The sequence below is a fragment of the Strix uralensis genome, chromosome 23, assembly GCF_047716275.1.
Source record: "Strix uralensis isolate ZFMK-TIS-50842 chromosome 23, bStrUra1, whole genome shotgun sequence".
In the NCBI taxonomy this organism is placed as follows: domain Eukaryota; kingdom Metazoa; phylum Chordata; class Aves; order Strigiformes; family Strigidae; genus Strix; species Strix uralensis.
In genome coordinates this window covers 10,731,008-10,800,939 of record NC_133994.1, presented here as the reverse complement: position 1 = coordinate 10,800,939, position 69,932 = coordinate 10,731,008, and positions in this window count along the sequence as shown.

Below are 69,932 nucleotides of genomic sequence, written 5' to 3'. Positions count from 1 at the left end.
AGAAAGCACAGAGCCCCAGATTCTATGTTGTCCTGGAGAGCTTGCAGAGCACTGGGGAAAAGCAGGCAGAGAATTCCCTGCTAGCACCTTCTCTGTGCCTGGGAAACAGAAGTGTTCCCATTGCTTCGCAGAATCGCTTTTGTGCAGAAAACAGTAACACTTGTTCAGAACGAAAGAAAGCACAGAGCCCCAGATTTGCTGTTGTCATGGAGAGCTTGCAGAGCACTGGGGAAAGGCAGGCAGAGAATTCCCTGCTAGCACCTTCTCTGTGCCTGTTCACATTGCTTCGCAGAATCGCTTTTGTGCAGAAAACAGTAACACTTGTTCAGAACGAAAGAAAGCACAGAGCCCCAGATTTTATGTTGTCCTGGAGAGCTTGCAGAGCACTGGGGAAAAGCAGGCAGAGAATTCCCTGCTAGCACCTTCTCTGTGCCCGGGAAACAGAAGTGTTCACATTGCTTCGCAGAATCGCTTTTGTGCAGAAAACAGTAACACTTGTTCAGAACGAAAGAAAGCACAGAGCCCCAGATTTTATGTTGTCCTGGAGAGCTTGCAGAGCACTGGGGAAAGGCAGGCAGAGAATTCCCTGCTAGCACCTTCTCTGTGCCTGTTCACATTGCTTCGCTGAATCGCTTTTGTGCAGAAAACAGTAACACTTGTTCAGACGAAAGAAAGCACAGAGCCCCAGATTTTATGTTGTCCTGGAGAGCTTGCAGAGCACTGGGGAAGGGCAGGCAGAGAATTCCCTGCTAGCACCTTCTCTGTGCCTGGGAAACAGAAGTGTTCACATTGCTTCGCAGAATCGCCTTTGTGCAGAAAACAGTAACACTTGTTCAGACGAAAGAAAGCACAGAGCCCCAGATTTTATGTTGTCCTGGAGAGCTTGCAGAGCACTGGGGAAAAGCAGGCAGAGAATTCCCTGCTAGCACCTTCTCTGTGCCCGGGAAACAGAAGTGTTCACATTGCTTCGCAGAATCGCTTTTGTGCAGAAAACAGTAACACTTGTTCAGAACGAAAGAAAGCACAGAGCCCCAGATTTTATGTTGTCCTGGAGAGCTTGCAGAGCACTGGGGAAAGGCAGGCAGAGAATTCCCTGCTAGCACCTTCTCTGTGCCTGTTCACATTGCTTCGCAGAATCGCTTTTGTGCAGAAAACAGTAACACTTGTTCAGCAGAAAGAAAGCACAGAGCCCCAGATTTTATGTTGTCCTGGAGAGCTTGCAGAGCACTGGGGAAAAGCAGGCAGAGAATTCCCTGCTAGCACCTTCTCTGTGCCTGGGAAACAGAAGTGTTCCCATTGCTTCGCAGAATCGCTTTTGTGCAGAAAACAGTAACACTTGTTCAGAACGAAAGAAAGCACAGAGCCCCAGATTTGCTGTTGTCCTGGAGAGCTTGCAGAGCACTGGGGAAAGGCAGGCAGAGAATTCCCTGCTAGCACCTTCTCTGTGCCTGGGAAGCAGAAATGTTCACATTGCTTCGCAGAATCACTTTTGTGCAGAAAACAGTAACACTTGTTCAGAACGAAAGAAAGCACAGAGCCCCAGATTCTATGTTGTCCTGGAGAGCTTGCAGAGCACTGGGGAAAAGCAGGCAGAGAATTCCCTGCTAGCACCTTCTCTGTGCCTGGGAAACAGAAGTGTTCCCATTGCTTCGCAGAATCGCTTTTGTGCAGAAAACAGTAACACTTGTTCAGAACGAAAGAAAGCACAGAGCCCCAGATTTTATGTTGTCCTGGAGAGCTTGCAGAGCACTGGGGAAAGGCAGGCAGAGAATTCCCTGCTAGCACCTTCTCTGTGCCTGTTCACATTGCTTCGCAGAATCGCTTTTGTGCAGAAAACAGTAACACTTGTTCAGAACGAAAGAAAGCACAGAGCCCCAGATTTTATGTTGTCCTGGAGAGCTTGCAGAGCACTGGGGAAAAGCAGGCAGAGAATTCCCTGCTAGCACCTTCTCTGTGCCCGGGAAACAGAAGTGTTCACATTGCTTCGCAGAATCGCTTTTGTGCAGAAAACAGTAACACTTGTTCAGAACGAAAGAAAGCACAGAGCCCCAGATTTTATGTTGTCCTGGAGAGCTTGCAGAGCACTGGGGAAAGGCAGGCAGAGAATTCCCTGCTAGCACCTTCTCTGTGCCTGTTCACATTGCTTCGCAGAATCGCTTTTGTGCAGAAAACAGTAACACTTGTTCAGACGAAAGAAAGCACAGAGCCCCAGATTTTATGTTGTCCTGGAGAGCTTGCAGAGCACTGGGGAAGGGCAGGCAGAGAATTCCCTGCTAGCACCTTCTCTGTGCCTGGGAAACAGAAGTGTTCACATTGCTTCGCAGAATCGCCTTTGTGCAGAAAACAGTAACACTTGTTCACAACGAAAGAAAGCACAGAGCCCCAGATTTTATGTTGTCCTGGAGAGCTTGCAGAGCACTGGGGAAAAGCAGGCAGAGAATTCCCTGCTAGCACCTTCTCTGTTCCTGGGAAACAGAAGTGTTCACATTGCTTCGCAGAATCGCTTTTGTGCAGAAAACAGTAACACTTGTTCAGAACGAAAGAAAGCACAGAGCCCCAGATTTTATGTTGTCCTGGAGAGCTTGCAGAGCACTGGGGAAAGGCAGGCAGAGAATTCCCTGCTAGCACCTTTTCTGTGCCTGTTCACATTGCTTGGCAGAATCGCTTTTGTGCAGAAAACAGTAACACTTGTTCAGAACAAAAGAAAGCACAGAGCCCCAGATTTTATGTTGTCCTGGAGAGCTTGCAGAGCACTGGGGAAAGGCAGGCAGAGAATTCCCTGCTAGCACCTTCTCTGTGCCTGGGAAACAGAAGTGTTCCCATTGCTTCGCAGAATCGCTTTTGTGCAGAAAACAGTAACACTTGTTCAGAACGAAAGAAAGCACAGAGCCCCAGATTTTATGTTGTCCTGGAGAGCTTGCAGAGCACTGGGGAAAAGCAGGCAGAGAATTCCCTGCTAGCACCTTCTCTGTGCCTGGGAAGCAGAAGTGTTCACATTGCTTCGCAGAATCGCTTTTGTGCAGAAAACAGTAACACTTGTTCAGAACGAAAGAAAGCACAGAGCCCCAGATTTTATGTTGTCCTGGAGAGCTTGCAGAGCACTGGGGAAAAGCAGGCAGAGAATTCCCTGCTAGCACCTTCTCTGTGCCCGGGAAACAGAAGTGTTCACATTGCTTCGCAGAATCGCTTTTGTGAAGAAAACAGTAACACTTGTTCAGAACGAAATAAAGCACAGAGCCCCAGATTTTATGTTGTCCTGGAGAGCTTGCAGAGCACTGGGGAAAGGCAGGCAGAGAATTCCCTGCTAGCACCTTCTCTGTGCCTGTTCACATTGCTTCGCTGAATCGCTTTTGTGCAGAAAACAGTAACACTTGTTCAGACGAAAGAAAGCACAGAGCCCCAGATTTTATGTTGTCCTGGAGAGCTTGCAGAGCACTGGGGAAATGCAGGCAGAGAATTCCCTGCTAGCACCTTCTCTGTGCCTGGGAAGCAGAAGTGTTCCCATTGCTTCGCAGAATCGCTTTTGTGCAGAAAACCCTAACACTTGTTCAGAACAAAAGAAAGCACAGAGCCCCAGATTCTATGTTGTCCTGGAGAGCTTGCAGAGCACTGGGGAAAGGCAGGCAGAGAATTCCCTGCTAGCACCTTTTCTGTGCCTGTTCACATTGCTTGGCAGAATCGCTTTTGTGCAGAAAACAGTAACACTTGTTCAGAACAAAAGAAAGCACAGAGCCCCAGATTTTATGTTGTCCTGGAGAGCTTGAAGAGCACTGGGGAAAAGCAGGCAGAGAATTCCCTGCTAGCACCTTCTCTGTGCCTGGGAAACAGAAGTGTTCACATTGCTTCGCAGAATCGCTTTTGTGCAGAAAACAGTAACACTTGTTCAGAACGAAAGAAAGCACAGAGCCCCAGATTCTATGTTGTCCTGGAGAGCTTGCAGAGCACTGGGGAAAAGCAGGCAGAGAATTCCCTGCTAGCACCTTCTCTGTGCCTGGGAAACAGAAGTGTTCACATTGCTTCGCAGAATCGCTTTTGTGCAGAAAACAGTAACACTTGTTCAGAACGAAAGAAAGCACAGAGCCCCAGATTTGCTGTTGTCCTGGAGAGCTTGCAGAGCACTGGGGAAAGGCAGGCAGAGAATTCCCTGCTAGCACCTTCTCTGTGCCTGGGAAGCAGAAATGTTCACATTGCTTCGCAGAATCACTTTTGTGCAGAAAACAGTAACACTTGTTCAGAACGAAAGAAAGCACAGAGCCCCAGATTCTATGTTGTCCTGGAGAGCTTGCAGAGCACTGGGGAAAGGCAGGCAGAGAATTCCCTGCTAGCACCTTCTCTGTGCCTGTTCACATTCCTTCGCAGAATCGCTTTTGTGCAGAAAACAGTAACACTTGTTCAGAACGAAAGAAAGCACAGAGCCCCAGATTTTATGTTGTCCTGGAGAGCTTGCAGAGCACTGGGGAAAAGCAGGCAGAGAATTCCCTGCTAGCACCTTCTCTGTGCCTGTTCACAATCCTTCGCAGAATCGCTTTTGTGCAGAAAACAGTAACACTTGTTCAGACGAAAGAAAGCACAGAGCCCCAGATTTTATGTTGTCCTGGAGAGCTTGCAGAGCACTGGGGAAAAGCAGGCAGAGAATTCCCTGCTAGCACCTTCTCTGTGCCTGGGAAACAGAAGTGTTCCCATTGCTTCGCAGAATCGCTTTTGTGCAGAAAACAGTAACACTTGTTCAGAACGAAAGAAAGCACAGAGCCCCAGATTTTATGTTGTCCTGGAGAGCTTGCAGAGCACTGGGGAAAGGCAGGCAGAGAATTCCCTGCTAGCACCTTCTCTGTGCCTGTTCACATTGCTTCGCAGAATCGCTTTTGTGCAGAAAACAGTAACACTTGTGCAGCAGAAAGAAAGCACAGAGCCCCAGATTTTATGTTGTCCTGGAGAGCTTGCAGAGCACTGGGGAAAAGCAGGCAGAGAATTCCCTGCTAGCACCTTCTCTGTTCCTGGGAAACAGAAGTGTTCCCATTGCTTCGCAGAATCGCTTTTGTGCAGAAAACAGTAACACTTGTTCAGAACGAAAGAAAGCACAGAGCCCCAGATTTTATGTTGTCCTGGAGAGCTTGCAGAGCACTGGGGAAAGGCAGGCAGAGAATTCCCTGCTAGCACCTTCTCTGTGCCTGGGAAGCAGAAATGTTCACATTGCTTCGCAGAATCACTTTTGTGCAGAAAACAGTAACACTTGTTCAGAACGAAAGAAAGCACAGAGCCCCAGATTTTATGTTGTCCTGGAGAGCTTGCAGAGCACTGGGGAAAGGCAGGCAGAGAATTCCCTGCTAGCACCTTCTCTGTGCCTGGGAAACAGAAGTGTTCCCATTGCTTCGCAGAATCGCTTTTGTGCAGAAAACAGTAACACTTGTTCAGAACGAAAGAAAGCACAGAGCCCCAGATTTTATGTTGTCCTGGAGAGCTTGCAGAGCACTGGGGAAAAGCAGGCAGAGAATTCCCTGCTAGCACCTTCTCTGTGCCTGGGAAGCAGAAGTGTTCACATTGCTTCGCAGAATCGCTTTTGTGCAGAAAACAGTAACACTTGTTCAGAACGAAAGAAAGCACAGAGCCCCAGATTTTATGTTGTCCTGGAGAGCTTGCAGAGCACTGGGGAAAAGCAGGCAGAGAATTCCCTGCTAGCACCTTCTCTGTGCCCGGGAAACAGAAGTGTTCACATTGCTTCGCAGAATCGCTTTTGTGAAGAAAACAGTAACACTTGTTCAGAACGAAATAAAGCACAGAGCCCCAGATTTTATGTTGTCCTGGAGAGCTTGCAGAGCACTGGGGAAAGGCAGGCAGAGAATTCCCTGCTAGCACCTTCTCTGTGCCTGTTCACATTGCTTCGCTGAATCGCTTTTGTGCAGAAAACAGTAACACTTGTTCAGACGAAAGAAAGCACAGAGCCCCAGATTTTATGTTGTCCTGGAGAGCTTGCAGAGCACTGGGGAAATGCAGGCAGAGAATTCCCTGCTAGCACCTTCTCTGTGCCTGGGAAGCAGAAGTGTTCCCATTGCTTCGCAGAATCGCTTTTGTGCAGAAAACCCTAACACTTGTTCAGAACAAAAGAAAGCACAGAGCCCCAGATTCTATGTTGTCCTGGAGAGCTTGCAGAGCACTGGGGAAAGGCAGGCAGAGAATTCCCTGCTAGCACCTTTTCTGTGCCTGTTCACATTGCTTGGCAGAATCGCTTTTGTGCAGAAAACAGTAACACTTGTTCAGAACAAAAGAAAGCACAGAGCCCCAGATTTTATGTTGTCCTGGAGAGCTTGAAGAGCACTGGGGAAAAGCAGGCAGAGAATTCCCTGCTAGCACCTTCTCTGTGCCTGGGAAACAGAAGTGTTCACATTGCTTCGCAGAATCGCTTTTGTGCAGAAAACAGTAACACTTGTTCAGAACGAAAGAAAGCACAGAGCCTCAGATTTTATGTTGTCCTGGAGAGCTTGCAGAGCACTGGGGAAAAGCAGGCAGAGAATTCCCTGCTAGCACCTTCTCTGTTCCTGGGAAACAGAAGTGTTCACATTGCTTCGCAGAATCGCTTTTGTGCAGAAAACAGTAACACTTGTTCAGAACGAAAGAAAGCACAGAGCCCCAGATTTTATGTTGTCCTGGAGAGCTTGCAGAGCACTGGGGAAAGGCAGGCAGAGAATTCCCTGCTAGCACCTTCTCTGTGCCTGTTCACATTCCTTCGCAGAATCGCTTTTGTGCAGAAAACAGTAACACTTGTTCAGAACGAAAGAAAGCACAGAGCCCCAGATTTTATGTTGTCCTGGAGAGCTTGCAGAGCACTGGGGAAAAGCAGGCAGAGAATTCCCTGCTAGCACCTTCTCTGTGCCTGTTCACAATCCTTCGCAGAATCGCTTTTGTGCAGAAAACAGTAACACTTGTTCAGACGAAAGAAAGCACAGAGCCCCAGATTTTATGTTGTCCTGGAGAGCTTGCAGAGCACTGGGGAAAAGCAGGCAGAGAATTCCCTGCTAGCACCTTCTCTGTGCCTGGGAAACAGAAGTGTTCCCATTGCTTCGCAGAATCGCTTTTGTGCAGAAAACAGTAACACTTGTTCAGAACGAAAGAAAGCACAGAGCCCCAGATTTGCTGTTGTCCTGGAGAGCTTGCAGAGCACTGGGGAAAGGCAGGCAGAGAATTCCCTGCTAGCACCTTCTCTGTGCCTGTTCACATTGCTTCGCAGAATCGCTTTTGTGCAGAAAACAGTAACACTTGTTCAGCAGAAAGAAAGCACAGAGCCCCAGATTTTATGTTGTCCTGGAGAGCTTGCAGAGCACTGGGGAAAAGCAGGCAGAGAATTCCCTGCTAGCACCTTCTCTGTTCCTGGGAAACAGAAGTGTTCCCATTGCTTCGCAGAATCGCTTTTGTGCAGAAAACAGTAACACTTGTTCAGAACGAAAGAAAGCACAGAGCCCCAGATTTTATGTTGTCCTGGAGAGCTTGCAGAGCACTGGGGAAAGGCAGGCAGAGAATTCCCTGCTAGCACCTTCTCTGTGCCTGGGAAGCAGAAATGTTCACATTGCTTCGCAGAATCACTTTTGTGCAGAAAACAGTAACACTTGTTCAGAACGAAAGAAAGCACAGAGCCCCAGATTCTATGTTGTCCTGGAGAGCTTGCAGAGCACTGGGGAAAAGCAGGCAGAGAATTCCCTGCTAGCACCTTCTCTGTTCCTGGGAAACAGAAGTGTTCCCATTGCTTCGCAGAATCGCTTTTGTGCAGAAAACAGTAACACTTGTTCAGAACGAAAGAAAGCACAGAGCCCCAGATTTGCTGTTGTCCTGGAGAGCTTGCAGAGCACTGGGGAAAGGCAGGCAGAGAATTCCCTGCTAGCACCTTCTCTGTGCCTGGGAAGCAGAAATGTTCACATTGCTTCGCAGAATCGCTTTTGTGCAGAAAACAGTAACACTTGTTCAGAACGAAAGAAAGCACAGAGCCCCAGATTCTATGTTGTCCTGGAGAGCTTGCAGAGCACTGGGGAAAAGCAGGCAGAGAATTCCCTGCTAGCACCTTCTCTGTGCCTGGGAAACAGAAGTGTTCACATTGCTTCGCAGAATCGCTTTTGTGCAGAAAACAGTAACACTTGTTCAGAACGAAAGAAAGCACAGAGCCCCAGATTTGCTGTTGTCCTGGAGAGCTTGCAGAGCACTGGGGAAAGGCAGGCAGAGAATTCCCTGCTAGCACCTTCTCTGTGCCTGTTCACATTGCTTCGCAGAATCGCTTTTGTGCAGAAAACAGTAACACTTGTTCAGAACGAAAGAAAGCACAGAGCCCCAGATTCTATGTTGTCCTGGAGAGCTTGCAGAGCACTGGGGAAAAGCAGGCAGAGAATTCCCTGCTAGCACCTTCTCTGTGCCTGGGAAACAGAAGTGTTCCCATTGCTTCGCAGAATCGCTTTTGTGCAGAAAACAGTAACACTTGTTCAGAACGAAAGAAAGCACAGAGCCCCAGATTTGCTGTTGTCCTGGAGAGCTTGCAGAGCACTGGGGAAAGGCAGGCAGAGAATTCCCTGCTAGCACCTTCTCTGTGCCTGGGAAGCACAAGTGTTCACATTGCTTCGCAGAATCGTTTTTGTGCAGAAAACAGTAACACTTGTTCAGAACGAAAGAAAGCACAGAGCCCCAGATTTTATGTTGTCCTGGAGAGCTTGCAGAGCACTGGGGAAAGGCAGGCAGAGAATTCCCTGCTAGCACCTTCTCTGTGCCTGGGAAGCACAAGTGTTCACATTGCTTCGCAGAATCGTTTTTGTGCAGAAAACAGTAACACTTGTTCAGAACGAAAGAAAGCACAGAGCCCCAGATTTTATGTTGTCCTGGAGAGCTTGCAGAGCACTGGGGAAAGGCAGGCAGAGAATTCCCTGCTAGCACCTTCTCTGTGCCTGTTCACATTGCTTCACAGAATCGCTTTTGTGCAGAAAACAGTAACACTTGTTCAGAACGAAAGAAAGCACGGAGCCCCAGATTTTATGTTGTCCTGGAGAGCTTGCAGAGCACTGGGGAAAGGCAGGCAGAGAATTCCCTGCTAGCACCTTCTCTGTGCCTGGGAAGCACAAGTGTTCACATTGCTTCGCAGAATCGCTTTTGTGCAGAAAACAGTAACACTTGTTCAGCAGAAAGAAAGCACAGAGCCCCAGATTTTATGTTGTCCTGGAGAGCTTGCAGAGCACTGGGGAAAAGCAGGCAGAGAATTCCCTGCTAGCACCTTCTCTGTGCCTGGGAAACAGAAGTGTTCCCATTGCTTCGCAGAATCGCTTTTGTGCAGAAAACAGTAACACTTGTTCAGAACGAAAGAAAGCACAGAGCCCCAGATTTGCTGTTGTCCTGGAGAGCTTGCAGAGCACTGGGGAAAGGCAGGCAGAGAATTCCCTGCTAGCACCTTCTCTGTGCCTGGGAAGCAGAAATGTTCACATTGCTTCGCAGAATCACTTTTGTGCAGAAAACAGTAACACTTGTTCAGAACGAAAGAAAGCACAGAGCCCCAGATTCTATGTTGTCCTGGAGAGCTTGCAGAGCACTGGGGAAAAGCAGGCAGAGAATTCCCTGCTAGCACCTTCTCTGTGCCTGGGAAACAGAAGTGTTCCCATTGCTTCGCAGAATCGCTTTTGTGCAGAAAACAGTAACACTTGTTCAGAACGAAAGAAAGCACAGAGCCCCAGATTTGCTGTTGTCCTGGAGAGCTTGCAGAGCACTGGGGAAAGGCAGGCAGAGAATTCCCTGCTAGCACCTTCTCTGTGCCTGTTCACATTGCTTCGCAGAATCGCTTTTGTGCAGAAAACAGTAACACTTGTTCAGAACGAAAGAAAGCACAGAGCCCCAGATTTTATGTTGTCCTGGAGAGCTTGCAGAGCACTGGGGAAAAGCAGGCAGAGAATTCCCTGCTAGCACCTTCTCTGTGCCCGGGAAACAGAAGTGTTCACATTGCTTCGCAGAATCGCTTTTGTGCAGAAAACAGTAACACTTGTTCAGAACGAAAGAAAGCACAGAGCCCCAGATTTTATGTTGTCCTGGAGAGCTTGCAGAGCACTGGGGAAAGGCAGGCAGAGAATTCCCTGCTAGCACCTTCTCTGTGCCTGTTCACATTGCTTCGCTGAATCGCTTTTGTGCAGAAAACAGTAACACTTGTTCAGACGAAAGAAAGCACAGAGCCCCAGATTTTATGTTGTCCTGGAGAGCTTGCAGAGCACTGGGGAAGGGCAGGCAGAGAATTCCCTGCTAGCACCTTCTCTGTGCCTGGGAAACAGAAGTGTTCACATTGCTTCGCAGAATCGCCTTTGTGCAGAAAACAGTAACACTTGTTCAGAACGAAAGAAAGCACAGAGCCCCAGATTTTATGTTGTCCTGGAGAGCTTGCTGAGCACTGGGGAAAAGCAGGCAGAGAATTCCCTGCTAGCACCTTCTCTGTGCCTGGGAAACAGAAGTGTTCACATTGCTTCGCAGAATCGCTTTTGTGCAGAAAACAGTAACACTTGTTCAGAACGAAAGAAAGCACAGAGCCCCAGATTTTATGTTGTCCTGGAGAGCTTGCAGAGCACTGGGGAAAGGCAGGCAGAGAATTCCCTGCTAGCACCTTTTCTGTGCCTGTTCACATTGCTTGGCAGAATCGCTTTTGTGCAGAAAACAGTAACACTTGTTCAGAACAAAAGAAAGCACAGAGCCCCAGATTTTATGTTGTCCTGGAGAGCTTGCAGAGCACTGGGGAAAGGCAGGCAGAGAATTCCCTGCTAGCACCTTCTCTGTGCCTGGGAAACAGAAGTGTTCCCATTGCTTCGCAGAATCGCTTTTGTGCAGAAAACAGTAACACTTGTTCAGAACGAAAGAAAGCACAGAGCCCCAGATTTTATGTTGTCCTGGAGAGCTTGCAGAGCACTGGGGAAAAGCAGGCAGAGAATTCCCTGCTAGCACCTTCTCTGTGCCTGGGAAGCAGAAGTGTTCACATTGCTTCGCAGAATCGCTTTTGTGCAGAAAACAGTAACACTTGTTCAGAACGAAAGAAAGCACAGAGCCCCAGATTTTATGTTGTCCTGGAGAGCTTGCAGAGCACTGGGGAAAAGCAGGCAGAGAATTCCCTGCTAGCACCTTCTCTGTGCCCGGGAAACAGAAGTGTTCACATTGCTTCGCAGAATCGCTTTTGTGAAGAAAACAGTAACATTTGTTCAGAACGAAATAAAGCACAGAGCCCCAGATTTTATGTTGTCCTGGAGAGCTTGCAGAGCACTGGGGAAAGGCAGGCAGAGAATTCCCTGCTAGCACCTTCTCTGTGCCTGTTCACATTGCTTCGCAGAATCACTTTTGTGCAGAAAACAGTAACACTTGTTCAGAACGAAAGAAAGCACAGAGCCCCAGATTCTATGTTGTCCTGGAGAGCTTGCAGAGCACTGGGGAAAAGCAGGCAGAGAATTCCCTGCTAGCACCTTCTCTGTGCCTGGGAAACAGAAGTGTTCACATTGCTTCGCAGAATCGCTTTTGTGCAGAAAACAGTAACAGTTGTTCAGAACGAAAGAAAGCACAGAGCCCCAGATTTGCTGTTGTCCTGGAGAGCTTGCAGAGCACTGGGGAAAGGCAGGCAGAGAATTCCCTGCTAGCACCTTCTCTGTGCCTGGGAAGCAGAAATGTTCACATTGCTTCGCAGAATCACTTTTGTGCAGAAAACAGTAACACTTGTTCAGAACGAAAGAAAGCACAGAGCCCCAGATTCTATGTTGTCCTGGAGAGCTTGCAGAGCACTGGGGAAAAGCAGGCAGAGAATTCCCTGCTAGCACCTTCTCTGTGCCTGGGAAACAGAAGTGTTCCCATTGCTTCGCAGAATCGCTTTTGTGCAGAAAACAGTAACACTTGTTCAGAACGAAAGAAAGCACAGAGCCCCAGATTTGCTGTTGTCCTGGAGAGCTTGCAGAGCACTGGGGAAAGGCAGGCAGAGAATTCCCTGCTAGCACCTTCTCTGTGCCTGTTCACATTGCTTCGCAGAATCGCTTTTGTGCAGAAAACAGTAACACTTGTTCAGAACGAAAGAAAGCACAGAGCCCCAGATTTTATGTTGTCCTGGAGAGCTTGCAGAGCACTGGGGAAAAGCAGGCAGAGAATTCCCTGCTAGCACCTTCTCTGTGCCCGGGAAACAGAAGTGTTCACATTGCTTCGCAGAATCGCTTTTGTGCAGAAAACAGTAACACTTGTTCAGAACGAAAGAAAGCACAGAGCCCCAGATTTTATGTTGTCCTGGAGAGCTTGCAGAGCACTGGGGAAAGGCAGGCAGAGAATTCCCTGCTAGCACCTTCTCTGTGCCTGGGAAACAGAAGTGTTCCCATTGCTTCGCAGAATCGCTTTTGTGCAGAAAACAGTAACACTTGTTCAGAACGAAAGAAAGCACAGAGCCCCAGATTTTATGTTGTCCTGGAGAGCTTGCAGAGCACTGGGGAAAAGCAGGCAGAGAATTCCCTGCTAGCACCTTCTCTGTGCCTGGGAAGCAGAAGTGTTCACATTGCTTCGCAGAATCGCTTTTGTGCAGAAAACAGTAACACTTGTTCAGAACGAAAGAAAGCACAGAGCCCCAGATTTTATGTTGTCCTGGAGAGCTTGCAGAGCACTGGGGAAAAGCAGGCAGAGAATTCCCTGCTAGCACCTTCTCTGTGCCCGGGAAACAGAAGTGTTCACATTGCTTCGCAGAATCGCTTTTGTGAAGAAAACAGTAACATTTGTTCAGAACGAAATAAAGCACAGAGCCCCAGATTTTATGTTGTCCTGGAGAGCTTGCAGAGCACTGGGGAAAGGCAGGCAGAGAATTCCCTGCTAGCACCTTCTCTGTGCCTGTTCACATTGCTTCGCAGAATCACTTTTGTGCAGAAAACAGTAACACTTGTTCAGAACGAAAGAAAGCACAGAGCCCCAGATTCTATGTTGTCCTGGAGAGCTTGCAGAGCACTGGGGAAAAGCAGGCAGAGAATTCCCTGCTAGCACCTTCTCTGTGCCTGGGAAACAGAAGTGTTCACATTGCTTCGCAGAATCGCTTTTGTGCAGAAAACAGTAACAGTTGTTCAGAACGAAAGAAAGCACAGAGCCCCAGATTTGCTGTTGTCCTGGAGAGCTTGCAGAGCACTGGGGAAAGGCAGGCAGAGAATTCCCTGCTAGCACCTTCTCTGTGCCTGGGAAGCAGAAATGTTCACATTGCTTCGCAGAATCACTTTTGTGCAGAAAACAGTAACACTTGTTCAGAACGAAAGAAAGCACAGAGCCCCAGATTCTATGTTGTCCTGGAGAGCTTGCAGAGCACTGGGGAAAAGCAGGCAGAGAATTCCCTGCTAGCACCTTCTCTGTGCCCGGGAAACAGAAGTGTTCACATTGCTTCGCAGAATCGCTTTTGTGAAGAAAACAGTAACATTTGTTCAGAACGAAATAAAGCACAGAGCCCCAGATTTTATGTTGTCCTGGAGAGCTTGCAGAGCACTGGGGAAAGGCAGGCAGAGAATTCCCTGCTAGCACCTTCTCTGTGCCTGTTCACATTGCTTCGCAGAATCACTTTTGTGCAGAAAACAGTAACACTTGTTCAGAACGAAAGAAAGCACAGAGCCCCAGATTCTATGTTGTCCTGGAGAGCTTGCAGAGCACTGGGGAAAAGCAGGCAGAGAATTCCCTGCTAGCACCTTCTCTGTGCCTGGGAAACAGAAGTGTTCACATTGCTTCGCAGAATCGCTTTTGTGCAGAAAACAGTAACAGTTGTTCAGAACGAAAGAAAGCACAGAGCCCCAGATTTGCTGTTGTCCTGGAGAGCTTGCAGAGCACTGGGGAAAGGCAGGCAGAGAATTCCCTGCTAGCACCTTCTCTGTGCCTGGGAAGCAGAAATGTTCACATTGCTTCGCAGAATCACTTTTGTGCAGAAAACAGTAACACTTGTTCAGAACGAAAGAAAGCACAGAGCCCCAGATTCTATGTTGTCCTGGAGAGCTTGCAGAGCACTGGGGAAAAGCAGGCAGAGAATTCCCTGCTAGCACCTTCTCTGTGCCTGGGAAACAGAAGTGTTCCCATTGCTTCGCAGAATCGCTTTTGTGCAGAAAACAGTAACACTTGTTCAGAACGAAAGAAAGCACAGAGCCCCAGATTTGCTGTTGTCCTGGAGAGCTTGCAGAGCACTGGGGAAAGGCAGGCAGAGAATTCCCTGCTAGCACCTTCTCTGTGCCTGTTCACATTGCTTCGCAGAATCGCTTTTGTGCAGAAAACAGTAACACTTGTTCAGAACGAAAGAAAGCACAGAGCCCCAGATTTTATGTTGTCCTGGAGAGCTTGCAGAGCACTGGGGAAAAGCAGGCAGAGAATTCCCTGCTAGCACCTTCTCTGTGCCCGGGAAACAGAAGTGTTCACATTGCTTCGCAGAATCGCTTTTGTGCAGAAAACAGTAACACTTGTTCAGAACGAAAGAAAGCACAGAGCCCCAGATTTTATGTTGTCCTGGAGAGCTTGCAGAGCACTGGGGAAAGGCAGGCAGAGAATTCCCTGCTAGCACCTTCTCTGTGCCTGTTCACATTGCTTCGCTGAATCGCTTTTGTGCAGAAAACAGTAACACTTGTTCAGACGAAAGAAAGCACAGAGCCCCAGATTTTATGTTGTCCTGGAGAGCTTGCAGAGCACTGGGGAAGGGCAGGCAGAGAATTCCCTGCTAGCACCTTCTCTGTGCCTGGGAAACAGAAGTGTTCACATTGCTTCGCAGAATCGCCTTTGTGCAGAAAACAGTAACACTTGTTCAGACGAAAGAAAGCACAGAGCCCCAGATTTTATGTTGTCCTGGAGAGCTTGCAGAGCACTGGGGAAAAGCAGGCAGAGAATTCCCTGCTAGCACCTTCTCTGTTCCTGGGAAACAGAAGTGTTCACATTGCTTCGCAGAATCGCTTTTGTGCAGAAAACAGTAACACTTGTTCAGAACGAAAGAAAGCACAGAGCCCCAGATTTTATGTTGTCCTGGAGAGCTTGCAGAGCACTGGGGAAAGGCAGGCAGAGAATTCCCTGCTAGCACCTTCTCTGTGCCTGTTCACATTGCTTCGCAGAATCGCTTTTGTGCAGAAAACAGTAACACTTGTTCAGCAGAAAGAAAGCACAGAGCCCCAGATTTTATGTTGTCCTGGAGAGCTTGCAGAGCACTGGGGAAAAGCAGGCAGAGAATTCCCTGCTAGCACCTTCTCTGTGCCTGGGAAACAGAAGTGTTCCCATTGCTTCGCAGAATCGCTTTTGTGCAGAAAACAGTAACACTTGTTCAGAACGAAAGAAAGCACAGAGCCCCAGATTTGCTGTTGTCCTGGAGAGCTTGCAGAGCACTGGGGAAAGGCAGGCAGAGAATTCCCTGCTAGCACCTTCTCTGTGCCTGGGAAGCAGAAATGTTCACATTGCTTCGCAGAATCACTTTTGTGCAGAAAACAGTAACACTTGTTCAGAACGAAAGAAAGCACAGAGCCCCAGATTCTATGTTGTCCTGGAGAGCTTGCAGAGCACTGGGGAAAAGCAGGCAGAGAATTCCCTGCTAGCACCTTCTCTGTGCCTGGGAAACAGAAGTGTTCCCATTGCTTCGCAGAATCGCTTTTGTGCAGAAAACAGTAACACTTGTTCAGAACGAAAGAAAGCACAGAGCCCCAGATTTGCTGTTGTCCTGGAGAGCTTGCAGAGCACTGGGGAAAGGCAGGCAGAGAATTCCCTGCTAGCACCTTCTCTGTGCCTGTTCACATTGCTTCGCAGAATCGCTTTTGTGCAGAAAACAGTAACACTTGTTCAGAACGAAAGAAAGCACAGAGCCCCAGATTTTATGTTGTCCTGGAGAGCTTGCAGAGCACTGGGGAAAAGCAGGCAGAGAATTCCCTGCTAGCACCTTCTCTGTGCCCGGGAAACAGAAGTCTTCACATTGCTTCGCAGAATCGCTTTTGTGCAGAAAACAGTAACACTTGTTCAGAACGAAAGAAAGCACAGAGCCCCAGATTTTATGTTGTCCTGGAGAGCTTGCAGAGCACTGGGGAAAGGCAGGCAGAGAATTCCCTGCTAGCACCTTCTCTGTGCCTGTTCACATTGCTTCGCTGAATTGCTTTTGTGCAGAAAACAGTAACACTTGTTCAGACGAAAGAAAGCACAGAGCCCCAGATTTTATGTTGTCCTGGAGAGCTTGCAGAGCACTGGGGAAGGGCAGGCAGAGAATTCCCTGCTAGCACCTTCTCTGTGCCTGGGAAACAGAAGTGTTCACATTGCTTCGCAGAATCGCCTTTGTGCAGAAAACAGTAACACTTGTTCACAACGAAAGAAAGCACAGAGCCCCAGATTTTATGTTGTCCTGGAGAGCTTGCAGAGCACTGGGGAAAAGCAGGCAGAGAATTCCCTGCTAGCACCTTCTCTGTTCCTGGGAAACAGAAGTGTTCCCATTGCTTCGCAGAATCGCTTTTGTGCAGAAAACAGTAACACTTGTTCAGAACGAAAGAAAGCACAGAGCCCCAGATTTTATGTTGTCCTGGAGAGCTTGCAGAGCACTGGGGAAAGGCAGGCAGAGAATTCCCTGCTAGCACCTTCTCTGTGCCTGTTCACATTGCTTGGCAGAATCGCTTTTGTGCAGAAAACAGTAACACTTGTTCAGAACAAAAGAAAGCACAGAGCCCCAGATTTTATGTTGTCCTGGAGAGCTTGCAGAGCACTGGGGAAAGGCAGGCAGAGAATTCCCTGCTAGCACCTTCTCTGTGCCTGGGAAACAGAAGTGTTCCCATTGCTTCGCAGAATCGCTTTTGTGCAGAAAACAGTAACACTTGTTCAGAACGAAAGAAAGCACAGAGCCCCAGATTTTATGTTGTCCTGGAGAGCTTGCAGAGCACTGGGGAAAAGCAGGCAGAGAATTCCCTGCTAGCACCTTCTCTGTGCCTGGGAAGCAGAAGTGTTCACATTGCTTCGCAGAATCGCTTTTGTGCAGAAAACAGTAACACTTGTTCAGAACGAAAGAAAGCACAGAGCCCCAGATTTTATGTTGTCCTGGAGAGCTTGCAGAGCACTGGGGAAAAGCAGGCAGAGAATTCCCTGCTAGCACCTTCTCTGTGCCCGGGAAACAGAAGTGTTCACATTGCTTCGCAGAATCGCTTTTGTGAAGAAAACAGTAACACTTGTTCAGAACGAAATAAAGCACAGAGCCCCAGATTTTATGTTGTCCTGGAGAGCTTGCAGAGCACTGGGGAAAGGCAGGCAGAGAATTCCCTGCTAGCACCTTCTCTGTGCCTGTTCACATTGCTTCGCTGAATCGCTTTTGTGCAGAAAACAGTAACACTTGTTCAGACGAAAGAAAGCACAGAGCCCCAGATTTTATGTTGTCCTGGAGAGCTTGCAGAGCACTGGGGAAATGCAGGCAGAGAATTCCCTGCTAGCACCTTCTCTGTGCCTGGGAAGCAGAAGTGTTCCCATTGCTTCGCAGAATCGCTTTTGTGCAGAAAACCCTAACACTTGTTCAGAACAAAAGAAAGCACAGAGCCCCAGATTCTATGTTGTCCTGGAGAGCTTGCAGAGCACTGGGGAAAGGCAGGCAGAGAATTCCCTGCTAGCACCTTTTCTGTGCCTGTTCACATTGCTTGGCAGAATCGCTTTTGTGCAGAAAACAGTAACACTTGTTCAGAACAAAAGAAAGCACAGAGCCCCAGATTTTATGTTGTCCTGGAGAGCTTGAAGAGCACTGGGGAAAAGCAGGCAGAGAATTCCCTGCTAGCACCTTCTCTGTGCCTGGGAAACAGAAGTGTTCACATTGCTTTGCAGAATCGCTTTTGTGCAGAAAACAGTAACAGTTGTTCAGAACGAAAGAAAGCACAGAGCCCCAGATTTTATGTTGTCCTGGAGAGCTTGCAGAGCACTGGGGAAAAGCAGGCAGAGAATTCCCTGCTAGCACCTTCTCTGTGCCTGGGAAGCAGAAGTGTTCACATTGCTTCGCAGAATCGCTTTTGTGCAGAAAACAGTAACAATTGTTCAGAACGAAAGAAAGCACAGAGCCCCAGATTTTATGTTGTCCTGGAGAGCTTGCAGAGAACTGGGAAAAGAAGGCAGAGAATTCCCTGCTAGCACCTTCTCTGTGCCTGGGAAACAGAAGTGTTCACATTGCTTCGCAGAATCGCTTTTGTGCAGAAAACAGTAACACTTGTTCAGAACGAAAGAAAGCACAGAGCCCCAGATTTTATGTTGTCCTGGAGAGCTTGCAGAGCACTGGGGAAAGGCAGGCAGAGAATTCCCTGCTAGCACCTTCTCTGTGCCTGTTCACATTCCTTCGCAGAATCGCTTTTGTGCAGAAAACAGTAACACTTGTTCAGAACGAAAGAAAGCACAGAGCCCCAGATTTTATGTTGTCCTGGAGAGCTTGCAGAGCACTGGGGAAAAGCAGGCAGAGAATTCCCTGCTAGCACCTTCTCTGTGCCTGTTCACAATCCTTCGCAGAATCGCTTTTGTGCAGAAAACAGTAACACTTGTTCAGACGAAAGAAAGCACAGAGCCCCAGATTTTATGTTGTCCTGGAGAGCTTGCAGAGCACTGGGGAAAAGCAGGCAGAGAATTCCCTGCTAGCACCTTCTCTGTGCCTGGGAAACAGAAGTGTTCCCATTGCTTCGCAGAATCGCTTTTGTGCAGAAAACAGTAACACTTGTTCAGAACGAAAGAAAGCACAGAGCCCCAGATTTGCTGTTGTCCTGGAGAGCTTGCAGAGCACTGGGGAAAGGCAGGCAGAGAATTCCCTGCTAGCACCTTCTCTGTGCCTGTTCACATTGCTTCGCAGAATCGCTTTTGTGCAGAAAACAGTAACACTTGTTCAGCAGAAAGAAAGCACAGAGCCCCAGATTTTATGTTGTCCTGGAGAGCTTGCAGAGCACTGGGGAAAAGCAGGCAGAGAATTCCCTGCTAGCACCTTCTCTGTTCCTGGGAAACAGAAGTGTTCCCATTGCTTCGCAGAATCGCTTTTGTGCAGAAAACAGTAACACTTGTTCAGAACGAAAGAAAGCACAGAGCCCCAGATTTTATGTTGTCCTGGAGAGCTTGCAGAGCACTGGGGAAAGGCAGGCAGAGAATTCCCTGCTAGCACCTTCTCTGTGCCTGGGAAGCAGAAATGTTCACATTGCTTCGCAGAATCACTTTTGTGCAGAAAACAGTAACACTTGTTCATAACGAAAGAAAGCACAGAGCCCCAGATTCTATGTTGTCCTGGAGAGCTTGCAGAGCACTGGGGAAAAGCAGGCAGTGAATTCCCTGCTAGCACCTTCTCTGTTCCTGGGAAACAGAAGTGTTCCCATTGCTTCGCAGAATCGCTTTTGTGCAGAAAACAGTAACACTTGTTCAGAACGAAAGAAAGCACAGAGCCCCAGATTTTATGTTGTCCTGGAGAGCTTGCAGAGCACTGGGGAAAGGCAGGCAGAGAATTCCCTGCTAGCACCTTCTCTGTGCCTGGGAAGCAGAAATGTTCACATTGCTTCGCAGAATCGCTTTTGTGCAGAAAACAGTAACACTTGTTCAGAACGAAAGAAAGCACAGAGCCCCAGATTCTATGTTGTCCTGGAGAGCTTGCAGAGCACTGGGGAAAAGCAGGCAGAGAATTCCCTGCTAGCACCTTCTCTGTGCCTGGGAAACAGAAGTGTTCCCATTGCTTCGCAGAATCGCTTTTGTGCAGAAAACAGTAACACTTGTTCAGAACGAAAGAAAGCACAGAGCCCCAGATTTGCTGTTGTCCTGGAGAGCTTGCAGAGCACTGGGGAAAGGCAGGCAGAGAATTCCCTGCTAGCACCTTCTCTGTGCCTGTTCACATTGCTTCGCAGAATCGCTTTTGTGCAGAAAACAGTAACACTTGTTCAGAACGAAAGAAAGCACAGAGCCCCAGATTCTATGTTGTCCTGGAGAGCTTGCAGAGCACTGGGGAAAAGCAGGCAGAGAATTCCCTGCTAGCACCTTCTCTGTGCCTGGGAAACAGAAGTGTTCCCATTGCTTCGCAGAATCGCTTTTGTGCAGAAAACAGTAACACTTGTTCAGAACGAAAGAAAGCACAGAGCCCCAGATTTGCTGTTGTCCTGGAGAGCTTGCAGAGCACTGGGGAAAGGCAGGCAGAGAATTCCCTGCTAGCACCTTCTCTGTGCCTGGGAAGCACAAGTGTTCACATTGCTTCGCAGAATCGTTTTTGTGCAGAAAACAGTAACACTTGTTCAGAACGAAAGAAAGCACAGAGCCCCAGATTTTATGTTGTCCTGGAGAGCTTGCAGAGCACTGGGGAAAGGCAGGCAGAGAATTCCCTGCTAGCACCTTCTCTGTGCCTGTTCACATTGCTTCACAGAATCGCTTTTGTGCAGAAAACAGTAACACTTGTTCAGAACGAAAGAAAGCACAGAGCCCCAGATTTTATGTTGTCCTGGAGAGCTTGCAGAGCACTGGGGAAAGGCAGGCAGAGAATTCCCTGCTAGCACCTTCTCTGTGCCTGGGAAGCACAAGTGTTCACATTGCTTCGCAGAATCGCTTTTGTGCAGAAAACAGTAACACTTGTTCAGCAGAAAGAAAGCACAGAGCCCCAGATTTTATGTTGTCCTGGAGAGCTTGCAGAGCACTGGGGAAAAGCAGGCAGAGAATTCCCTGCTAGCACCTTCTCTGTGCCTGGGAAACAGAAGTGTTCCCATTGCTTCGCAGAATCGCTTTTGTGCAGAAAACAGTAACACTTGTTCAGAACGAAAGAAAGCACAGAACCCCAGATTTGCTGTTGTCCTGGAGAGCTTGCAGAGCACTGGGGAAAGGCAGGCAGAGAATTCCCTGCTAGCACCTTCTCTGTGCCTGGGAAGCAGAAATGTTCACATTGCTTCGCAGAATCACTTTTGTGCAGAAAACAGTAACACTTGTTCAGAACGAAAGAAAGCACAGAGCCCCAGATTCTATGTTGTCCTGGAGAGCTTGCAGAGCACTGGGGAAAAGCAGGCAGAGAATTCCCTGCTAGCACCTTCTCTGTGCCTGGGAAACAGAAGTGTTCCCATTGCTTCGCAGAATCGCTTTTGTGCAGAAAACAGTAACACTTGTTCAGAACGAAAGAAAGCACAGAGCCCCAGATTTGCTGTTGTCCTGGAGAGCTTGCAGAGCACTGGGGAAAGGCAGGCAGAGAATTCCCTGCTAGCACCTTCTCTGTGCCTGTTCACATTGCTTCGCAGAATCGCTTTTGTGCAGAAAACAGTAACACTTGTTCAGAACGAAAGAAAGCACAGAGCCCCAGATTTTATGTTGTCCTGGAGAGCTTGCAGAGCACTGGGGAAAAGCAGGCAGAGAATTCCCTGCTAGCACCTTCTCTGTGCCCGGGAAACAGAAGTGTTCACATTGCTTCGCAGAATCGCTTTTGTGCAGAAAACAGTAACACTTGTTCAGAACGAAAGAAAGCACAGAGCCCCAGATTTTATGTTGTCCTGGAGAGCTTGCAGAGCACTGGGGAAAGGCAGGCAGAGAATTCCCTGCTAGCACCTTCTCTGTGCCTGTTCATATTGCTTCGCTGAATCGCTTTTGTGCAGAAAACAGTAACACTTGTTCAGACGAAAGAAAGCACAGAGCCCCAGATTTTATGTTGTCCTGGAGAGCTTGCAGAGCACTGGGGAAGGGCAGGCAGAGAATTCCCTGCTAGCACCTTCTCTGTGCCTGGGAAACAGAAGTGTTCACATTGCTTCGCAGAATCGCCTTTGTGCAGAAAACAGTAACACTTGTTCACAACGAAAGAAAGCACAGAGCCCCAGATTTTATGTTGTCCTGGAGAGCTTGCAGAGCACTGGGGAAAAGCAGGCAGAGAATTCCCTGCTAGCACCTTCTCTGTTCCTGGGAAACAGAAGTGTTCACATTGCTTCGCAGAATCGCTTTTGTGCAGAAAACAGTAACACTTGTTCAGAACGAAAGAAAGCACAGAGCCCCAGATTTTATGTTGTCCTGGAGAGCTTGCAGAGCACTGGGGAAAGGCAGGCAGAGAATTCCCTGCTAGCACCTTTTCTGTGCCTGTTCACATTGCTTGGCAGAATCGCTTTTGTGCAGAAAACAGTAACACTTGTTCAGAACAAAAGAAAGCACAGAGCCCCAGATTTTATGTTGTCCTGGAGAGCTTGCAGAGCACTGGGGAAAGGCAGGCAGAGAATTCCCTGCTAGCACCTTCTCTGTGCCTGGGAAACAGAAGTGTTCCCATTGCTTCGCAGAATCGCTTTTGTGCAGAAAACAGTAACACTTGTTCAGAACGAAAGAAAGCACAGAGCCCCAGATTTTATGTTGTCCTGGAGAGCTTGCAGAGCACTGGGGAAAGGCAGGCAGAGAATTCCCTGCTAGCACCTTCTCTGTGCCTGGGAAGCAGAAGTGTTCCCATTGCTTCGCAGAATCGCTTTTGTGCAGAAAACAGTAACACTTGTTCAGAACGAAAGAAAGCACAGAGCCCCAGATTTTATGTTGTCCTGGAGAGCTTGCAGAGCACTGGGGAAAAGCAGGCAGAGAATTCCCTGCTAGCACCTTCTCTGTGCCCGGGAAACAGAAGTGTTCACATTGCTTCGCAGAATCGCTTTTGTGAAGAAAACAGTAACACTTGTTCAGAACGAAATAAAGCACAGAGCCCCAGATTTTATGTTGTCCTGGAGAGCTTGCAGAGCACTGGGGAAAGGCAGGCAGAGAATTCCCTGCTAGCACCTTCTCTGTGCCTGTTCACATTGCTTCGCTGAATCGCTTTTGTGCAGAAAACAGTAACACTTGTTCAGACGAAAGAAAGCACAGAGCCCCAGATTTTATGTTGTCCTGGAGAGCTTGCAGAGCACTGGGGAAATGCAGGCAGAGAATTCCCTGCTAGCACCTTCTCTGTGCCTGGGAAGCAGAAGTGTTCCCATTGCTTCGCAGAATCGCTTTTGTGCAGAAAACCCTAACACTTGTTCAGAACAAAAGAAAGCACAGAGCCCCAGATTCTATGTTGTCCTGGAGAGCTTGCAGAGCACTGGGGAAAGGCAGGCAGAGAATTCCCTGCTAGCACCTTTTCTGTGCCTGTTCACATTGCTTGGCAGAATCGCTTTTGTGCAGAAAACAGTAACACTTGTTCAGAACAAAAGAAAGCACAGAGCCCCAGATTTTATGTTGTCCTGGAGAGCTTGAAGAGCACTGGGGAAAAGCAGGCAGAGAATTCCCTGCTAGCACCTTCTCTGTGCCTGGGAAACAGAAGTGTTCACATTGCTTCGCAGAATCGCTTTTGTGCAGAAAACAGTAACACTTGTTCAGAACGAAAGAAAGCACAGAGCCCCAGATTTTATGTTGTCCTGGAGAGCTTGCAGAGCACTGGGGAAAAGCAGGCAGAGAATTCCCTGCTAGCACCTTCTCTGTTCCTGGGAAACAGAAGTGTTCACATTGCTTCGCAGAATCGCTTTTGTGCAGAAAACAGTAACAATTGTTCAGAACGAAAGAAAGCACAGAGCCCCAGATTTTATGTTGTCCTGGAGAGCTTGCAGAGAACTGGGAAAAGAAGGCAGAGAATTCCCTGCTAGCACCTTCTCTGTGCCTGGGAAACAGAAGTGTTCACATTGCTTGGCAGAATCGCTTTTGTGCAGAAAACAGTAACACTTGTTCAGAACGAAAGAAAGCACAGAGCCCCAGATTTTATGTTGTCCTGGAGAGCTTGCAGAGCACTGGGGAAAGGCAGGCAGAGAATTCCCTGCTAGCACCTTCTCTGTGCCTGTTCACATTCCTTCGCAGAATCGCTTTTGTGCAGAAAACAGTAACACTTGTTCAGAACGAAAGAAAGCACAGAGCCCCAGATTTTATGTTGTCCTGGAGAGCTTGCAGAGCACTGGGGAAAAGCAGGCAGAGAATTCCCTGCTAGCACCTTCTCTGTGCCTGTTCACTTTGCTTCGCAGAATCGCTTTTGTGCAGAAAACAGTAACACTTGTTCAGACGAAAGAAAGCACAGAGCCCCAGATTTTATGTTGTCCTGGAGAGCTTGCAGAGCACTGGGGAAAAGCAGGCAGAGAATTCCCTGCTAGCACCTTCTCTGTGCCTGGGAAACAGAAGTGTTCCCATTGCTTCGCAGAATCGCTTTTGTGCAGAAAACAGTAACACTTGTTCAGAACGAAAGAAAGCACAGAGCCCCAGATTTGCTGTTGTCCTGGAGAGCTTGCAGAGCACTGGGGAAAGGCAGGCAGAGAATTCCCTGCTAGCACCTTCTCTGTGCCTGTTCACATTGCTTCGCAGAATCGCTTTTGTGCAGAAAACAGTAACACTTGTTCAGCAGAAAGAAAGCACAGAGCCCCAGATTTTATGTTGTCCTGGAGAGCTTGCAGAGCACTGGGGAAAAGCAGGCAGAGAATTCCCTGCTAGCACCTTCTCTGTTCCTGGGAAACAGAAGTGTTCCCATTGCTTCGCAGAATCGCTTTTGTGCAGAAAACAGTAACACTTGTTCAGAACGAAAGAAAGCACAGAGCCCCAGATTTTATGTTGTCCTGGAGAGCTTGCAGAGCACTGGGGAAAGGCAGGCAGAGAATTCCCTGCTAGCACCTTCTCTGTGCCTGGGAAGCAGAAATGTTCACATTGCTTCGCAGAATCACTTTTGTGCAGAAAACAGTAACACTTGTTCAGAACGAAAGAAAGCACAGAGCCCCAGATTCTATGTTGTCCTGGAGAGCTTGCAGAGCACTGGGGAAAAGCAGGCAGAGAATTCCCTGCTAGCACCTTCTCTGTTCCTGGGAAACAGAAGTGTTCCCATTGCTTCGCAGAATCGCTTTTGTGCAGAAAACAGTAACACTTGTTCAGAACGAAAGAAAGCACAGAGCCCCAGATTTTATGTTGTCCTGGAGAGCTTGCAGAGCACTGGGGAAAGGCAGGCAGAGAATTCCCTGCTAGCACCTTCTCTGTGCCTGGGAAGCAGAAATGTTCACATTGCTTCGCAGAATCGCTTTTGTGCAGAAAACAGTAACACTTGTTCAGAACGAAAGAAAGCACAGAGCCCCAGATTCTATGTTGTCCTGGAGAGCTTGCAGAGCACTGGGGAAAAGCAGGCAGAGAATTCCCTGCTAGCACCTTCTCTGTGCCTGGGAAACAGAAGTGTTCCCATTGCTTCGCAGAATCGCTTTTGTGCAGAAAACAGTAACACTTGTTCAGAACGAAAGAAAGCACAGAGCCCCAGATTTGCTGTTGTCCTGGAGAGCTTGCAGAGCACTGGGGAAAGGCAGGCAGAGAATTCCCTGCTAGCACCTTCTCTGTGCCTGTTCACATTGCTTCGCAGAATCGCTTTTGTGCAGAAAACAGTAACACTTGTTCAGAACGAAAGAAAGCACAGAGCCCCAGATTCTATGTTGTCCTGGAGAGCTTGCAGAGCACTGGGGAAAAGCAGGCAGAGAATTCCCTGCTAGCACCTTCTCTGTGCCTGGGAAGCAGAAGTGTTCCCATTGCTTCGCAGAATCGCTTTTGTGCAGAAAACAGTAACACTTGTTCAGAACGAAAGAAAGCACAGAGCCCCAGATTTGCTGTTGTCCTGGAGAGCTTGCAGAGCACTGGGGAAAGGCAGGCAGAGAATTCCCTGCTAGCACCTTCTCTGTGCCTGGGAAGCACAAGTGTTCACATTGCTTCGCAGAATCGTTTTTGTGCAGAAAACAGTAACACTTGTTCAGAACGAAAGAAAGCACAGAGCCCCAGATTTTATGTTGTCCTGGAGAGCTTGCAGAGCACTGGGGAAAGGCAGGCAGAGAATTCCCTGCTAGCACCTTCTCTGTGCCTGGGAAGCACAAGTGTTCACATTGCTTCGCAGAATCGTTTTTGTGCAGAAAACAGTAACACTTGTTCAGAACGAAAGAAAGCACAGAGCCCCAGATTTTATGTTGTCCTGGAGAGCTTGCAGAGCACTGGGGAAAGGCAGGCAGAGAATTCCCTGCTAGCACCTTCTCTGTGCCTGTTCACATTGCTTCACAGAATCGCTTTTGTGCAGAAAACAGTAACACTTGTTCAGAACGAAAGAAAGCACAGAGCCCCAGATTTTATGTTGTCCTGGAGAGCTTGCAGAGCACTGAGGAAAGGCAGGCAGAGAATTCCCTGCTAGCACCTTCTCTGTGCCTGGGAAGCAGAAGTGTTCACATTGCTTCGCAGAATCGCTTTTGTGCAGAAAACAGTAACACTTGTTCAGAACGAAAGAAAGCACAGAGCCCCAGATTTTATGTTGTCCTGGAGAGCTTGCAGAGCACTGGGGAAAGGCAGGCAGAGAATTCCCTGCTAGCACCTTCTCTGTGCCTGGGAAGCACAAGTGTTCACATTGCTTCGCAGAATCGCTTTTGTGCAGAAAACAGTAACACTTGTTCAGAACGAAAGAAAGCACAGAGCCCCAGATTTTATGTTGTCCTGGAGAGCTTGCAGAGCACTGGGGAAAGGCAGGCAGAGAATTCCCTGCTAGCACCTTCTCTGTGCCTGGGAAGCAGAAGTGTTCACATTACTTCGCAGAATCGCTTTTGTGCAGAAAACAGTAACACTTGTTCAGAACGAAAGAAAGCACAGAGCCCCAGATTTGCTGTTGTCCTGGAGAGCTTGCAGAGCACTGGGGAAAGGCAGGCAGAGAATTCCCTGCTAGCACCTTCTCTGTGCCTGGGAAGCAGAAGTGTTCACATTACTTCGCAGAATCGCTTTTGTGCAGAAAACAGTAACACTTGTTCAGAACGAAAGAAAGCACAGAGCCCCAGATTTTATGTTGTCCTGGAGAGCTTGCAGAGCACTGGGGAAAGGCAGGCAGAGAATTCCCTGCTAGCACCTTCTCTGTGCCTGGGAAGCAGAAGTGTTCACATTGCTTCGCAGAATCGCTTTTGTGCAGAAAACAGTAACACTTGTTCAGAATGAAAGAAAGCACAGAGCCCCAGATTTTATGTTGTCCTGGAGAGCTTACAGAGCACTAAGGAAAGGCAGGCAGAGAATTCCCTGCTAGCACCTTCTCTGTGCCTGTTCACATTGCTTCGCAGAATCGCTTTTGTGCAGAAAACAGTCACACTTGTTCAGAACGAAAGAAAGCACAGAGCCCCAGATTTTATGTTGTTCTGTGGAGCTTGCAGAGCACTGGGGAAAGGCAGGCAGAGAATTCCCTGCTAGCACCTTCTCTGTGCCTGGTAAGCAGAAGTGTTCACGTTACTTCGCAGAATCGCTTTTGTGCAGAAAACAGTAACACTTGTTCAGAACGAAAGAAAGCACAGAGCCCCAGATTTTATGCTGTCCTGGAGAGATTGCAGAGCACTGGGGAAAGGCAGGCAGAGAATTCCCTGCTAGCACCTTCTCTGTGCCTGGGAAGCACAAGTGTTCACATTGCTTCGCAGAATCGCTTTTGTGCAGAAAACAGTAACACTTGTTCAGAACGAAAGAAAACACAGAGCCCCAGATTTTATGTTGTCCTGGAGAGCTTGCAGAGCACTGGGGAAAGGCAGGCAGAGAATTCCCTGCTAGCACCTTCTCTGTGCCTGGGAAGCAGAAGTGTTCACATTGCTTCGCAGAATCGTTTTTGTGCAGAAAACAGTAATACTTGTTCAGAACGAAAGAAAGTACAGAGCCGCAGATTTTATGTTGTCCTGGAGAGCTTGCAGAGCACTGGGGAAAGGCAGGCAGAGAATTCCCTGCTAGCACCTTCTCTGTGCCTGGGAAGCACAAGTGTTCACATTGCTTGGCAGAATCGCTTTTGTGCAGAAAACAGTAACACTTGTTCAGAACGAAAGAAAGCACAGAGCCCCACATTTTATGTTGTCCTGGAGAGCTTGCAGAGCACTGAGGAAAGGCAGGCAGAGAATTCCCTGCTAGCACCTTCTCTGTGCCTGTTCACTTTGCTTTGCAGAATCGCTTTTGTGCAGAAAACAGTAACACTTGTTCAGAACGAAAGAAAGCACAGAGCCCCAGATTTTATGTTGTCCTGGAGAGCTTGCAGAGCACTGGGGAAAGGCAGGCAGAGAATTCCCTGCTAGCACCTTCTCTGTGCCTGGGAAGCAGAAGTGTTCACATTACTTCGCAGAATCGCTTTTGTGCAGAAAACAGTAACACTTGTTCAGAACGAAAGAAAGCACAGAGCCCCAGATTTTATGTTGTCCTGGAGAGCTTGCAGAGCACTGGGGAAAGGCAGGCAGAGAATTCCCTGCTAGCACCTTCTCTGTGCCTGGGAAGCACAAGTGTTCACATTGCTTCGCAGAATCGCTTTTGTGCAGAAAACAGTAACACTTGTTCAGAACGAAAGAAAGCACAGAGTCCCAGATTTTATGTTGTCCTGGAGAGCTTGCAGAGCACTGGGGAAAGGCAGGCAGAGAATTCCCTGCTAGCACCTTCTCTGTGCCTGGGAAGCACAAGTGTTCACATTGCTTCGCAGAATCGCTTTTGTGCAGAAAACAGTAACAGTTGTTCAGAACGAAAGAAAGCACAGAGCCCCAGATTTTATGTTGTCCTGGAGAGCTTGCAGAGCACTGGGGAAAGGCAGGCAGAGAATTCCCTGCTAGCACCTTCTCTGTGCCTGTTCACATTGCTTCGCAGAATCGCTTTTGTGCAGAAAACAGTCACACTTGTTCAGAACGAAAGAAAGCACAGAGCCCCAGATTTTATGTTGTCCTGGAGAGCTTGCAGAGCACTGGGGAAAGGCAGGCAGAGAATTCCCTGCTAGCACCTTCTCTGTGCCTGGGAAGCACAAGTGTTCACATTGCTTCGCAGAATCGCTTTTGTGCAGAAAACAGTAACACTTGTTCAGAATGAAAGAAAGCACAGAACCCCAGATTTTATGTTGTCCTGGAGAGCTTGCAGAGCACTGAGGAAAGGCAGGCAGAGAATTCCCTGCTAGCACCTTCTCTGTGCCTGTTCACTTTGCTTTGCAGAATCGCTTTTGTGCAGAAAACAGTAACACTTGTTCAGAACGAAAGAAAGCACAGAGCCCCAGATTTTATGTTGTCCTGGAGAGCTTGCAGAGCACTGGGGAAAGGCAGGCAGAGAATTCCCTGCTAGCACCTTCTCTGTGCCTGGGAAGCAGAAGTGTTCACATTACTTCGCAGAATCGCTTTTGTGCAGAAAACAGTAACACTTGTTCAGAACGAAAGAAAGCACAGAGCCCCAGATTTTATGTTGTCCTGGAGAGCTTGCAGAGCACTGGGGAAAGGCAGGCAGAGAATTCCCTGCTAGCACCTTCTCTGTGCCTGGGAAGCAGAAGTGTTCACATTGCTTGGCAGAACCGCTTTTGTGCAGAAAACAGTAACACTTGTTCAGAACGAAAGAAAGCACAGAGCCCCAGATTTTATGTTGTCCTGGAGAGCTTGCAGAGCACTGGGGAAAGGCAGGCAGAGAATTCCCTGCTAGCACCTTCTCTGTGCCTGGGAAGCACAAGTGTTCACATTGCTTCGCAGAATCGCTTTTGTGCAGAAAACAGTAACAGTTGTTCAGAACGAAAGAAAGCACAGAGCCCCAGATTTTATGTTGTCCTGGAGAGCTTGCAGAGCACTGGGGAAAGGCAGGCAGAGAATTCCCTGCTAGCACCTTCTCTGTGCCTGGGAAGCACAAGTGTTCATATTGCTTCGCAGAATCGCTTTTGTGCAGAAAACAGTAACACTTGTTCAGAACGAAAGAAAGCACAGAGCCCCAGATTTTATGTTGTCCTGGAGAGCTTGCAGAGCACTGGGGAAAGGCAGGCAGAGAATTCCCTGCTAGCACCTTCTCTGTGCCTGGGAAGCACAAGTGTTCACATTGCTTCGCAGAATCGCTTTTGTGCAGAAAACAGTAACACTTGTTCAGAATGAAAGAAAGCACAGAACCCCAGATTTTATGTTGTCCTGGAGAGCTTGCAGAGCACTGGGGAAAGGCAGGCAGAGAATTCCCTGCTAGCACCTTCTCTGTGCCTGTTCACATTGCTTCGCAGAATCGCTTTTGTGCAGAAAACAGTAACACTTGTTCAGAACGAAAGAAAGCACAGAGCCCCAGATTTGCTGTTGTCCTGGAGAGCTTGCAGAGCACTGGGGAAAGGCAGGCAGAGAATTCCCTGCTAGCACCTTCTCTGTGCCTGGGAAGCACAAGTGTTCACATTGCTTCGCAGAATCGCTTTTGTGCAGAAAACAGTAACACTTGTTCAGAACGAAAGAAAGCACAGAGCCCCAGATTTTATGTTGTCCTGGAGAGCTTGCAGAGCACTGGGGAAAGGCAGGCAGAGAATTCCCTGCTAGCACCTTCTCTGTGCCTGTTCACATTGCTTCGCAGAATCGCTTTTGTGCAGAAAACAGTAACACTTGTTCAGAACGAAAGAAAGCACAGAGCCCCAGATTTTATGTTGTCCTGGAGAGCTTGCAGAGCACTGGGGAAAGGCAGGCAGAGAATTCCCTGCTAGCACCTTCTCTGTGCCTGTTCTCATTGCTTGGCAGAATCGCTTTTGTGCAGAAAACAGTAACACTTGTTCAGAACGAAAGAAAGCACAGAGCCCCAGATTTTATGTTGTCCTGGAGAGCTTGCAGAGCACTGGGGAAAGGCAGGCAGAGAATTCCCTGCTAGCACCTTCTCTGTGCCTGGGAAGCACAAGTGTTCACATTGCTTCGCAGAATCGCTTTTGTGCAGAAAACAGTAACACTTGTTCAGAATGAAAGAAAGCACAGAACCCCAGATTTTATGTTGTCCTGGAGAGCTTGCAGAGCACTGAGGAAAGGCAGGCAGAGAATTCCCTGCTAGCACCTTCTCTGTGCCTGTTCACTTTGCTTGGCAGAATCGCTTTTGTGCAGAAAACAGTAACACTTGTTCAGAACGAAAGAAAGCACAGAGCCCCAGATTTTATGTTGTCCTGGAGAGCTTGCAGAGCACTGGGGAAAGGCAGGCAGAGAATTCCCTGCTAGCACCTTCTCTGTGCCTGGGAAGCACAAGTGTTCACATTACTTCGCAGAATCGCTTTTGTGCAGAAAACAGTAACACTTGTTCAGAACGAAAGAAGGCACAGAGCCCCAGATTTTATGTTGTCCTGGAGAGCTTGCAGAGCACTGGGGAAAGGCAGGCAGAGAATTCCCTGCTAGCACCTTCTCTGTGCCTGGGAAGCAGAAGTGTTCACATTGCTTGGCAGAATCGCTTTTGTGCAGAAAACAGTAACACTTGTTCAGAACGAAAGAAAGCACAGAGCCCCAGATTTTATGTTGTCCTGGAGAGCTTGCAGAGCACTGGGGAAAGGCAGGCAGAGAATTCCCTGCTAGCACCTTCTCTGTGCCTGGGAAGCAGAAGTGTTCACATTGCTTCACAGAATCGCTTTTGTGCAGAAAACAGTAACAGTTGTTCAGAACGAAAGAAAGCACAGAGCCCCAGATTTTATGTTGTCCTGGAGAGCTTGCAGAGCACTGGGGAAAGGTAGGCAGAGAATTCCCTGCTAGCACCTTCTCTGTGCCTGGGAAGCACAAGTGTTCATATTGCTTCGCAGAATCGCTTTTGTGCAGAAAACAGTAACACTTGTTCAGAACGAAAGAAAGCACAGAGCCCCAGATTTTATGTTGTCCTGGAGAGCTTGCAGAGCACTGGGGAAAGGCAGGCAGAGAATTCCCTGCTAGCACCTTCTCTGTGCCTGGGAAGCACAAGTGTTCACATTGCTTCGCAGAATCGCTTTTGTGCAGAAAACAGTAACACTTTTTCAGAATGAAAGAAAGCACAGAACCCCAGATTTTATGTTGTCCTGGAGAGCTTGCAGAGCACTGAGGAAAGGCAGGCAGAGAATTCCCTGCTAGCACCTTCTCTGTGCCTGTTCACATTGCTTCGCAGAATCGCTTTTGTGCAGAAAACAGTAACACTTGTTCAGAACGAAAGAAAGCACAGAGCCCCAGATTTTATGTTGTCCTGGAGAGCTTGCAGAGCACTGGGGAAAGGCAGGCAGAGAATTCCCTGCTAGCACCTTCTCTGTGCCTGGGAAGCACAAGTGTTCACATTGCTTGGCAGAATCGCTTTTGTGCAGAAAACAGTAACAGTTGTTCAGAACGAAAGAAAGCACAGAGCCCCAGATTTTATGTTGTCCTGGAGAGCTTGCAGAGCACTGGGGAAAGGCAGGCAGAGAATTCCCTGCTAGCACCTTCTCTGTGCCTGGGAAGCACAAGTGTTCACATTGCTTCGCAGAATCGCTTTTGTGCAGAAAACAGTAACACTTGTTCAGAATGAAAGAAAGCACAGAACCCCAGATTTTATGTTGTCCTGGAGAGCTTGCAGAGCACTGGGGAAAGGCAGGCAGAGAATTCCCTGCTAGCACCTTCTCTGTGCCTGGGAAGCACAAGTGTTCACATTGCTTCGCAGAATCGCTTTTGTGCAGAAAACAGTAACACTTGTTCAGAATGAAAGAAAGCACAGAACCCCAGATTTTATGTTGTCCTGGAGAGCTTGCAGAGCACTGGGGAAAGGCAGGCAGAGAATTCCCTGCTAGCACCTTCTCTGTGCCTGTTCACATTGCTTCGCAGAATCGCTTTTGTGCAGAAAACAGTAACACTTGTTCAGAACGAAAGAAAGCACAGAGCCCCAGATTTGCTGTTGTCCTGGAGAGCTTGCAGAGCACTGGGGAAAGGCAGGCAGAGAATTCCCTGCTAGCACCTTCTCTGTGCCTGGGAAGCACAAGTGTTCACATTGCTTTGCAGAATCGCTTTTGTGCAGAAAACAGTAACACTTGTTCAGAACGAAAGAAAGCACAGAGCCCCAGATTTTATGTTGTCCTGGAGAGCTTGCAGAGCACTGGGGAAAGGCAGGCAGAGAATTCCCTGCTAGCACCTTCTCTGTGCCTGGGAAGCAGAAGTGTTCACATTACTTCGCAGAATCGCTTTTGTGCAGAAAACAGTAACACTTGTTCAGAAGGAAAGAAAGCACAGAGCCCCAGATTTTATGTTGTCCTGGAGAGCTTGCAGAGCACTGGGGAAAGGCAGGCAGAGAATTCCCTGCTAGCACCTTCTCTGTGCCTGTTCACATTGCTTCGCAGAATCGCTTTTGTGCAGAAAACAGTAACACTTGTTCAGAACGAAAGAAAGCACAGAGCCCCAGATTTTATGTTGTCCTGGAGAGCTTGCAGAGCACTGGGGAAAGGCAGGCAGAGAATTCCCTGCTAGCACCTTCTCTGTGCCTGGGAAGCACAAGTGTTCACATTGCTTTGCAGAATCGCTTTTGTGCAGAAAACAGTAACACTTGTTCAGAACGAAAGAAAGCACAGAACCCCAGATTTTATGTTGTCCTGGAGAGCTTGCAGAGCACTGGGGAAAGGCAGGCAGAGAATTCCCTGCTAGCACCTTCTCTGTGCCTGTTCACTTTGCTTCGCAGAATCGCTTTTGTGCAGAAAACAGTAACACTTGTTCAGAACGAAAGAAAGCACAGAGCCCCAGATTTGCTGTTGTCCTGGAGAGCTTGCAGAGCACTGGGGAAAGGCAGGCAGAGAATTCCCTGCTAGCACCTTCTCTGTGCCTGGTAAGCAGAAGTGTTCACATTACTTCGCAGAATCGCTTTTGTGCAGAAAACAGTAACACTTGTTCAGAACGAAAGAAAGCACAGAGCCCCAGATTTTATGTTGTCCTGGAGAGCTTGCAGAGCACTGGGGAAAGGCAGGCAGAGAATTCCCTGCTAGCACCTTCTCTGTGCCTGTTCACATTGCTTCGCAGAATCGCTTTTGTGCAGAAAACAGTAACACTTGTTCAGAACGAAAGAAAGCACAGAGCCCCAGATTTGCTGTTGTCCTGGAGAGCTTGCAGAGCACTGGGGAAAGGCAGGCAGAGAATTCCCTGCTAGCACCTTCTCTGTGCCTGGGAAGCAGAAGTGTTCACATTGCTTCGCAGAATCGCTTTTGTGCAGAAAACAGTAACACTTGTTCAGAATGAAAGAAAGCACAGAACCCCAGATTTTACGTTGTCCTGGAGAGCTTGCAGAGCACTGAGGAAAGGCAGGCAGAGAATTCCCTGCTAGCACCTTCTCTGTGCCTGTTCACTTTGCTTCGCAGAATCGCTTTTGTGCAGAAAACAGTAACACTTGTTCAGAACGAAAGAAAGCACAGAGCCCCAGATTTTATGTTGTCCTGGAGAGCTTGCAGAGCACTGGGGAAAGGCAGGCAGAGAATTCCCTGCTAGCACCTTCTCTGTGCCTGGGAAGCACAAGTGTTCACATTCCTTCGCAGAATCGCTTTTGTGCAGAAAACAGTAACACTTATTCAGAACGAAAGAAAGCACAGAGCCCCAGATTTTATGTTGTCCTGGAGAGCTTGCAGAGCACTGGGGAAAGGCAGGCAGAGAATTCCCTGCTAGCACCTTCTCTGTGCCTGGGAAGCACAAGTGTTCACATTGCTTGGCAGAATCGCTTTTGTGCAGAAAACAGTAACACTTGTTCAGAACGAAAGAAAGCACAGAGCCCCAGATTTTATGTTGTCCTGGAGAGCTTGCAGAGCACTGGGGAAAGGCAGGCAGAGAATTCCCTGCTAGCACCTTCTCTGTGCCTGGGAAGCACAAGTGTTCACATTGCTTCGCAGAATCGCTTTTGTGCAGAAAACAGTAACAGTTGTTCAGAACGAAAGAAAGCACAGAGCCCCAGATTTTATGTTGTCCTGGAGAGCTTGCAGAGCACTGGGGAAAGGCAGGCAGAGAATTCCCTGCTAGCACCTTCTCTGTGCCTGGGAAGCACAAGTGTTCACATTGCTTCGCAGAATCGCTTTTGTGCAGAAAACAGTAACACTTGTTCAGAACGAAAGAAAGCACAGAGCCTCAGATTTGCTGTTGTCCTGGAGAGCTTGCAGAGCACTGGGGAAAGGCAGGCAGAGAATTCCCTGCTAGCACCTTCTCTGTGCCTGGGAAGCACAAGTGTTCACATTACTTCGCAGAATCGCTTTTGTGCAGAAAACAGTAACACTTGTTCAGAACGAAAGAAAGCACAGAGCCCCAGATTTTATGTTGTCCTGGAGAGCTTGCAGAGCACTGGGGAAAGGCAGGCAGAGAATTCCCTGCTAGCACCTTCTCTGTGCCTGGGAAGCACAAGTGTTCACATTACTTCGCAGAATCGCTTTTGTGCAGAAAACAGTAACAGTTGTGCAGAACGAAAGAAAGCACAGAGCCCCAGATTTTATGTTGTCCTTGAGAGCTTGCAGAGCACTGGGGAAAGGCAGGCAGAGAATTCCCTGCTAGCACCTTCTCTGTGCCTGTTCACATTGCTTCGCAGAATCGCTTTTGTGCAGAAAACAGTAACACTTGTTCAGAACGAAAGAAAGCACAGAGCCCCAGATTTTATGTTGTCCTGGAGAGCTTGCAGAGCACTGGGGAAAGGCAGGCAGAGAATTCCCTGCTAGCACCTTCTCTGTGCCTGGGAAGCACAAGTGTTCACATTGCTTCGCAGAATCGCTTTTGTGCAGAAAACAGTAACACTTGTTCAGAACGAAAGAAAGCACAGAGCCCCAGATTTTATGTTGTCCTGGAGAGCTTGCAGAGCACTGGGGAAAGGCAGGCAGAGAATTCCCTGCTAGCACCTTCTCTGTGCCTGGGAAGCACAAGTGTTCACATTGCTTCGCAGAATCGCTTTTGTGCAGAAAACAGTAACACTTGTTCAGAACGAAAGAAAGCACAGAGCCCCAGGTTTTATGTTGTCCTGGAGAGCTTGCAGAGCACTGGGGAAAGGCAGGCAGAGAATTCCCTGCTAGCACCTTCTCTGTGCCTGTTCACATTGCTTCGCAGAATCGCTTTTGTGCAGAAAACAGTAACACTTGTTCAGAACGAAAGAAAGCACAGAGCCCCAGATTTTATGTTGTCCTGGAGAGCTTGCAGAGCACTGGGGAAAGGCAGGCAGAGAATTCCCTGCTAGCACCTTCTCTGTGCCTGGGAAGCACAAGTGTTCACATTGCTTTGCAGAATCGCTTTTGTGCAGAAAACAGTAACACTTGTTCAGAACGAAAGAAAGCACAGAGCCCCAGATTTTATGTTGTCCTGGAGAGCTTGCAGAGCACTGGCGAAAGGCAGGCAGAGAATTCCCTGCTAGCACCTTCTCTGTGCCTGTTCACATTGCTTCGCAGAATCGCTTTTGTGCAGAAAACAGTAACACTTGTTCAGAACGAAAGAAAGCACAGAGCCCCAGATTTTATGTTGTCCTGGAGAGCTTGCAGAGCACTGGGGAAAGGCAGGCAGAGAATTCCCTGCTAGCACCTTCTCTGTGCCTGGGAAGCAGAAGTGTTCACATTGCTTCGCAGAATCGCTTTTGTGTAGAAAACAGTAACACTTGTTCAGAGTGAAAGAAAGCACAGAACCCCACATTTTATGTTGTCCTGGAGAGCTTGCAGAGCACTGAGGAAAGGCAGGCAGAGAATTCCCTGCTAGCACCTTCTCTGTGCCTGTTCACTTTGCTTTGCAGAATCGCTTTTGTGCAGAAAACAGTAACACTTGTTCAGAACGAAAGAAAGCACAGAGCCCCAGATTTTATGTTGTCCTGGAGAGCTTGCAGAGCACTGGGGAAAGGCAGGCAGAGAATTCCCTGCTAGCACCTTCTCTGTGCCTGGGAAGCAGAAGTGTTCACATTACTTCGCAGAATCGCTTTTGTGCAGAAAACAGTAACACTTGTTCAGAACGAAAGAAAGCACAGAGCCCCAGATTTTATGTTGTCCTGGAGAGCTTGCAGAGCACTGGGGAAAGGCAGGCAGAGAATTCCCTGCTAGCACCTTCTCTGTGCCTGGGAAGCACAAGTGTTCACATTGCTTCGCAGAATCGCTTTTGTGCAGAAAACAGTAACACTTGTTCAGAACGAAAGAAAGCACAGAGTCCCAGATTTTATGTTGTCCTGGAGAGCTTGCAGAGCACTGGGGAAAGGCAGGCAGAGAATTCCCTGCTAGCACCTTCTCTGTGCCTGGGAAGCACAAGTGTTCACATTGCTTCGCAGAATCGCTTTTGTGCAGAAAACAGTAACAGTTGTTCAGAACGAAAGAAAGCACAGAGCCCCAGATTTTATGTTGTCCTGGAGAGCTTGCAGAGCACTGGGGAAAGGCAGGCAGAGAATTCCCTGCTAGCACCTTCTCTGTGCCTGTTCACATTGCTTCGCAGAATCGCTTTTGTGCAGAAAACAGTCACACTTGTTCAGAACGAAAGAAAGCACAGAGCCCCAGATTTTATGTTGTCCTGGAGAGCTTGCAGAGCACTGGGGAAAGGCAGGCAGAGAATTCCCTGCTAGCACCTTCTCTGTGCCTGGGAAGCACAAGTGTTCACATTGCTTCGCAGAATCGCTTTTGTGCAGAAAACAGTAACACTTGTTCAGAATGAAAGAAAGCACAGAACCCCAGATTTTATGTTGTCCTGGAGAGCTTGCAGAGCACTGAGGAAAGGCAGGCAGAGAATTCCCTGCTAGCACCTTCTCTGTGCCTGTTCACTTTGCTTTGCAGAATCGCTTTTGTGCAGAAAACAGTAACACTTGTTCAGAACGAAAGAAAGCACAGAGCCCCAGATTTTATGTTGTCCTGGAGAGCTTGCAGAGCACTGGGGAAAGGCAGGCAGAGAATTCCCTGCTAGCACCTTCTCTGTGCCTGGGAAGCAGAAGTGTTCACATTACTTCGCAGAATCGCTTTTGTGCAGAAAACAGTAACACTTGTTCAGAACGAAAGAAAGCACAGAGCCCCAGATTTTATGTTGTCCTGGAGAGCTTGCAGAGCACTGGGGAAAGGCAGGCAGAGAATTCCCTGCTAGCACCTTCTCTGTGCCTGGGAAGCAGAAGTGTTCACATTGCTTGGCAGAACCGCTTTTGTGCAGAAAACAGTAACACTTGTTCAGAACGAAAGAAAGCACAGAGCCCCAGATTTTATGTTGTCCTGGAGAGCTTGCAGAGCACTGGGGAAAGGCAGGCAGAGAATTCCCTGCTAGCACCTTCTCTGTGCCTGGGAAGCACAAGTGTTCACATTGCTTCGCAGAATCGCTTTTGTGCAGAAAACAGTAACACTTGTTCAGAACGAAAGAAAGCACAGAGCCCCAGATTTTATGTTGTCCTGGAGAGCTTGCAGAGCACTGGGGAAAGGCAGGCAGAGAATTCCCTGCTAGCACCTTCTCTGTGCCTGGGAAGCACAAGTGTTCATATTGCTTCGCAGAATCGCTTTTGTGCAGAAAACAGTAACACTTGTTCAGAACGAAAGAAAGCACAGAGCCCCAGATTTTATGTTGTCCTGGAGAGCTTGCAGAGCACTGGGGAAAGGCAGGCAGAGAATTCCCTGCTAGCACCTTCTCTGTGCCTGGGAAGCACAAGTGTTCACATTGCTTCGCAGAATCGCTTTTGTGCAGAAAACAGTAACACTTTTTCAGAATGAAAGAAAGCACAGAACCCCAGATTTTATGTTGTCCTGGAGAGCTTGCAGAGCACTGGGGAAAGGCAGGCAGAGAATTCCCTGCTAGCACCTTCTCTGTGCCTGTTCACATTGCTTCGCAGAATCGCTTTTGTGCAGAAAACAGTAACACTTGTTCAGAACGAAAGAAAGCACAGAGCCCCAGATTTGCTGTTGTCCTGGAGAGCTTGCAGAGCACTGGGGAAAGGCAGGCAGAGAATTCCCTGCTAGCACCTTCTCTGTGCCTGGGAAGCACAAGTGTTCACATTGCTTCGCAGAATCGCTTTTGTGCAGAAAACAGTAACACTTGTTCAGAACGAAAGAAAGCACAGAGCCCCAGATTTTATGTTGTCCTGGAGAGCTTGCAGAGCACTGGGGAAAGGCAGGCAGAGAATTCCCTGCTAGCACCTTCTCTGTGCCTGTTCACATTGCTTCGCAGAATCACTTTTGTGCAGAAAACAGTCACACTTGTTCAGAACGAAAGAAAGCACAGAGCCCCAGATTTTATGTTGTCCTGGAGAGCTTGCAGAGCACTGGGGAAAGGCAGGCAGAGAATTCCCTGCTAGCACCTTCTCTGTGCCTGTTCACATTGCTTCGCAGAATCGCTTTTGTGCAGAAAACAGTAACACTTGTTCAGAACGAAAGAAAGCACAGAGCCCCAGATTTTATGTTGTCCTGGAGAGCTTGCAGAGCACTGGGGAAAGGCAGGCAGAGAATTCCCTGCTAGCACCTTCTCTGTGCCTGGGAAGCAGAAGTGTTCACATTGCTTCGCAGAATCGCTTTTGTGCAGAAAACAGTAACACTTGTTCAGAATGAAAGAAAGCACAGAACCCCAGATTTTATGTTGTCCTGGAGAGCTTGCAGAGCACTGAGGAAAGGCAGGCAGAGAATTCCCTGCTAGCACCTTCTCTGTGCCTGTTCACTTTGCTTTGCAGAATCGCTTTTGTGCAGAAAACAGTAACACTTGTTCAGAACGAAAGAAAGCACAGAGCCCCAGATTTTATGTTGTCCTGGAGAGCTTGCAGAGCACTGGGGAAAGGCAGGCAGAGAATTCCCTGCTAGCACCTTCTCTGTGCCTGGGAAGCAGAAGTGTTCACATTACTTCGCAGAATCGCTTTTGTGCAGAAAACAGTAACACTTGTTCAGAACGAAAGAAAGCACAGAGCCCCAGATTTTATGTTGTCCTGGAGAGCTTGCAGAGCACTGGGGAAAGGCAGGCAGAGAATTCCCTGCTAGCACCTTCTCTGTGCCTGGGAAGCAGAAGTGTTCACATTGCTTCACAGAATCGCTTTTGTGCAGAAAACAGTAACAGTTGTTCAGAACGAAAGAAAGCACAGAGCCCCAGATTTTATGTTGTCCTGGAGAGCTTGCAGAGCACTGGGGAAAGGTAGGCAGAGAATTCCCTGCTAGCACCTTCTCTGTGCCTGGGAAGCACAAGTGTTCATATTGCTTCGCAGAATCGCTTTTGTGCAGAAAACAGTAACACTTGTTCAGAACGAAAGAAAGCACAGAGCCCCAGATTTTATGTTGTCCTGGAGAGCTTGCAGAGCACTGGGGAAAGGCAGGCAGAGAATTCCCTGCTAGCACCTTCTCTGTGCCTGGGAAGCAGAAGTGTTCACATTACTTCGCAGAATCGCTTTTGTGCAGAAAACAGTAACACTTGTTCAGAACGAAAGAAAGCACAGAGCCCCAGATTTTATGTTGTCCTGGAGAGCTTGCAGAGCACTGGGGAAAGGCAGGCAGAGAATTCCCTGCTAGCACCTTCTCTGTGCCTGGGAAGCAGAAGTGTTCACATTGCTTCACAGAATCGCTTTTGTGCAGAAAACAGTAACAGTTGTTCAGAACGAAAGAAAGCACAGAGCCCCAGATTTTATGTTGTCCTGGAGAGCTTGCAGAGCACTGGGGAAAGGTAGGCAGAGAATTCCCTGCTAGCACCTTCTCTGTGCCTGGGAAGCACAAGTGTTCATATTGCTTCGCAGAATCGCTTTTGTGCAGAAAACAGTAACACTTGTTCAGAACGAAAGAAAGCACAGAGCCCCAGATTTTATGTTGTCCTGGAGAGCTTGCAGAGCACTGGGGAAAGGCAGGCAGAGAATTCCCTGCTAGCACCTTCTCTGTGCCTGGGAAGCACAAGTGTTCACATTGCTTCGCAGAATCGCTTTTGTGCAGAAAACAGTAACACTTTTTCAGAATGAAAGAAAGCACAGAACCCCAGATTTTATGTTGTCCTGGAGAGCTTGCAGAGCACTGAGGAAAGGCAGGCAGAGAATTCCCTGCTAGCACCTTCTCTGTGCCTGTTCACATTGCTTCGCAGAATCGCTTTTGTGCAGAAAACAGTAACACTTGTTCAGAACGAAAGAAAGCACAGAGCCCCAGATTTTATGTTGTCCTGGAGAGCTTGCAGAGCACTGGGGAAAGGCAGGCAGAGAATTCCCTGCTAGCACCTTCTCTGTGCCTGGGAAGCACAAGTGTTCACATTGCTTGGCAGAATCGCTTTTGTGCAGAAAACAGTAACAGTTGTTCAGAACGAAAGAAAGCACAGAGCCCCAGATTTTATGTTGTCCTGGAGAGCTTGCAGAGCACTGGGGAAAGGCAGGCAGAGAATTCCCTGCTAGCACCTTCTCTGTGCCTGGGAAGCACAAGTGTTCACATTGCTTCGCAGAATCGCTTTTGTGCAGAAAACAGTAACACTTGTTCAGAACGAAAGAAAGCACAGAGCCCCAGATTTGCTGTTGTCCTGGAGAGCTTGCAGAGCACTGGGGAAAGGCAGGCAGAGAATTCCCTGCTAGCACCTTCTCTGTGCCTGGGAAGCACAAGTGTTCACATTGCTTTGCAGAATCGCTTTTGTGCAGAAAACAGTAACAGTTGTTCAGAACGAAAGAAAGCACAGAGCCCCAGATTTGCTGTTGTCCTGGAGAGCTTGCAGAGCACTGGGGAAAGGCAGGCAGAGAATTCCCTGCTAGCACCTTCTCTGTGCCTGGGAAGTACAAGTGTTCACATTGCTTCGCAGAATCGCTTTTGTGCAGAAAACAGTAACACTTGTTCAGAATGAAAGAAAGCACAGAACCCCAGATTTTATGTTGTCCTGGAGAGCTTGCAGAGCACTGGGGAAAGGCAGGCAGAGAATTCCCTGCTAGCACCTTCTCTGTGCCTGTTCACATTGCTTCGCAGAATCGCTTTTGTGCAGAAAACAGTAACACTTGTTCAGAACGAAAGAAAGCACAGAGCCCCAGATTTGCTGTTGTCCTGGAGAGCTTGCAGAGCACTGGGGAAAGGCAGGCAGAGAATTCCCTGCTAGCACCTTCTCTGTGCCTGGGAAGCACAAGTGTTCACATTGCTTTGCAGAATCGCTTTTGTGCAGAAAACAGTAACACTTGTTCAGAACGAAAGAAAGCACAGAGCCCCAGATTTTATGTTGTCCTGGAGAGCTTGCAGAGCACTGGGGAAAGGCAGGCAGAGAATTCCCTGCTAGCACCTTCTCTGTGCCTGGGAAGCAGAAGTGTTCACATTACTTCGCAGAATCGCTTTTGTGCAGAAAACAGTAACACTTGTTCAGAAGGAAAGAAAGCACAGAGCCCCAGATTTTATGTTGTCCTGGAGAGCTTGCAGAGCACTGGGGAAAGGCAGGCAGAGAATTCCCTGCTAGCACCTTCTCTGTGCCTGTTCACATTGCTTCGCAGAATCGCTTTTCTGCAGAAAACAGTAACACTTGTTCAGAACGAAAGAAAGCACAGAGCCCCAGATTTTATGTTGTCCTGGAGAGCTTGCAGAGCACTGGGGAAAGGCAGGCAGAGAATTCCCTGCTAGCACCTTCTCTGTGCCTGGGAAGCACAAGTGTTCACATTGCTTTGCAGAATCGCTTTTGTGCAGAAAACAGTAACACTTGTTCAGAACGAAAGAAAGCACAGAACCCCAGATTTTATGTTGTCCTGGAGAGCTTGCAGAGCACTGGGGAAAGGCAGGCAGAGAATTCCCTGCTAGCACCTTCTCTGTGCCTGTTCACTTTGCTTCGCAGAATCGCTTTTGTGCAGAAAACAGTAACACTTGTTCAGAACGAAAGAAAGCACAGAGCCCCAGATTTGCTGTTGTCCTGGAGAGCTTGCAGAGCACTGGGGAAAGGCAGGCAGAGAATTCCCTGCTAGCACCTTCTCTGTGCCTGGTAAGCAGAAGTGTTCACATTACTTCGCAGAATCGCTTTTGTGCAGAAAACAGTAACACTTGTTCAGAACGAAAGAAAGCACAGAGCCCCAGATTTTATGTTGTCCTTGAGAGCTTGCAGAGCACTGGGGAAAGGCAGGCAGAGAATTCCCTGCTAGCACCTTCTCTGTGCCTGTTCACATTGCTTCGCAGAATCGCTTTTGTGCAGAAAACAGTAACACTTGTTCAGAACGAAAGAAAGCACAGAGCCCCAGATTTGCTGTTGTCCTGGAGAGCTTGCAGAGCACTGGGGAAAGGCAGGCAGAGAATTCCCTGCTAGCACCTTCTCTGTGCCTGGGAAGCACAAGTGTTCACATTGCTTCGCAGAATCGCTTTTGTGCAGAAAACAGTAACACTTGTTCAGAACGAAAGAAAGCACAGAGCCCCAGATTTTATGTTGTCCTGGAGAGCTTGCAGAGCACTGGGGAAAGGCAGGCAGAGAATTCCCTGCTAGCACCTTCTCTGTGCCTGGGAAGCACAAGTGTTCACATTGCTTCGCAGAATCGCTTTTGTGCAGAAAACAGTAACACTTGTTCAGAACGAAAGAAAGCACAGAGCCTCAGATTTGCTGTTGTCCTGGAGAGCTTGCAGAGCACTGGGGAAAGGCAGGCAGAGAATTCCCTGCTAGCACCTTCTCTGTGCCTGGGAAGCACAAGTGTTCACATTACTTCGCAGAATCGCTTTTGTGCAGAAAACAGTAACACTTGTTCAGAACGAAAGAAAGCACAGAGCCCCAGATTTTATGTTGTCCTGGAGAGCTTGCAGAGCACTGGGGAAAGGCAGGCAGAGAATTCCCTGCTAGCACCTTCTCTGTGCCTGGGAAGCACAAGTGTTCACATTGCTTGGCAGAATCGCTTTTGTGCAGAAAACAGTAACACTTGTTCAGAACGAAAGAAAGCACAGAGCCCCAGATTTTATGTTGTCCTGGAGAGCTTGCAGAGCACTGGGGAAAGGCAGGCAGAGAATTCCCTGCTAGCACCTTCTCTGTGCCTGGGAAGCAGAAGTGTTCACATTGCTTCGCAGAATCGCTTTTGTGCAGAAAACAGTAACACTTGTTCAGAGTGAAAGAAAGCACAGAACCCCACATTTTATGTTGTCCTGGAGAGCTTGCAGAGCACTGAGGAAAGGCAGGCAGAGAATTCCCTGCTAGCACCTTCTCTGTGCCTGTTCACTTTGCTTTGCAGAATCGCTTTTGTGCAGAAAACAGTAACACTTGTTCAGAACGAAAGAAAGCACAGAGCCCCAGATTTTATGTTGTCCTGGAGAGCTTGCAGAGCACTGGGGAAAGGCAGGCAGAGAATTCCCTGCTAGCACCTTCTCTGTGCCTGGGAAGCAGAAGTGTTCACATTACTTCGCAGAATCGCTTTTGTGCAGAAAACAGTAACACTTGTTCAGAACGAAAGAAAGCACAGAGCCCCAGATTTTATGTTGTCCTGGAGAGCTTGCAGAGCACTGGGGAAAGGCAGGCAGAGAATTCCCTGCTAGCACCTTCTCTGTGCCTGGGAAGCACAAGTGTTCACATTGCTTCGCAGAATCGCTTTTGTGCAGAAAACAGTAACACTTGTTCAGAACGAAAGAAAGCACAGAGTCCCAGATTTTATGTTGTCCTGGAGAGCTTGCAGAGCACTGGGGAAAGGCAGGCAGAGAATTCCCTGCTAGCACCTTCTCTGTGCCTGGGAAGCACAAGTGTTCACATTGCTTCGCAGAATCGCTTTTGTGCAGAAAACAGTAACAGTTGTTCAGAACGAAAGAAAGCACAGAGCCCCAGATTTTATGTTGTCCTGGAGAGCTTGCAGAGCACTGGGGAAAGGCAGGCAGAGAATTCCCTGCTAGCACCTTCTCTGTGCCTGTTCACATTGCTTCGCAGAATCGCTTTTGTGCAGAAAACAGTCACACTTGTTCAGAACGAAAGAAAGCACAGAGCCCCAGATTTTATGTTGTCCTGGAGAGCTTGCAGAGCACTGGGGAAAGGCAGGCAGAGAATTCCCTGCTAGCACCTTCTCTGTGCCTGGGAAGCACAAGTGTTCACATTGCTTCGCAGAATCGCTTTTGTGCAGAAAACAGTAACACTTGTTCAGAATGAAAGAAAGCACAGAACCCCAGATTTTATGTTGTCCTGGAGAGCTTGCAGAGCACTGAGGAAAGGCAGGCAGAGAATTCCCTGCTAGCACCTTCTCTGTGCCTGTTCACTTTGCTTTGCAGAATCGCTTTTGTGCAGAAAACAGTAACACTTGTTCAGAACGAAAGAAAGCACAGAGCCCCAGATTTTATGTTGTCCTGGAGAGCTTGCAGAGCACTGGGGAAAGGCAGGCAGAGAATTCCCTGCTAGCACCTTCTCTGTGCCTGGGAAGCAGAAGTGTTCACATTACTTCGCAGAATCGCTTTTGTGCAGAAAACAGTAACACTTGTTCAGAACGAAAGAAAGCACAGAGCCCCAGATTTTATGTTGTCCTGGAGAGCTTGCAGAGCACTGGGGAAAGGCAGGCAGAGAATTCCCTGCTAGCACCTTCTCTGTGCCTGGGAAGCAGAAGTGTTCACATTGCTTGGCAGAACCGCTTTTGTGCAGAAAACAGTAACACTTGTTCAGAACGAAAGAAAGCACAGAGCCCCAGATTTTATGTTGTCCTGGAGAGCTTGCAGAGCACTGGGGAAAGGCAGGCAGAGAATTCCCTGCTAGCACCTTCTCTGTGCCTGGGAAGCACAAGTGTTCACATTGCTTCGCAGAATCGCTTTTGTGCAGAAAACAGTAACACTTGTTCAGAACGAAAGAAAGCACAGAGCCCCAGATTTTATGTTGTCCTGGAGAGCTTGCAGAGCACTGGGGAAAGGCAGGCAGAGAATTCCCTGCTAGCACCTTCTCTGTGCCTGGGAAGCACAAGTGTTCATATTGCTTCGCAGAATCGCTTTTGTGCAGAAAACAGTAACACTTGTTCAGAACGAAAGAAAGCACAGAGCCCCAGATTTTATGTTGTCCTGGAGAGCTTGCAGAGCACTGGGGAAAGGCAGGCAGAGAATTCCCTGCTAGCACCTTCTCTGTGCCTGGGAAGCACAAGTGTTCACATTGCTTCGCAGAATCGCTTTTGTGCAGAAAACAGTAACACTTTTTCAGAATGAAAGAAAGCACAGAACCCCAGATTTTATGTTGTCCTGGAGAGCTTGCAGAGCACTGGGGAAAGGCAGGCAGAGAATTCCCTGCTAGCACCTTCTCTGTGCCTGTTCACATTGCTTCGCAGAATCGCTTTTGTGCAGAAAACAGTAACACTTGTTCAGAACGAAAGAAAGCACAGAGCCCCAGATTTGCTGTTGTCCTGGAGAGCTTGCAGAGCACTGGGGAAAGGCAGGCAGAGAATTCCCTGCTAGCACCTTCTCTGTGCCTGGGAAGCACAAGTGTTCACATTGCTTCGCAGAATCGCTTTTGTGCAGAAAACAGTAACACTTGTTCAGAACGAAAGAAAGCACAGAGCCCCAGATTTTATGTTGTCCTGGAGAGCTTGCAGAGCACTGGGGAAAGGCAGGCAGAGAATTCCCTGCTAGCACCTTCTCTGTGCCTGTTCACATTGCTTCGCAGAATCACTTTTGTGCAGAAAACAGTCACACTTGTTCAGAACGAAAGAAAGCACAGAGCCCCAGATTTTATGTTGTCCTGGAGAGCTTGCAGAGCACTGGGGAAAGGCAGGCAGAGAATTCCCTGCTAGCACCTTCTCTGTGCCTGTTCACATTGCTTCGCAGAATCGCTTTTGTGCAGAAAACAGTAACACTTGTTCAGAACGAAAGAAAGCACAGAGCCCCAGATTTTATGTTGTCCTGGAGAGCTTGCAGAGCACTGGGGAAAGGCAGGCAGAGAATTCCCTGCTAGCACCTTCTCTGTGCCTGGGAAGCAGAAGTGTTCACATTGCTTCGCAGAATCGCTTTTGTGCAGAAAACAGTAACACTTGTTCAGAATGAAAGAAAGCACAGAACCCCAGATTTTATGTTGTCCTGGAGAGCTTGCAGAGCACTGAGGAAAGGCAGGCAGAGAATTCCCTGCTAGCACCTTCTCTGTGCCTGTTCACTTTGCTTTGCAGAATCGCTTTTGTGCAGAAAACAGTAACACTTGTTCAGAACGAAAGAAAGCACAGAGCCCCAGATTTTATGTTGTCCTGGAGAGCTTGCAGAGCACTGGGGAAAGGCAGGCAGAGAATTCCCTGCTAGCACCTTCTCTGTGCCTGGGAAGCAGAAGTGTTCACATTACTTCGCAGAATCGCTTTTGTGCAGAAAACAGTAACACTTGTTCAGAACGAAAGAAAGCACAGAGCCCCAGATTTTATGTTGTCCTGGAGAGCTTGCAGAGCACTGGGGAAAGGCAGGCAGAGAATTCCCTGCTAGCACCTTCTCTGTGCCTGGGAAGCACAAGTGTTCACATTGCTTCACAGAATCGCTTTTGTGCAGAAAACAGTAACAGTTGTTCAGAACGAAAGAAAGCACAGAGCCCCAGATTTTATGTTGTCCTGGAGAGCTTGCAGAGCACTGGGGAAAGGTAGGCAGAGAATTCCCTGCTAGCACCTTCTCTGTGCCTGGGAAGCACAAGTGTTCATATTGCTTCGCAGAATCGCTTTTGTGCAGAAAACAGTAACACTTGTTCAGAACGAAAGAAAGCACAGAGCCCCAGATTTTATGTTGTCCTGGAGAGCTTGCAGAGCACTGGGGAAAGGCAGGCAGAGAATTCCCTGCTAGCACCTTCTCTGTGCCTGGGAAGCACAAGTGTTCACATTGCTTCGCAGAATCGCTTTTGTGCAGAAAACAGTAACACTTTTTCAGAATGAAAGAAAGCACAGAACCCCAGATTTTATGTTGTCCTGGAGAGCTTGCAGAGCACTGAGGAAAGGCAGGCAGAGAATTCCCTGCTAGCACCTTCTCTGTGCCTGTTCACATTGCTTCGCAGAATCGCTTTTGTGCAGAAAACAGTAACACTTGTTCAGAACGAAAGAAAGCACAGAGCCCCAGATTTTATGTTGTCCTGGAGAGCTTGCAGAGCACTGGGGAAAGGCAGGCAGAGAATTCCCTGCTAGCACCTTCTCTGTGCCTGGGAAGCACAAGTGTTCACATTGCTTGGCAGAATCGCTTTTGTGCAGAAAACAGTAACAGTTGTTCAGAACGAAAGAAAGCACAGAGCCCCAGATTTTATGTTGTCCTGGAGAGCTTGCAGAGCACTGGGGAAAGGCAGGCAGAGAATTCCCTGCTAGCACCTTCTCTGTGCCTGGGAAGCACAAGTGTTCACATTGCTTCGCAGAATCGCTTTTGTGCAGAAAACAGTAACACTTGTTCAGAACGAAAGAAAGCACAGAGCCCCAGATTTGCTGTTGTCCTGGAGAGCTTGCAGAGCACTGGGGAAAGGCAGGCAGAGAATTCCCTGCTAGCACCTTCTCTGTGCCTGGGAAGCACAAGTGTTCACATTGCTTTGCAGAATCGCTTTTGTGCAGAAAACAGTAACAGTTGTTCAGAACGAAAGAAAGCACAGAGCCCCAGATTTGCTGTTGTCCTGGAGAGCTTGCAGAGCACTGGGGAAAGGCAGGCAGAGAATTCCCTGCTAGCACCTTCTCTGTGCCTGGGAAGTACAAGTGTTCACATTGCTTCGCAGAATCGCTTTTGTGCAGAAAACAGTAACACTTGTTCAGAATGAAAGAAAGCACAGAACCCCAGATTTTATGTTGTCCTGGAGAGCTTGCAGAGCACTGGGGAAAGGCAGGCAGAGAATTCCCTGCTAGCACCTTCTCTGTGCCTGTTCACATTGCTTCGCAGAATCGCTTTTGTGCAGAAAACAGTAACACTTGTTCAGAACGAAAGAAAGCACAGAGCCCCAGATTTGCTGTTGTCCTGGAGAGCTTGCAGAGCACTGGGGAAAGGCAGGCAGAGAATTCCCTGCTAGCACCTTCTCTGTGCCTGGGAAGCACAAGTGTTCACATTGCTTTGCAGAATCGCTTTTGTGCAGAAAACAGTAACACTTGTTCAGAACGAAAGAAAGCACAGAGCCCCAGATTTTATGTTGTCCTGGAGAGCTTGCAGAGCACTGGGGAAAGGCAGGCAGAGAATTCCCTGCTAGCACCTTCTCTGTGCCTGGGAAGCAGAAGTGTTCACATTACTTCGCAGAATCGCTTTTGTGCAGAAAACAGTAACACTTGTTCAGAAGGAAAGAAAGCACAGAGCCCCAGATTTTATGTTGTCCTGGAGAGCTTGCAGAGCACTGGGGAAAGGCAGGCAGAGAATTCCCTGCTAGCACCTTCTCTGTGCCTGTTCACATTGCTTCGCAGAATCGCTTTTCTGCAGAAAACAGTAACACTTGTTCAGAACGAAAGAAAGCACAGAGCCCCAGATTTTATGTTGTCCTGGAGAGCTTGCAGAGCACTGGGGAAAGGCAGGCAGAGAATTCCCTGCTAGCACCTTCTCTGTGCCTGGGAAGCACAAGTGTTCACATTGCTTTGCAGAATCGCTTTTGTGCAGAAAACAGTAACACTTGTTCAGAACGAAAGAAAGCACAGAACCCCAGATTTTATGTTGTCCTGGAGAGCTTGCAGAGCACTGGGGAAAGGCAGGCAGAGAATTCCCTGCTAGCACCTTCTCTGTGCCTGTTCACTTTGCTTCGCAGAATCGCTTTTGTGCAGAAAACAGTAACACTTGTTCAGAACGAAAGAAAGCACAGAGCCCCAGATTTGCTGTTGTCCTGGAGAGCTTGCAGAGCACTGGGGAAAGGCAGGCAGAGAATTCCCTGCTAGCACCTTCTCTGTGCCTGGTAAGCAGAAGTGTTCACATTACTTCGCAGAATCGCTTTTGTGCAGAAAACAGTAACACTTGTTCAGAACGAAAGAAAGCACAGAGCCCCAGATTTTATGTTGTCCTTGAGAGCTTGCAGAGCACTGGGGAAAGGCAGGCAGAGAATTCCCTGCTAGCACCTTCTCTGTGCCTGTTCACATTGCTTCGCAGAATCGCTTTTGTGCAGAAAACAGTAACACTTGTTCAGAACGAAAGAAAGCACAGAGCCCCAGATTTGCTGTTGTCCTGGAGAGCTTGCAGAGCACTGGGGAAAGGCAGGCAGAGAATTCCCTGCTAGCACCTTCTCTGTGCCTGGGAAGCACAAGTGTTCACATTGCTTCGCAGAATCGCTTTTGTGCAGAAAACAGTAACACTTGTTCAGAACGAAAGAAAGCACAGAGCCCCAGATTTTATGTTGTCCTGGAGAGCTTGCAGAGCACTGGGGAAAGGCAGGCAGAGAATTCCCTGCTAGCACCTTCTCTGTGCCTGGGAAGCACAAGTGTTCACATTGCTTCGCAGAATCGCTTTTGTGCAGAAAACAGTAACACTTGTTCAGAACGAAAGAAAGCACAGAGCCTCAGATTTGCTGTTGTCCTGGAGAGCTTGCAGAGCACTGGGGAAAGGCAGGCAGAGAATTCCCTGCTAGCACCTTCTCTGTGCCTGGGAAGCACAAGTGTTCACATTACTTCGCAGAATCGCTTTTGTGCAGAAAACAGTAACACTTGTTCAGAACGAAAGAAAGCACAGAGCCCCAGATTTTATGTTGTCCTGGAGAGCTTGCAGAGCACTGGGGAAAGGCAGGCAGAGAATTCCCTGCTAGCACCTTCTCTGTGCCTGGGAAGCACAAGTGTTCACATTGCTTGGCAGAATCGCTTTTGTGCAGAAAACAGTAACACTTGTTCAGAACGAAAGAAAGCACAGAGCCCCAGATTTTATGTTGTCCTGGAGAGCTTGCAGAGCACTGGGGAAAGGCAGGCAGAGAATTCCCTGCTAGCACCTTCTCTGTGCCTGGGAAGCACAAGTGTTCACATTGCTTCGCAGAATCGCTTTTGTGCAGAAAACAGTAACACTTGTTCAGAACGAAAGAAAGCACAGAGCCCCAGAATTTATGTTGTCCTGGAGAGCTTGCAGAGCACTGGGGAAAGGCAGGCAGAGAATTCCCTGCTAGCACCTTCTCTGTGCCTGGGAAGCACAAGTGTTCATATTGCTTCGCAGAATCGCTTTTGTGCAGAAAACAGTAACACTTGTTCAGAACGAAAGAAAGCACAGAGCCCCAGATTTTATGTTGTCCTGGAGAGCTTGCAGAGCACTGGGGAAAGGCAGGCAGAGAATTCCCTGCTAGCACCTTCTCTGTGCCTGGGAAGCACAAGTGTTCACATTGCTTCGCAGAATCGCTTTTGTGCAGAAAACAGTAACACTTGTTCAGAACGAAAGAAAGCACAGAGCCCCAGATTTTATGTTGTCCTGGAGAGCTTGCAGAGCACTGGGGAAAGGCAGGCAGAGAATTCCCTGCTAGCACCTTCTCTGTGCCTGTTCACATTGCTTCGCAGAATCGCTTTTGTGCAGAAAACAGTCACACTTGTTCAGAACGAAAGAAAGCACAGAGCCCCAGATTTTATGTTGTCCTGGAGAGCTTGCAGAGCACTGGGGAAAGGCAGGCAGAGAATTCCCTGCTAGCACCTTCTCTGTGCCTGTTCACATTGCTTCGCAGAATCGCTTTTGTGCAGAAAACAGTAACACTTGTTCAGAACGAAAGAAAGCACAGAGCCCCAGATTTTATGTTGTCCTGGAGAGCTTGCAGAGCACTGGGGAAAGGCAGGCAGAGAATTCCCTGCTAGCACCTTCTCTGTGCCTGGGAAGCAGAAGTGTTCACATTGCTTCGCAGAATCGCTTTTGTGCAGAAAACAGTAACACTTGTTCAGAATGAAAGAAAGCACAGAACCCCAGATTTTATGTTGTCCTGGAGAGCTTGCAGAGCACTGAGGAAAGGCAGGCAGAGAATTCCCTGCTAGCACCTTCTCTGTGCCTGTTCACTTTGCTTTGCAGAATCGCTTTTGTGCAGAAAACAGTAACACTTGTTCAGAACGAAAGAAAGCACAGAGCCCCAGATTTTATGTTGTCCTGGAGAGCTTGCAGAGCACTGGGGAAAGGCAGGCAGAGAATTCCCTGCTAGCACCTTCTCTGTGCCTGGGAAGCAGAAGTGTTCACATTACTTCGCAGAATCGCTTTTGTGCAGAAAACAGTAACACTTGTTCAGAACGAAAGAAAGCACAGAGCCCCAGATTTTATGTTGTCCTGGAGAGCTTGCAGAGCACTGGGGAAAGGCAGGCAGAGAATTCCCTGCTAGCACCTTCTCTGTGCCTGGGAAGCACAAGTGTTCACATTGCTTCACAGAATCGCTTTTGTGCAGAAAACAGTAACAGTTGTTCAGAACGAAAGAAAGCACAGAGCCCCAGATTTTATGTTGTCCTGGAGAGCTTGCAGAGCACTGGGGAAAGGTAGGCAGAGAATTCCCTGCTAGCACCTTCTCTGTGCCTGGGAAGCACAAGTGTTCATATTGCTTCGCAGAATCGCTTTTGTGCAGAAAACAGTAACACTTGTTCAGAACGAAAGAAAGCACAGAGCCCCAGATTTTATGTTGTCCTGGAGAGCTTGCAGAGCACTGGGGAAAGGCAGGCAGAGAATTCCCTGCTAGCACCTTCTCTGTGCCTGGGAAGCACAAGTGTTCACTTTGCTTCGCAGAATCGCTTTTGTGCAGAAAACAGTAACACTTTTTCAGAATGAAAGAAAGCACAGAACCCCAGATTTTATGTTGTCCTGGAGAGCTTGCAGAGCACTGAGGAAAGGCAGGCAGAGAATTCCCTGCTAGCACCTTCTCTGTGCCTGTTCACATTGCTTCGCAGAATCGCTTTTGTGCAGAAAACAGTAACACTTGTTCAGAACGAAAGAAAGCACAGAGCCCCAGATTTTATGTTGTCCTGGAGAGCTTGCAGAGCACTGGGGAAAGGCAGGCAGAGAATTCCCTGCTAGCACCTTCTCTGTGCCTGGGAAGCACAAGTGTTCACATTGCTTGGCAGAATCGCTTTTGTGCAGAAAACAGTAACAGTTGTTCAGAACGAAAGAAAGCACAGAGCCCCAGATTTTATGTTGTCCTGGAGAGCTTGCAGAGCACTGGGGAAAGGCAGGCAGAGAATTCCCTGCTAGCACCTTCTCTGTGCCTGGGAAGCACAAGTGTTCACATTGCTTCGCAGAATCGCTTTTGTGCAGAAAACAGTAACACTTGTTCAGAACGAAAGAAAGCACAGAGCCCCAGATTTGCTGTTGTCCTGGAGAGCTTGCAGAGCACTGGGGAAAGGTAGGCAGAGAATTCCCTGCTAGCACCTTCTCTGTGCCTGGGAAGCACAAGTGTTCACATTGCTTTGCAGAATCGCTTTTGTGCAGAAAACAGTAACAGTTGTTCAGAACGAAAGAAAGCACAGAGCCCCAGATTTGCTGTTGTCCTGGAGAGCTTGCAGAGCACTGGGGAAAGGCAGGCAGAGAATTCCCTGCTAGCACCTTCTCTGTGCCTGGGAAGTACAAGTGTTCACATTGCTTCGCAGAATCGCTTTTGTGCAGAAAACAGTAACACTTGTTCAGAATGAAAGAAAGCACAGAACCCCAGATTTTATGTTGTCCTGGAGAGCTTGCAGAGCACTGGGGAAAGGCAGGCAGAGAATTCCCTGCTAGCACCTTCTCTGTGCCTGTTCACATTGCTTCGCAGAATCGCTTTTGTGCAGAAAACAGTAACACTTGTTCAGAACGAAAGAAAGCACAGAGCCCCAGATTTGCTGTTGTCCTGGAGAGCTTGCAGAGCACTGGGGAAAGGCAGGCAGAGAATTCCCTGCTAGCACCTTCTCTGTGCCTGGGAAGCACAAGTGTTCACATTGCTTTGCAGAATCGCTTTTGTGCAGAAAACAGTAACACTTGTTCAGAACGAAAGAAAGCACAGAGCCCCAGATTTTATGTTGTCCTGGAGAGCTTGCAGAGCACTGGGGAAAGGCAGGCAGAGAATTCCCTGCTAGCACCTTCTCTGTGCCTGGGAAGCAGAAGTGTTCACATTACTTCGCAGAATCGCTTTTGTGCAGAAAACAGTAACACTTGTTCAGAAGGAAAGAAAGCACAGAGCCCCAGATTTTATGTTGTCCTGGAGAGCTTGCAGAGCACTGGGGAAAGGCAGGCAGAGAATTCCCTGCTAGCACCTTCTCTGTGCCTGTTCACATTGCTTCGCAGAATCGCTTTTCTGCAGAAAACAGTAACACTTGTTCAGAACGAAAGAAAGCACAGAGCCCCAGATTTTATGTTGTCCTGGAGAGCTTGCAGAGCACTGGGGAAAGGCAGGCAGAGAATTCCCTGCTAGCACCTTCTCTGTGCCTGGGAAGCACAAGTGTTCACATTGCTTTGCAGAATCGCTTTTGTGCAGAAAACAGTAACACTTGTTCAGAACGAAAGAAAGCACAGAACCCCAGATTTTATGTTGTCCTGGAGAGCTTGCAGAGCACTGGGGAAAGGCAGGCAGAGAATTCCCTGCTAGCACCTTCTCTGTGCCTGTTCACTTTGCTTCGCAGAATCGCTTTTGTGCAGAAAACAGTAACACTTGTTCAGAACGAAAGAAAGCACAGAGCCCCAGATTTGCTGTTGTCCTGGAGAGCTTGCAGAGCACTGGGGAAAGGCAGGCAGAGAATTCCCTGCTAGCACCTTCTCTGTGCCTGGTAAGCAGAAGTGTTCACATTACTTCGCAGAATCGCTTTTGTGCAGAAAACAGTAACACTTGTTCAGAACGAAAGAAAGCACAGAGCCCCAGATTTTATGTTGTCCTTGAGAGCTTGCAGAGCACTGGGGAAAGGCAGGCAGAGAATTCCCTGCTAGCACCTTCTCTGTGCCTGTTCACATTGCTTCGCAGAATCGCTTTTGTGCAGAAAACAGTAACACTTGTTCAGAACGAAAGAAAGCACAGAGCCCCAGATTTGCTGTTGTCCTGGAGAGCTTGCAGAGCACTGGGGAAAGGCAGGCAGAGAATTCCCTGCTAGCACCTTCTCTGTGCCTGGGAAGCACAAGTGTTCACATTGCTTCGCAGAATCGCTTTTGTGCAGAAAACAGTAACAGTTGTTCAGAACGAAAGAAAGCACAGAGCCCCAGATTTTATGTTGTCCTGGAGAGCTTGCAGAGCACTGGGGAAAGGCAGGCAGAGAATTCCCTGCTAGCACCTTCTCTGTGCCTGGGAAGCACAAGTGTTCACATTGCTTCGCAGAATCGCTTTTGTGCAGAAAACAGTAACACTTGTTCAGAACGAAAGAAAGCACAGAGCCTCAGATTTGCTGTTGTCCTGGAGAGCTTGCAGAGCACTGGGGAAAGGCAGGCAGAGAATTCCCTGCTAGCACCTTCTCTGTGCCTGGGAAGCACAAGTGTTCACATTGCTTGGCAGAATCGCTTTTGTGCAGAAAACAGTAACACTTGTTCAGAACGAAAGAAAGCACAGAGCCCCAGATTTTATGTTGTCCTGGAGAGCTTGCAGAGCACTGGGGAAAGGCAGGCAGAGAATTCCCTGCTAGCACCTTCTCTGTGCCTGGGAAGCAGAAGTGTTCACATTGCTTCGCAGAATCGCTTTTGTGCAGAAAACAGTAACACTTGTTCAGAATGAAAGAAAGCACAGAGCCCCAGATTTTATGTTGTCCTGGAGAGCTTGCAGAGCACTGGGGAAAGGCAGGCAGAGAATTCCCTGCTAGCACCTTCTCTGTGCCTAATCACATTGCTTCGCAGAATCGCTTTTGTGCAGAAAACAGTAACACTTGTTCAGAACGAAAGAAAGCACAGAGCCCCAGATTTTATGTTGTCCTGGAGAGCTTGCAGAGCACTGGGGAAAGGCAGGCAGAGAATTCCCTGCTAGCACCTTCTCTGTGCCTGGGAAGCACAAGTGTTCACATTACTTCGCAGAATCGCTTTTGTGCAGAAAACAGTAACACTTGTTCAGAACGAAAGAAAGCACAGAGCCCCAGATTTTATGTTGTCCTGGAGAGCTTGCAGAGCACTGGGGAAAGGCAGGCAGAGAATTCCCTGCTAGCACCTTCTCTGTGCCTGGGAAGCACAAGTGTTCACATTGCTTCGCAGAATCGCTTTTGTGCAGAAAACAGTAACACTTGTTCAGAACGAAAGAAAGCACAGAGCCCCAGATTTTATGTTGTCCTGGAGAGCTTGCAGAGCACTGGGGAAAGGCAGGCAGAGAATTCCCTGCTAGCACCTTCTCTGTGCCTGGGAAGCAGAAGTGTTCACATTGCTTCGCAGAATCGCTTTTGTGCAGAAAACAGTAACACTTGTTCAGAACGAAAGAAAGCACAGAGCCCCAGAATTTATGTTGTCCTGGAGAGCTTGCAGAGCACTGGGGAAAGGCAGGCAGAGAATTCCCTGCTAGCACCTTCTCTGTGCCTGTTCACATTGCTTCGCAGAATCGCTTTTGTGCAGAAAACAGTAACACTTGTTCAGAACGAAAGAAAGCACAGAGCCCCAGATTTTATGTTGTCCTGGAGAGCTTGCAGAGCACTGGGGAAAGGCAGGCAGAGAATTCCCTGCTAGCACCTTCTCTGTGCCTGGGAAGCACAAGTGTTCACATTGCTTTGCAGAATCGCTTTTGTGCAGAAAACAGTAACACTTGTTCAGAACGAAAGAAAGCACAGAGCCCCAGATTTTATGTTGTCCTGGAGAGCTTGCAGAGCACTGGCGAAAGGCAGGCAGAGAATTCCCTGCTAGCACCTTCTCTGTGCCTGTTCACATTGCTTCGCAGAATCGCTTTTGTGCAGAAAACAGTAACAGTTGTTCAGAACGAAAGAAAGCACAGAGCCCCAGATTTGCTGTTGTCCTGGAGAGCTTGCAGAGCACTGGGGAAAGGCAGGCAGAGAATTCCCTGCTAGCACCTTCTCTGTGCCTGGGAAGCAGAAGTGTTCACATTGCTTCGCAGAATCGCTTTTGTGCAGAAAACAGTAACACTTGTTCAGAATGAAAGAAAGCACAGAACCCCAGATTTTATGTTGTCCTGGAGAGCTTGCAGAGCACTGAGGAAAGGCAGGCAGAGAATTCCCTGCTAGCACCTTCTCTGTGCCTGGGAAGCACAAGTGTTCACATTACTTCGCAGAATCGCTTTTGTGCAGAAAACAGTAACACTTGTTCAGAACGAAAGAAAGCACAGAGCCCCAGATTTTATGTTGTCCTGGAGAGCTTGCAGAGCACTGGGGAAAGGCAGGCAGAGAATTCCCTGCTAGCACCTTCTCTGTGCCTGGGAAGCACAAGTGTTCACATTGCTTGGCAGAATCGCTTTTGTGCAGAAAACAGTAACACTTGTTCAGAACGAAAGAAAGCACAGAGCCCCAGATTTTATGTTGTCCTGGAGAGCTTGCAGAGCACTGGGGAAAGGCAGGCAGAGAATTCCCTGCTAGCACCTTCTCTGTGCCTGGGAAGCACAAGTGTTCACATTGCTTCGCAGAATCGCTTTTGTGCAGAAAACAGTAACACTTGTTCAGAACGAAAGAAAGCACAGAGCCCCAGAATTTATGTTGTCCTGGAGAGCTTGCAGAGCACTGGGGAAAGGCAGGCAGAGAATTCCCTGCTAGCACCTTCTCTGTGCCTGTTCACATTGCTTCGCAGAATCGCTTTTGTGCAGAAAACAGTAACACTTGTTCAGAACGAAAGAAAGCACAGAGCCCCAGATTTTATGTTGTCCTGGAGAGCTTGCAGAGCACTGGGGAAAGGCAGGCAGAGAATTCCCTGCTAGCACCTTCTCTGTGCCTGGGAAGCACAAGTGTTCACATTGCTTTGCAGAATCGCTTTTGTGCAGAAAACAGTAACACTTGTTCAGAACGAAAGAAAGCACAGAGCCCCAGATTTTATGTTGTCCTGGAGAGCTTGCAGAGCACTGGCGAAAGGCAGGCAGAGAATTCCCTGCTAGCACCTTCTCTGTGCCTGTTCACATTGCTTCGCAGAATCGCTTTTGTGCAGAAAACAGTAACACTTGTTCAGAACGAAAGAAAGCACAGAGCCCCAGATTTTATGTTGTCCTGGAGAGCTTGCAGAGCACTGGGGAAAGGCAGGCAGAGAATTCCCTGCTAGCACCTTCTCTGTGCCTGGGAAGCAGAAGTGTTCACATTGCTTCGCAGAATCGCTTTTGTGCAGAAAACAGTAACACTTGTTCAGAATGAAAGAAAGCACAGAACCCCAGATTTTATGTTGTCCTGGAGAGCTTGCAGAGCACTGAGGAAAGGCAGGCAGAGAATTCCCTGCTAGCACCTTCTCTGTGCCTGTTCACTTTGCTTTGCAGAATCGCTTTTGTGCAGAAAACAGTAACACTTGTTCAGAACGAAAGAAAGCACAGAGCCCCAGATTTTATGTTGTCCTGGAGAGCTTGCAGAGCACTGGGGAAAGGCAGGCAGAGAATTCCCTGCTAGCACCTTCTCTGTGCCTGGGAAGCACAAGTGTTCACATTGCTTCGCAGAATCGCTTTTGTGCAGAAAACAGTAACACTTGTTCAGAACGAAAGAAAGCACAGAGCCCCAGATTTTATGTTGTCCTGGAGAGCTTGCAGAGCACTGGGGAAAGGCAGGCAGAGAATTCCCTGCTAGCACCTTCTCTGTGCCTGGGAAGCACAAGTGTTCACATTGCTTCGCAGAATCGCTTTTGTGCAGAAAACAGTAACAGTTGTTCAGAACGAAAGAAAGCACAGAGCCCCAGATTTTATGTTGTCCTGGAGAGCTTGCAGAGCACTGGGGAAAGGCAGGCAGAGAATTCCCTGCTAGCACCTTCTCTGTGCCTGGGAAGCACAAGTGTTCACATTGCTTCGCAGAATCGCTTTTGTGCAGAAAACAGTAACACTTGTTCAGAACGAAAGAAAGCACAGAGCCCCAGATTTGCTGTTGTCCTGGAGAGCTTGCAGAGCACTGGGGAAAGGCAGGCAGAGAATTCCCTGCTAGCACCTTCTCTGTGCCTGTTCACATTGCTTCGCAGAATCGCTTTTGTGCAGAAAACAGTAACACTTGTTCAGAACGAAAGAAAGCACAGAGCCCCAGATTTTATGTTGTCCTGGAGAGCTTGCAGAGCACTGGGGAAAGGCAGGCAGAGAATTCCCTGCTAGCACCTTCTCTGTGCCTGGGAAGCAGAAGTGTTCACATTGCTTTGCAGAATCGCTTTTGTGCAGAAAACAGTAACAGTTGTTCAGAAGGAAAGAAAGCACAGAGCCCCAGATTTTATGTTGTCCTGGAGAGCTTGCAGAGCACTGGGGAAAGGCAGGCAGAGAATTCCCTGCTAGCACCTTCTCTGTGCCTGGGAAGCACAAGTGTTCATATTGCTTCGCAGAATCGCTTTTGTGCAGAAAACAGTAACACTTGTTCAGAACGAAAGAAAGCACAGAGCCCCAGATTTTATGTTGTCCTGGAGAGCTTGCAGAGCACTGGGGAAAGGCAGGCAGAGAATTCCCTGCTAGCACCTTCTCTGTGCCTGGGAAGCAGAAGTGTTCACATTACTTCGCAGAATCGCTTTTGTGCAGAAAACAGTAACACTTGTTCAGAAGGAAAGAAAGCACAGAGCCCCAGATTTTATGTTGTCCTGGAGAGCTTGCAGAGCACTGGGGAAAGGCAGGCAGAGAATTCCCTGCTAGAACCTTCTCTGTGCCTGTTCACATTGCTTCGCAGAATCGCTTTTCTGCAGAAAACAGTAACACTTGTTCAGAACGAAAGAAAGCACAGAGCCCCAGATTTTATGTTGTCCTGGAGAGCTTGCAGAGCACTGGGGAAAGGCAGGCAGAGAATTCCCTGCTAGCACCTTCTCTGTGCCTGTTCACATTGCTTCGCAGAATCGCTTTTGTGCAGAAAACAGTAACACTTGTTCAGAACGAAAGAAAGCACAGAGCCCCAGATTTTATGTTGTCCTGGAGAGCTTGCAGAGCACTGGGGAAAGGCAGGCAGAGAATTCCCTGCTAGCACCTTCTCTGTGCCTGGGAAGCACAAGTGTTCACATTGCTTCGCAGAATCGCTTTTGTGCAGAAAACAGTAACACTTGTTCAGAACGAAAGAAAGCACAGAGCCCCAGATTTTATGTTGTCCTGGAGAGCTTGCAGAGCACTGGGGAAAGGCAGGCAGAGAATTCCCTGCTAGCACCTTCTCTGTGCCTGGGAAGCAGAAGTGTTCACATTACTTCGCAGAATCGCTTTTGTGCAGAAAACAGTAACAGTTGTTCAGAAGGAAAGAAAGCACAGAGCCCCAGATTTTATGTTGTCCTTGAGAGCTTGCAGAGCACTGGGGAAAGGCAGGCAGAGAATTCCCTGCTAGCACCTTCTCTGTGCCTGTTCACATTGCTTCGCAGAATCGCTTTTGTGCAGAAAACAGTAACACTTGTTCAGAACGAAAGAAAGCACAGAGCCCCAGATTTTATGTTGTCCTGGAGAGCTTGCAGAGCACTGGGGAAAGGCAGGCAGAGAATTCCCTGCTAGCACCTTCTCTGTGCCTGGGAAGCACAAGTGTTCACATTGCTTGGCAGAATCGCTTTTGTGCAGAAAACAGTAACACTTGTTCAGAACGAAAGAAAGCACAGAGCCCCAGATTTTATGTTGTCCTGGAGAGCTTGCAGAGCACTGGGGAAAGGCAGGCAGAGAATTCCCTGCTAGCACCTTCTCTGTGCCTGTTCACATTGCTTCGCAGAATCGCTTTTGTGCAGAAAACAGTAACACTTGTTCAGAACGAAAGAAAGCACAGAGCCCCAGATTTTATGTTGTCCTGGAGAGCTTGCAGAGCACTGGGGAAAGGCAGGCAGAGAATTCCCTGCTAGCACCTTCTCTGTGCCTGGGAAGCACAAGTGTTCACATTACTTCGCAGAATCGCTTTTGTGCAGAAAACAGTAACACTTGTTCAGAACGAAAGAAAGCACAGAGCCCCAGATTTTATGTTGTCCTGGAGAGCTTGCAGAGCACTGGGGAAAGGCAGGCAGAGAATTCCCTGCTAGCACCTTCTCTGTGCCTGTTCACATTGCTTCGCAGAATCGCTTTTGTGCAGAAAACAGTAACACTTGTTCAGAACGAAAGAAAGCACAGAGCCCCAGATTTGCTGTTGTCCTGGAGAGCTTGCAGAGCACTGGGGAAAGGCAGGCAGAGAATTCCCTGCTAGCACCTTCTCTGTGCCTGGGAAGCAGAAGTGTTCACATTGCTTCGCAGAATCGCTTTTGTGCAGAAAACAGTAACACTTGTTCAGAATGAAAGAAAGCACAGAACCCCAGATTTTATGTTGTCCTGGAGAGCTTGCAGAGCACTGAGGAAAGGCAGGCAGAGAATTCCCTGCTAGCACCTTCTCTGTGCCTGTTCACTTTGCTTCACAGAATCGCTTTTGTGCAGAAAACAGTAACACTTGTTCAGAACGAAGGAAAGCACAGAGCCCCAGATTTTATGTTGTCCTGGAGAGCTTGCAGAGCACTGGGGAAAGGCAGGCAGAGAATTCCCTGCTAGCACCTTCTCTGTGCCTGGGAAGCACAAGTGTTCATATTGCTTCGCAGAATCGCTTTTGTGCAGAAAACAGTAACACTTGTTCAGAACGAAAGAAAGCACAGAGCCCCAGATTTTATGTTGTCCTGGAGAGCTTGCAGAGCACTGGGGAAAGGCAGGCAGAGAATTCCCTGCTAGCACCTTCTCTGTGCCTGGGAAGCACAAGTGTTCACATTGCTTCGCAGAATCGCTTTTGTGCAGAAAACAGTAACAGTTGTTCAGAACGAAAGAAAGCACAGAGCCCCAGATTTTATGTTGTCCTGGAGAGCTTGCAGAGCACTGGGGAAAGGCAGGCAGAGAATTCCCTGCTAGCACCTTCTCTGTGCCTGGGAAGCACAAGTGTTCACATTGCTTCGCAGAATCGCTTTTGTGCAGAAAACAGTAACAGTTGTTCAGAACGAAAGAAAGCACAGAGCCCCAGATTTTATGTTGTCCTGGAGAGCTTGCAGAGCACTGGGGAAAGGCAGGCAGAGAATTCCCTGCTAGCACCTTCTCTGTGCCTGGGAAGCACAAGTGTTCACATTGCTTCGCAGAATCGCTTTTGTGCAGAAAACAGTAACAGTTGTTCAGAACGAAAGAAAGCACAGAGCCCCAGATTTTATGTTGTCCTGGAGAGCTTGCAGAGCACTGGGGAAAGGCAGGCAGAGAATTCCCTGCTAGCACCTTCTCTGTGCCTGGGAAGCACAAGTGTTCACATTGCTTCGCAGAATCGCTTTTGTGCAGAAAACAGTAACACTTGTTCAGAACGAAAGAAAGCACAGAGCCCCAGATTTGCTGTTGTCCTGGAGAGCTTGCAGAGCACTGGGGAAAGGCAGGCAGAGAATTCCCTGATAGCACCTTCTCTGTGCCTGTTCACATTGCTTGGCAGAATCGCTTTTGTGCAGAAAACAGTAATAGTTGTTCAGAACGAAAGAAAGCACAGAGCCCCAGATTTTATGTTGTCCTGGAGAGCTTGCAGAGCACTGGGGAAAGGCAGGCAGAGAATTCCCTGCTAGCACCTTCTCTGTGCCTGGGAAGCAGAAGTGTTCACATTGCTTTGCAGAATCGCTTTTGTGCAGAAAACAGTAACAGTTGTTCAGAAGGAAAGAAAGCACAGAGCCCCAGATTTTATGTTGTCCTGGAGAGCTTGCAGAGCACTGGGGAAAGGCAGGCAGAGAATTCCCTGCTAGCACCTTCTCTGTGCCTGGGAAGCACAAGTGTTCATATTGCTTCGCAGAATCGCTTTTGTGCAGAAAACAGTAACACTTGTTCAGAACGAAAGAAAGCACAGAGCCCCAGATTTTATGTTGTCCTGGAGAGCTTGCAGAGCACTGGGGAAAGGCAGGCAGAGAATTCCCTGCTAGCACCTTCTCTGTGCCTGTTCACATTGCTTCGCAGAATCGCTTTTGTGCAGAAAACAGTAACACTTGTTCAGAACGAAAGAAAGCACAGAGCCCCAGATTTTATGTTGTCCTGGAGAGCTTGCAGAGCACTGGGGAAAGGCAGGCAGAGAATTCCCTGCTAGCACCTTCTCTGTGCCTGGGAAGCAGAAGTGTTCACATTGCTTCGCAGAATCGCTTTTGTGCAGAAAACAGTAACACTTGTTCAGAACGAAAGAAAGCACAGAGCCCCAGATTTTATGTTGTCCTGGAGAGCTTGCAGAGCACTGGGGAAAGGCAGGCAGAGAATTCCCTGCTAGCACCTTCTCTGTGCCTGGGAAGCAGAATTGTTCACATTACTTCGCAGAATCGCTTTTGTGCAGAAAACAGTAACACTTGTTCAGAAGGAAAGAAAGCACAGAGCCCCAGATTTTATGTTGTCCTGGAGAGCTTGCAGAGCACTGGGGAAAGGCAGGCAGAGAATTCCCTGCTAGAACCTTCTCTGTGCCTGTTCACATTGCTTCGCAGAATCGCTTTTCTGCAGAAAACAGTAACACTTGTTCAGAACGAAAGAAAGCACAGAGCCCCAGATTTTATGTTGTCCTGGAGAGCTTGCAGAGCACTGGGGAAAGGCAGGCAGAGAATTCCCTGCTAGCACCTTCTCTGTGCCTGGGAAGCACAAGTGTTCACATTGCTTCGCAGAATCGCTTTTGTGCAGAAAACAGTAACACTTGTTCAGAACGAAAGAAAGCACAGAGCCCCAGATTTTATGTTGTCCTGGAGAGCTTGCAGAGCACTGGGGAAAGGCAGGCAGAGAATTCCCTGCTAGCACCTTCTCTGTGCCTGTTCACATTGCTTCGCAGAATCGCTTTTGTGCAGAAAACAGTAACACTTGTTCAGAACGAAAGAAAGCACAGAGCCCCAGATTTTATGTTGTCCTGGAGAGCTTGCAGAGCACTGGGGAAAGGCAGGCAGAGAATTCCCTGCTAGCACCTTCTCTGTGCCTGGGAAGCACAAGTGTTCACATTGCTTCGCAGAATCGCTTTTGTGCAGAAAACAGTAACACTTGTTCAGAACGAAAGAGAGCACAGAGCCCCAGATTTTATGTTGTCCTGGAGAGCTTGCAGAGCACTGGGGAAAGGCAGGCAGAGAATTCCCTGCTAGCACCTTCTCTGTGCCTGGGAAGCAGAAGTGTTCACATTACTTCGCAGAATCGCTTTTGTGCAGAAAACAGTAACAGTTGTTCAGAACGAAAGAAAGCACAGAGCCCCAGATTTTATGTTGTCCTTGAGAGCTTGCAGAGCACTGGGGAAAGGCAGGCAGAGAATTCCCTGCTAGCACCTTCTCTGTGCCTGTTCACATTGCTTCGCAGAATCGCTTTTGTGCAGAAAACAGTAACACTTGTTCAGAACGAAAGAAAGCACAGAGCCCCAGATTTTATGTTGTCCTGGAGAGCTTGCAGAGCACTGGGGAAAGGCAGGCAGAGAATTCCCTGCTAGCACCTTCTCTGTGCCTGGGAAGCACAAGTGTTCACATTGCTTGGCAGAATCGCTTTTGTGCAGAAAACAGTAACACTTGTTCAGAACGAAAGAAAGCACAGAGCCCCAGATTTTATGTTGTCCTGGAGAGCTTGCAGAGCACTGGGGAAAGGCAGGCAGAGAATTCCCTGCTAGCACCTTCTCTGTGCCTGTTCACATTGCTTCGCAGAATCGCTTTTGTGCAGAAAACAGTAACACTTGTTCAGAACGAAAGAAAGCACAGAGCCCCAGATTTTATGTTGTCCTGGAGAGCTTGCAGAGCACTGGGGAAAGGCAGGCAGAGAATTCCCTGCTAGCACCTTCTCTGTGCCTGGGAAGCACAAGTGTTCACATTGCTTGGCAGAATCGCTTTTGTGCAGAAAACAGTAATAGTTGTTCAGAACGAAAGAAAGCACAGAGCCCCAGATTTTATGTTGTCCTGGAGAGCTTGCAGAGCACTGGGGAAAGGCAGGCAGAGAATTCCCTGCTAGCACCTTCTCTGTGCCTGTTCACATTGCTTCGCAGAATCGCTTTTGTGCAGAAAACAGTAACACTTGTTCAGAACGAAAGAAAGCACAGAGCCCCAGATTTTATGTTGTCCTGGAGAGCTTGCAGAGCACTGGGGAAAGGCAGGCAGAGAATTCCCTGCTAGCACCTTCTCTGTGCCTGTTCACTTTGCTTTGCAGAATCGCTTTTGTGCAGAAAACAGTAACACTTGTTCAGAACGAAAGAAAGCACAGAGCCCCAGATTTTATGTTGTCCTGGAGAGCTTGCAGAGCACTGGGGAAAGGCAGGCAGAGAATTCCCTGCTAGCACCTTCTCTGTGCCTGGGAAGCAGAAGTGTTCACATTACTTCGCAGAATCGCTTTTGTGCAGAAAACAGTAACACTTGTTCAGAAGGAAAGAAAGCACAGAGCCCCAGATTTTATGTTGTCCTGGAGAGCTTGCAGAGCACTGGGGAAAGGCAGGCAGAGAATTCCCTGCTAGCACCTTCTCTGTGCCTGGGAAGCACAAGTGTTCACATTGCTTCGCAGAATCGCTTTTGTGCAGAAAACAGTAACACTTGTTCAGAACGAAAGAAAGCACAGAGTCCCAGATTTTATGTTGTCCTGGAGAGCTTGCAGAGCACTGGGGAAAGGCAGGCAGAGAATTCCCTGCTAGCACCTTCTCTGTGCCTGGGAAGCACAAGTGTTCACATTGCTTCGCAGAATCGCTTTTGTGCAGAAAACAGTAACACTTGTTCAGAACGAAAGAGAGCACAGAGCCCCAGATTTTATGTTGTCCTGGAGAGCTTGCAGAGCACTGGGGAAAGGCAGGCAGAGAATTCCCTGCTAGCACCTTCTCTGTGCCTGGGAAGCAGAAGTGTTCACATTACTTCGCAGAATCGCTTTTGTGCAGAAAACAGTAACAGTTGTTCAGAACGAAAGAAAGCACAGAGCCCCAGATTTTATGTTGTCCTTGAGAGCTTGCAGAGCACTGGGGAAAGGCAGGCAGAGAATTCCCTGCTAGCACCTTCTCTGTGCCTGTTCACATTGCTTCGCAGAATCGCTTTTGTGCAGAAAACAGTAACACTTGTTCAGAACGAAAGAAAGCACAGAGCCCCAGATTTTATGTTGTCCTGGAGAGCTTGCAGAGCACTGGGGAAAGGCAGGCAGAGAATTCCCTGCTAGCACCTTCTCTGTGCCTGGGAAGCACAAGTGTTCACATTGCTTGGCAGAATCGCTTTTGTGCAGAAAACAGTAACACTTGTTCAGAACGAAAGAAAGCACAGAGCCCCAGATTTTATGTTGTCCTGGAGAGCTTGCAGAGCACTGGGGAAAGGCAGGCAGAGAATTCCCTGCTAGCACCTTCTCTGTGCCTGTTCACATTGCTTCGCAGAATCGCTTTTGTGCAGAAAACAGTAACACTTGTTCAGAACGAAAGAAAGCACAGAGCCCCAGATTTTATGTTGTCCTGGAGAGCTTGCAGAGCACTGGGGAAAGGCAGGCAGAGAATTCCCTGCTAGCACCTTCTCTGTGCCTGGGAAGCACAAGTGTTCACATTGCTTGGCAGAATCGCTTTTGTGCAGAAAACAGTAATAGTTGTTCAGAACGAAAGAAAGCACAGAGCCCCAGATTTTATGTTGTCCTGGAGAGCTTGCAGAGCACTGGGGAAAGGCAGGCAGAGAATTCCCTGCTAGCACCTTCTCTGTGCCTGTTCACATTGCTTCGCAGAATCGCTTTTGTGCAGAAAACAGTAACACTTGTTCAGAACGAAAGAAAGCACAGAGCCCCAGATTTTATGTTGTCCTGGAGAGCTTGCAGAGCACTGGGGAAAGGCAGGCAGAGAATTCCCTGCTAGCACCTTCTCTGTGCCTGTTCACTTTGCTTTGCAGAATCGCTTTTGTGCAGAAAACAGTAACACTTGTTCAGAACGAAAGAAAGCACAGAGCCCCAGATTTTATGTTGTCCTGGAGAGCTTGCAGAGCACTGGGGAAAGGCAGGCAGAGAATTCCCTGCTAGCACCTTCTCTGTGCCTGGGAAGCAGAAGTGTTCACATTACTTCGCAGAATCGCTTTTGTGCAGAAAACAGTAACACTTGTTCAGAAGGAAAGAAAGCACAGAGCCCCAGATTTTATGTTGTCCTGGAGAGCTTGCAGAGCACTGGGGAAAGGCAGGCAGAGAATTCCCTGCTAGCACCTTCTCTGTGCCTGGGAAGCACAAGTGTTCACATTGCTTCGCAGAATCGCTTTTGTGCAGAAAACAGTAACACTTGTTCAGAACGAAAGAAAGCACAGAGTCCCAGATTTTATGTTGTCCTGGAGAGCTTGCAGAGCACTGGGGAAAGGCAGGCAGAGAATTCCCTGCTAGCACCTTCTCTGTGCCTGGGAAGCACAAGTGTTCACATTGCTTCGCAGAATCGCTTTTGTGCAGAAAACAGTAACACTTGTTCAGAACGAAAGAAAGCACAGAGCCCCAGATTTTATGTTGTCCTGGAGAGCTTGCAGAGCACTGGGGAAAGGCAGGCAGAGAATTCCCTGCTAGCACCTTCTCTGTGCCTGTTCACTTTGCTTCGCAGAATCGCTTTTGTGCAGAAAACAGTAACACTTGTTCAGAACGAAAGAAAGCACAGAGCCCCAGATTTTATGTTGTCCTGGAGAGCTTGCAGAGCACTGGGGAAAGGCAGGCAGAGAATTCCCTGCTAGCACCTTCTCTGTGCCTGGGAAGCACAAGTGTTCACATTGCTTCGCAGAATCGCTTTTGTGCAGAAAACAGTAACACTTGTTCAGAATGAAAGAAAGCACAGAACCCCAGATTTTATGTTGTCCTGGAGAGCTTGCAGAGCACTGAGGAAAGGCAGGCAGAGAATTCCCTGCTAGCACCTTCTCTGTGCCTGTTCACTTTGCTTTGCAGAATCGCTTTTGTGCAGAAAACAGTAACACTTGTTCAGAACGAAAGAAAGCACAGAGCCCCAGATTTTATGTTGTCCTGGAGAGCTTGCAGAGCACTGGGGAAAGGCAGGCAGAGAATTCCCTGCTAGCACCTTCTCTGTGCCTGGGAAGCAGAAGTGTTCACATTACTTCGCAGAATCGCTTTTGTGCAGAAAACAGTAACACTTGTTCAGAACGAAAGAAAGCACAGAGCCCCAGATTTTATGTTGTCCTGGAGAGCTTGCAGAGCACTGGGGAAAGGCAGGCAGAGAATTCCCTGCTAGCACCTTCTCTGTGCCTGGGAAGCAGAAGTGTTCACATTGCTTGGCAGAAACGCTTTTGTGCAGAAAACAGTAACACTTGTTCAGAACGAAAGAAAGCACAGAGCCCCAGATTTTATGTTGTCCTGGAGAGCTTGCAGAGCACTGGGGAAAGGCAGGCAGAGAATTCCCTGCTAGCACCTTCTCTGTGCCTGGGAAGCACAAGTGTTCACATTGCTTGGCAGAATCGCTTTTGTGCAGAAAACAGTAACACTTGTTCAGAACGAAAGAAAGCACAGAGCCCCAGATTTTATGTTGTCCTGGAGAGCTTGCAGAGCACTGGGGAAAGGCAGGCAGAGAATTCCCTGCTAGCACCTTCTCTGTGCCTGGGAAGCACAAGTGTTCACATTGCTTCGCAGAATCGCTTTTCTGCAGAAAACAGTAACACTTGTTCAGAACGAAAGAAAGCACAGAGCCCCAGATTTTATGTTGTCCTGGAGAGCTTGCAGAGCACTGGGGAAAGGCAGGCAGAGAATTCCCTGCTAGCACCTTCTCTGTGCCTGGGAAGCACAAGTGTTCACATTGCTTCGCAGAATCGCTTTTGTGCAGAAAACAGTAACACTTGTTCAGAACGAAAGAAAGCACAGAGCCCCAGATTTTATGTTGTCCTGGAGAGCTTGCAGAGCACTGGGGAAAGGCAGGCAGAGAATTCCCTGCTAGCACCTTCTCTGTGCCTGTTCACATTGCTTCGCAGAATCGCTTTTGTGCAGAAAACAGTAACACTTGTTCAGAACGAAAGAAAGCACAGAGCCCCAGATTTTATGTTGTCCTGGAGAGCTTGCAGAGCACTGGGGAAAGGCAGGCAGAGAATTCCCTGCTAGCACCTTCTCTGTGCCTGGGAAGCACAAGTGTTCACATTGCTTCGCAGAATCGCTTTTGTGCAGAAAACAGTAACACTTGTTCAGAACGAAAGAGAGCACAGAGCCCCAGATTTTATGTTGTCCTGGAGAGCTTGCAGAGCACTGGGGAAAGGCAGGCAGAGAATTCCCTGCTAGCACCTTCTCTGTGCCTGGGAAGCAGAAGTGTTCACATTACTTCGCAGAATCGCTTTTGTGCAGAAAACAGTAACAGTTGTTCAGAACGAAAGAAAGCACAGAGCCCCAGATTTTATGTTGTCCTTGAGAGCTTGCAGAGCACTGGGGAAAGGCAGGCAGAGAATTCCCTGCTAGCACCTTCTCTGTGCCTGTTCACATTGCTTCGCAGAATCGCTTTTGTGCAGAAAACAGTAACACTTGTTCAGAACGAAAGAAAGCACAGAGCCCCAGATTTTATGTTGTCCTGGAGAGCTTGCAGAGCACTGGGGAAAGGCAGGCAGAGAATTCCCTGCTAGCACCTTCTCTGTGCCTGGGAAGCACAAGTGTTCACATTGCTTGGCAGAATCGCTTTTGTGCAGAAAACAGTAACACTTGTTCAGAACGAAAGAAAGCACAGAGCCCCAGATTTTATGTTGTCCTGGAGAGCTTGCAGAGCACTGGGGAAAGGCAGGCAGAGAATTCCCTGCTAGCACCTTCTCTGTGCCTGTTCACATTGCTTCGCAGAATCGCTTTTGTGCAGAAAACAGTAACACTTGTTCAGAACGAAAGAAAGCACAGAGCCCCAGATTTTATGTTGTCCTGGAGAGCTTGCAGAGCACTGGGGAAAGGCAGGCAGAGAATTCCCTGCTAGCACCTTCTCTGTGCCTGGGAAGCACAAGTGTTCACATTGCTTGGCAGAATCGCTTTTGTGCAGAAAACAGTAATAGTTGTTCAGAACGAAAGAAAGCACAGAGCCCCAGATTTTATGTTGTCCTGGAGAGCTTGCAGAGCACTGGGGAAAGGCAGGCAGAGAATTCCCTGCTAGCACCTTCTCTGTGCCTGTTCACATTGCTTCGCAGAATCGCTTTTGTGCAGAAAACAGTAACACTTGTTCAGAACGAAAGAAAGCACAGAGCCCCAGATTTTATGTTGTCCTGGAGAGCTTGCAGAGCACTGGGGAAAGGCAGGCAGAGAATTCCCTGCTAGCACCTTCTCTGTGCCTGTTCACTTTGCTTTGCAGAATCGCTTTTGTGCAGAAAACAGTAACACTTGTTCAGAACGAAAGAAAGCACAGAGCCCCAGATTTTATGTTGTCCTGGAGAGCTTGCAGAGCACTGGGGAAAGGCAGGCAGAGAATTCCCTGCTAGCACCTTCTCTGTGCCTGGGAAGCAGAAGTGTTCACATTACTTCGCAGAATCGCTTTTGTGCAGAAAACAGTAACACTTGTTCAGAAGGAAAGAAAGCACAGAGCCCCAGATTTTATGTTGTCCTGGAGAGCTTGCAGAGCACTGGGGAAAGGCAGGCAGAGAATTCCCTGCTAGCACCTTCTCTGTGCCTGGGAAGCACAAGTGTTCACATTGCTTCGCAGAATCGCTTTTGTGCAGAAAACAGTAACACTTGTTCAGAACGAAAGAAAGCACAGAGTCCCAGATTTTATGTTGTCCTGGAGAGCTTGCAGAGCACTGGGGAAAGGCAGGCAGAGAATTCCCTGCTAGCACCTTCTCTGTGCCTGGGAAGCACAAGTGTTCACAT